The sequence below is a fragment of the Leptodactylus fuscus genome, chromosome 7 (genome assembly GCF_031893055.1).
Source record: "Leptodactylus fuscus isolate aLepFus1 chromosome 7, aLepFus1.hap2, whole genome shotgun sequence".
Taxonomy (NCBI): Eukaryota; Metazoa; Chordata; class Amphibia; order Anura; family Leptodactylidae; genus Leptodactylus; species Leptodactylus fuscus.
Genome location: NC_134271.1, coordinates 150,424,659 through 150,496,000, shown reverse-complemented (window position 1 = coordinate 150,496,000; position 71,342 = coordinate 150,424,659). Strand labels below are relative to the sequence as shown.

Genomic DNA, 71,342 nt, shown 5'->3' with positions numbered 1-71,342 from the left:
ATGGTTAGAGTCTATACTATAGGCAATGTGTAATATATATTTCATGTGGAATGTATTCTCTAACCTGTTGTAAACATCAATGTGTAGTTGGCTGATTAGGGTCTAGTGTGTTAGCACATTGTATGCAAATACCTCTAACTAGTGAGGACCAGTGAGGACAATGGGTGGAGATAATCTGATCAGTGTCTCCAAGAAGATGTTGGATGGTGCATTGTCCATAGTAGACAGGGAGTCTGCTCTCCTTGGTATAGGTGAGGGAGGAAGGATCTGTGACTCAGCCCTTCCCACCCACAGATAGAGGAAGTAACAGTTTAGTATATAGTTGTAGCTTGCAGTTAGTATGTGTTAGCCGGCCTGTGCACAGCTCTGCAGAGAGCCAGGACTTAGTTACAGGACCAAGGAACCAAAGTTATCATTGGATTGTGACTTCTGTGGACTTATTGTTATTACGGTTGATGTGACCGCCGCCGGCTACTAACTTTGTGGATTACAATAAATTGCTGTTGTCTCCCGACCTCTTGCGTCCCTGTTGATTCAAAAGACCATCCGGAGGAAGACGTATACCTTTGCTCCGTGACAACTGGTGGCAGCAGTGGGATCAACAGCGGACAGCGAGATGGACTACAGCAGCCCAGCGATTAATGGAGCCACAACCTCAGAATACAGGAACTGGACTATGGCACGTCTACAAGTAAGGGCCCGGGAACTAAACCTGAGTTACCAGGGAAGAACGAAAGATCAACTGATCGAGGCACTGGAGGAGATGACCCTGCAAAGCGACCATGAGGAGGGCTGCCCCCAGGAGACAGGAGAGATACGGGAGTGGCAGGTACAGACCCAAAAGAGCAGATGGGTTGTTTTGTATGAGGAGGAGTTGGCAGTGCTGGGGCTAGGAGCAACTGCAGAGCAAAGGAGTAGAGCATTACAGAGGGCTCAGGAAACGGAGAAGGAGGAACAGAGAATGGCGCATGAAAAGGAAAGAATGGCGCATGAAATGCGAATGGCTGAGATAACTACGCGGAATTATAATCAAACGTCGGCCCCCAGCCCAACAGTGAGAGAACCACCATATGTCTCCCATAAACACTTCAAGACCTTTGATGAAGCGGCTGGGGATGTTGATGGATATTTTCAGGACTTTGAACACCAGTGCCACCTGATGGAAGTCCCAGAGAAGGATTGGGTCCGGTATCTGGTGGGGCACCTACGAGATGGGGCTGCGGAAGCTCTCAGAGCCATGGACCCTAGTGATCAGCGGGACTATGAGGCCATTAAAAGAGCGGTGCAGAAGTATTATGCCGTCACTCCAGAGACCTACCGAGTTCAATTCCGCTCTTTGTCTTACAATGGGGGAAGCTCCTTCCACATGTTCGCCCACAAGTTGAAGCAAGCATGCAAGCGCTGGCTAGAAGGAGAGGAGGCTGTCACAGTCGATAAGATCCTCCAAGTCATACTTAAGGAACAGTTCTTTTCCCAGTGCCCCGCTGAGATCCGTGAGTGGGTGCTGGAACGGAACCCAGCCACAGTGGAGCAAGCTGCTTCCCTTGCAGATGAGGGCCTGACCATCAAGCCGCAGTGGAAGAGGTTGTTTGCAGAGGAGCGGAAAACTACCACAGTCCGCCAGACACCCTTCATCCAGCCACCCACCTTTCGTGCCCGGCCTCAGGATTACAATTCCCCCTCTACCCCTGCCCCAGCCCATCGGCCTCCAGCTATGAACAACCCTGTCCCTAGACAACGACCTACTGGAAGAATGCTAGAGCGCAGATGTTTTGGGTGCGGGCGGCCTGGACATTTGCAAGCTAGTTGCCCTGTTAACATGGGGGCACGGGCCACCGTGGCATCCCGGCCTATTCACTACCTGGGAACCACCCCTAGGACTGAAAGTTTGGCCCCATTTCCAGATGACTCCATGAATGACCCATCTGTTCCACCTCCAGGGGTCTATGGGATTCAGCCTTCCGCCACACATCCCGCAAACCTTCAGCGGAAGCACTTGCAGGAGGTCCTACTGGATGGCCGAACAGTTGTTGGATTCCGGGACTCGGGAGCTTTCCTAACGGTAGCGGACCCCCGAGTGGTTCGACCCGAGGCCCTAGAGGAGGGCCCTGGCCTTTCTATCGAGTTGGCAGGAGGTACTCGGAAACGTATTCCTAAAGCTACCGTGGAACTCGACTATGGTTATGGACCAAAACGATGCACAATTGGTGTGATGAGCGGGCTGCCGGCCGATGTTCTGTTAGGCAACGATGTTGGAAATCTACAGTGCCACTTTGTGGGAGCAGTGACCCGAAGCCAAGCTCAGAGAGACGCCAACATGGATCCACTGGATTTTCTGCCAGATGCCAGCCCTTCAACCCTACAACTTTACCATTCAGTACCGCCGAGGGAATCAACACCAGAACGCAGATGGGTTATCCCGGCAGGAGGACATATGAGCTATAGAGACTGATGTGCATTCCCCAATTTACCTGTGTAGGCCAATTGTGTCATGCACATGTTTTGAGAGGGGGAGGGGTTGTCACGGGATGGTTAGAGTCTATACTATAGGCAATGTGTAATATATATTTCATGTGGAATGTATTCTCTAACCTGTTGTAAACATCAATGTGTAGTTGGCTGATTAGGGTCTAGTGTGTTAGCACATTGTATGCAAATACCTCTAACTAGTGAGGACCAGTGAGGACAATGGGTGGAGATAATCTGATCAGTGTCTCCAAGAAGATGTTGGATGGTGCATTGTCCATAGTAGACAGGGAGTCTGCTCTCCTTGGTATAGGTGAGGGAGGAAGGATCTGTGACTCAGCCCTTCCCACCCACAGATAGAGGAAGTAACAGTTTAGTATATAGTTGTAGCTTGCAGTTAGTATGTGTTAGCCGGCCTGTGCACAGCTCTGCAGAGAGCCAGGACTTAGTTACAGGACCAAGGAACCAAAGTTATCATTGGATTGTGACTTCTGTGGACTTATTGTTATTACGGTTGATGTGACCGCCGCCGGCTACTAACTTTGTGGATTACAATAAATTGCTGTTGTCTCCCGACCTCTTGCGTCCCTGTTGATTCAAAAGACCATCCGGAGGAAGACGTATACCTTTGCTCCGTGACAATAACACTATACTACACTATACAGTATATACAGCCAGTATACAGTATATATAACACTATACTACACTATACAGTATATACAGCCAGTATACAGTATATATAACACTATACTACACTACACAGTATATACAGCCAGTATACAGTATATATAACACTATACTACACTATACAGTATATACAGCCAGTATACAGTATATATAACACTATACTACACTATACAGTATATACAGCCAGTATACAGTATATATAACACTATACTACACTATACAGTATATACAGCCAGTATACAGTATATATAACACTATACTACACTATACAGTATATACAGCCAGTATACAGTATATATAACACTATACTACACTATACAGTATATACAGCCAGTATACAGTATATATAACACTACACTATACAGTATATACAGCCAGTATACAGTATATATAACACTATACTACACTATACAGTATATACAGCCAGTATACAGTATATATAACACTACACTACACTATACAGTATATACAGCCAGTATACAGTATATATAACACTATACTACACTATACAGTATATACAGCCAGTATACAGTATATATAACACTATACTACACTACACAGTATATACAGCCAGTATACAGTATATATAACACTATACTACACTATACAGTATATACAGCCAGTATACAGTATATATAACACTATACTACACTATACAGTATATACAGCCAGTATACAGTATATATAACACTATACTACACTATATAGTATATACAGCCAGTATACAGTATATATAACACTACACTACGCTATACAGTATATACAGCCAGTATACAGTATATATAACACTATACTACACTATACAGTATATACAGCCAGTATACAGTATATATAACACTATACTACACTATACAGTATATACAGCCAGTATACAGTATATATAACACTATACTACACTATACAGTATATACAGCCAGTATACAGTATATATAACACTATACTACACTATACAGTATATACAGCCAGTATACAGTATATATAACACTATACTACACTATACAGTATATACAGCCAGTATACAGTATATATAACACTACACTACGCTATACAGTATATACAGCCAGTATACAGTATATATAACACTACACTACACTATACAGTATATACAGCCAGTATACAGTATATATAACACTACACTACACTATACAGTATATACAGCCAGTATACAGTATATATAACACTACACTATACAGTATATACAGCCAGTATACAGTATATATAACACTATACTACACTATATAGTATATACAGCCAGTATACAGTATATATAACACTATACTACACTATACAGTATATACAGCCAGTATACAGTATATATAACACTATACTACACTATACAGTATATACAGCCAGTATACAGTATATATAACACTATACTACACTATACAGTATATACAGCCAGTATACAGTATATATAACACTATACTACACTATACAGTATATACAGCCAGTATACAGTATATATAACACTATACTACACTACACAGTATATACAGCCAGTATACAGTATATATAACACTATACTACACTATACAGTATATACAGCCAGTATACAGTATATATAACACTATACTACACTATACAGTATATACAGCCAGTATACAGTATATATAACACTATACTACACTATACAGTATATACAGCCAGTATACAGTATATATAACACTATACTACACTATACAGTATATACAGCCAGTATACAGTATATATAACACTATACTACACTATACAGTATATACAGCCAGTATACAGTATATATAACACTACACTATACAGTATATACAGCCAGTATACAGTATATATAACACTATACTACACTATACAGTATATACAGCCAGTATACAGTATATATAACACTACACTACACTATACAGTATATACAGCCAGTATACAGTATATATAACACTATACTACACTATACAGTATATACAGCCAGTATACAGTATATATAACACTATACTACACTACACAGTATATACAGCCAGTATACAGTATATATAACACTATACTACACTATACAGTATATACAGCCAGTATACAGTATATATAACACTATACTACACTATACAGTATATACAGCCAGTATACAGTATATATAACACTACACTACACTATATAGTATATACAGCCAGTATACAGTATATATAACACTACACTACGCTATACAGTATATACAGCCAGTATACAGTATATATAACACTATACTACACTATACAGTATATACAGCCAGTATACAGTATATATAACACTATACTACACTATACAGTATATACAGCCAGTATACAGTATATATAACACTATACTACACTATATAGTATATACAGCCAGTATACAGTATATATAACACTATACTACACTATATAGTATATACAGCCAGTATACAGTATATATAACACTATACTACACTATATAGTATATACAGCCAGTATACAGTATATATAACACTATACTACACTATATAGTATATACAGCCAGTATACAGTATATATAACACTATACTACACTATACAGTATATACAGCCAGTATACAGTATATATAACACTATACTACACTATATAGTATATACAGCCAGTATACAGTATATATAACACTACACTACACTATACAGTATATACAGCCAGTATACAGTATATATAACACTATACTACACTATACAGTATATACAGCCAGTATACAGTATATATAACACTATACTACACTATATAGTATATACAGCCAGTATACAGTATATATAACACTACACTACACTATACAGTATATACAGCCAGTATACAGTATATATAACACTATACTACACTATACAGTATATACAGCCAGTATACAGTATATATAACACTATACTACACTATACAGTATATACAGCCAGTATACAGTATATATAACACTATACTACACTATACAGTATATACAGCCAGTATACAGTATATATAACACTATACTACACTATACAGTATATACAGCCAGTATACAGTATATATAACACTATACTACACTATACAGTATATACAGCCAGTATACAGTATATATAACACTATACTACACTATACAGTATATACAGCCAGTATACAGTATATATAACACTATACTACACTATACAGTATATACAGCCAGTATACAGTATATATAACACTATACTACACTACACAGTATATACAGCCAGTATACAGTATATATAACACTATACTACACTATACAGTATATACAGCCAGTATACAGTATATATAACACTATACTACACTATACAGTATATACAGCCAGTATACAGTATATATAACACTATACTACACTATACAGTATATACAGCCAGTATACAGTATATATAACACTATACTACACTATACAGTATATACAGCCAGTATACAGTATATATAACACTATACTACACTATACAGTATATACAGCCAGTATACAGTATATATAACACTACACTATACAGTATATACAGCCAGTATACAGTATATATAACACTATACTACACTATACAGTATATACAGCCAGTATACAGTATATATAACACTACACTACACTATACAGTATATACAGCCAGTATACAGTATATATAACACTATACTACACTATACAGTATATACAGCCAGTATACAGTATATATAACACTATACTACACTACACAGTATATACAGCCAGTATACAGTATATATAACACTATACTACACTATACAGTATATACAGCCAGTATACAGTATATATAACACTATACTACACTATACAGTATATACAGCCAGTATACAGTATATATAACACTATACTACACTATATAGTATATACAGCCAGTATACAGTATATATAACACTACACTACGCTATACAGTATATACAGCCAGTATACAGTATATATAACACTATACTACGCTATACAGTATATACAGCCAGTATACAGTATATATAACACTATACTACACTATACAGTATATACAGCCAGTATACAGTATATATAACACTATACTACACTATATAGTATATACAGCCAGTATACAGTATATATAACACTATACTACACTATATAGTATATACAGCCAGTATACAGTATATATAACACTATACTACACTATATAGTATATACAGCCAGTATACAGTATATATAACACTATACTACACTATATAGTATATACAGCCAGTATACAGTATATATAACACTATACTACACTATACAGTATATACAGCCAGTATACAGTATATATAACACTATACTACACTATATAGTATATACAGCCAGTATACAGTATATATAACACTACACTACACTATACAGTATATACAGCCAGTATACAGTATATATAACACTATACTACACTATACAGTATATACAGCCAGTATACAGTATATATAACACTATACTACACTATATAGTATATACAGCCAGTATACAGTATATATAACACTACACTACACTATACAGTATATACAGCCAGTATACAGTATATATAACACTATACTACACTATACAGTATATACAGCCAGTATACAGTATATATAACACTATACTACACTATACAGTATATACAGCCAGTATACAGTATATATAACACTATACTACACTATACAGTATATACAGCCAGTATACAGTATATATAACACTATACTACACTATACAGTATATACAGCCAGTATACAGTATATATAACACTATACTACACTATACAGTATATACAGCCAGTATACAGTATATATAACACTATACTACACTATACAGTATATACAGCCAGTATACAGTATATATAACACTATACTACACTATACAGTATATACAGCCAGTATACAGTATATATAACACTATACTACACTATATAGTATATACAGCCAGTATACAGTATATATAACACTATACTACACTATACAGTATATACAGCCAGTATACAGTATATATAACACTACACTACACAGTATATACAGCCAGTATACAGTATATATAACACTATACTACACTATACAGTATATACAGCCAGTATACAGTATATATAACACTATACTACACAGTATATACAGCCAGTATACAGTATATATAACACTATACACTCCTCTCGCTCTCACCATGACTCTGTTCCCGTCTCCCGTCTACAGCGCTTGATGTTGATCCGTTGTCAAGGTAACATCTACTTCCGGTGCTTGGCGCGGTCTCTATGGCAGTAGGAGAAGGCGGGAGATCAGGCGGTGACAGTGTGAGGGGGCGGGTAATGTGTATGTGCTGAGGAGTGGCGCCCCCTACTGCACACGGCCATGTGTTACATCTATGTGAGGTGATTACAGGTGTGAGGGGGCGGGTAATGTGTATGAGCTGAGGAGTGGCGCCCCCTACTGCACACGGCCATGTCTATGTGTTACATCTATGTGAGGTGATTACAGGTGTGAGGGGGCGGGTAATGTGTATGTGCTGAGGAGTGGCGCCCCCTACTGCACACGGCCATGTGTTACATCTATGTGAGGTGATTACAGGTGTGAGGGGGCGGGTAATGTGTATGTGCTGAGGAGTGGCGCCCCCTACTGCACACGGCCATGTCTATGTGTTACATCTATGTGAGGTGATTACAGGTGTGAGGGGCGGATAATGTGTATGTGCTGAGGAGTGGCGCCCCCTACTGCACACGGCCATGTCTATGTGTTACATCTATGTGAGGTGATTACAGGTGTGAGGGGGCGGGTAATGTGTATGAGCTGGAGGAGTGGCGCCCCCTACTGCACACGGCCATGTCTATGTGTTACATCTATGTGAGGTGATTACAGGTGTGAGGGGCGGATAATGTGTATGTGCTGAGGAGTGGCGCCCCCTACTGCACACGGCCATGTCTATGTGTTACATCTATGTGAGGTGATTACAGGTGTGAGGGGGCGGGTAATGTGTATGTGCTGAGGAGTGGCGCCCCCTACTGCACACGGCCATGTCTATGTGTTACATCTATGTGAGGTGATTACAGGTGTGAGGGGCGGATAATGTGTATGTGCTGAGGAGTGGCGCCCCCTACTGCACACGGCCATGTCTATGTGTTACATCTATGTGAGGTGATTACAGGTGTGAGGGGGCGGGTAATGTGTATGAGCTGGAGGAGTGGCGCCCCCTACTGCACACGGCCATGTCTATGTGTTACATCTATGTGAGGTGATTACAGGTGTGAGGGGGCGGGTAATGTGTATGTGCTGAGGAGTGGCGCCCCCTACTGCACACGGCCATGTGTTACATCTATGTGAGGTGATTACAGATGTGAGGGGGCGGGTAATGTGTATGTGCTGAGGAGTGGCGCCCCCTACTGCACACGGCCATGTGTTACATCTATGTGAGGTGATTACAGGTGTGAGGGGGCGGGTAATGTGTATGAGCTGAGGAGTGGCGCCCCCTACTGCACACGGCCATGTCTATGTGTTACATCTATGTGAGGTGATTACAGATGTGAGGGGGCGGGTAATGTGTATGTGCTGAGGAGTGGCGCCCCCTACTGCACACGGCCATGTCTATGTGTTACATCTATGTGAGGTGATTACAGATGTGAGGGGGCGGGTAATGTGTATGTGCTGAGGAGTGGCGCCCCCTACTGCACACGGCCATGTCTGTGTGTTACATCTATGTGAGGTGATTACAGGTGTGAGGGGGCGGGTAATGTGTATGTGCTGAGGAGTGGCGCCCCCTACTGCACACGGCCATGTGTTACATCTATGTGAGGTGATTACAGGTGTGAGGGGGCGGGTAATGTGTATGAGCTGAGGAGTGGCGCCCCCTACTGCACACGGCCATGTCTATGTGTTACATCTATGTGAGGTGATTACAGATGTGAGGGGGCGGGTAATGTGTATGAGCTGGAGGAGTGGCGCCCCCTACTGCACACGGCCATGTCTGTGTGTTACATCTATGTGAGGTGATTACAGATGTGAGGGGGCGGGTAATGTGTATGTGCTGAGGAGTGGCGCCCCCTACTGCACACGGCCATGTGTTACATCTATGTGAGGTGATTACAGGTGTGAGGGGGCGGGTAATGTGTATGTGCTGAGGAGTGGCGCCCCCTACTGCACACGGCCATGTGTTACATCTATGTGAGGTGATTACAGATGTGAGGGGGCGGGTAATGTGTATGAGCTGGAGGAGTGGCGCCCCCTACTGCACACGGCCATGTGTTACATCTATGTGAGGTGATTACAGGTGTGAGGGGGCGGGTAATGTGTATGTGCTGAGGAGTGGCGCCCCCTACTGCACACGGCCATGTCTATGTGTTACATCTATGTGAGGTGATTACAGGTGTGAGGGGGCGGGTAATGTGTATGTGCTGAGGAGTGGCGCCCCCTACTGCACACGGCCATGTCTGTGTGTTACATCTATGTGAGGTGATTACAGGTGTGAGGGGGCGGGTAATGTGTATGTGCTGAGGAGTGGCGCCCCCTACTGCACACGGCCATGTGTTACATCTATGTGAGGTGATTACAGATGTGAGGGGGCGGGTAATGTGTATGTGCTGAGGAGTGGCGCCCCCTACTGCACACGGCCATGTGTTACATCCATGTGAGGTGATTACAGGTGTGAGGGGGCGGGTAATGTGTATGTGCTGAGGAGTGGCGCCCCCTACTGCACACGGCCATGTCTATGTGTTACATCTATGTGAGGTGATTACAGGTGTGAGGGGGCGGGTAATGTGTATGTGCTGAGGAGTGGCGCCCCCTACTGCACACGGCCATGTCTGTGTGTTACATCTATGTGAGGTGATTACAGGTGTGAGGGGCGGATAATGTGTATGTGCTGAGGAGTGGCGCCCCCTACTGCACACGGCCATGTGTTACATCTATGTGAGGTGATTACAGGTGTGAGGGGCGGGTAATGTGTATGTGCTGAGGAGTGGCGCCCCCTACTGCACACGGCCATGTCTATGTGTTACATCTATGTGAGGTGATTACAGGTGTGAGGGGGCGGGTAATGTGTATGAGCTGAGGAGTGGCGCCCCCTACTGCACACGGCCATGTCTATGTGTTACATCTATGTGAGGTGATTACAGGTGTGAGGGGGCGGGTAATGTGTATGTGCTGAGGAGTGGCGCCCCCTACTGCACACGGCCATGTGTTACATCTATGTGAGGTGATTACAGATGTGAGGGGGCGGGTAATGTGTATGTGCTGAGGAGTGGCGCCCCCTACTGCACACGGCCATGTGTTACATCTATGTGAGGTGATTACAGGTGTGAGGGGGCGGGTAATGTGTATGTGCTGAGGAGTGGCGCCCCCTACTGCACACGGCCATGTCTATGTGTTACATCTATGTGAGGTGATTACAGATGTGAGGGGGCGGGTAATGTGTATGAGCTGGAGGAGTGGCGCCCCCTACTGCACACGGCCATGTCTGTGTGTTACATCTATGTGAGGTGATTACAGGTGTGAGGGGGCGGGTAATGTGTATGTGCTGAGGAGTGGCGCCCCCTACTGCACACGGCCATGTCTGTGTGTTACATCTATGTGAGGTGATTACAGATGTGAGGGGGCGGGTAATGTGTATGTGCTGAGGAGTGGCGCCCCCTACTGCACACGGCCATGTGTTACATCTATGTGAGGTGATTACAGGTGTGAGGGGGCGGGTAATGTGTATGTGCTGAGGAGTGGCGCCCCCTACTGCACACGGCCATGTCTATGTGTTACATCTATGTGAGGTGATTACAGGTGTGAGGGGCGGATAATGTGTATGTGCTGAGGAGTGGCGCCCCCTACTGCACACGGCCATGTCTGTGTGTTACATCTATGTGAGGTGATTACAGATGTGAGGGGGCGGGTAATGTGTATGTGCTGAGGAGTGGCGCCCCCTACTGCACACGGCCATGTCTGTGTGTTACATCTATGTGAGGTGATTACAGATGTGAGGGGGCGGGTAATGTGTATGTGCTGAGGAGTGGCGCCCCCTACTGCACACGGCCATGTGTTACATCTATGTGAGGTGATTACAGGTGTGAGGGGCGGATAATGTGTATGTGCTGAGGAGTGGCGCCCCCTACTGCACACGGCCATGTGTTACATCTATGTGAGGTGATTACAGGTGTGAGGGGGCGGGTAATGTGTATGTGCTGAGGAGTGGCGCCCCCTACTGCACACGGCCATGTGTTACATCTATGTGAGGTGATTACAGATGTGAGGGGGCGGGTAATGTGTATGAGCTGGAGGAGTGGCGCCCCCTACTGCACACGGCCATGTGTTACATCTATGTGAGGTGATTACAGGTGTGAGGGGGCGGGTAATGTGTATGTGCTGAGGAGTGGCGCCCCCTACTGCACACGGCCATGTCTATGTGTTACATCTATGTGAGGTGATTACAGGTGTGAGGGGGCGGGTAATGTGTATGAGCTGAGGAGTGGCGCCCCCTACTGCACACGGCCATGTCTATGTGTTACATCTATGTGAGGTGATTACAGGTGTGAGGGGGCGGGTAATGTGTATGTGCTGAGGAGTGGCGCCCCCTACTGCACACGGCCATGTGTTACATCTATGTGAGGTGATTACAGATGTGAGGGGGCGGGTAATGTGTATGTGCTGAGGAGTGGCGCCCCCTACTGCACACGGCCATGTGTTACATCTATGTGAGGTGATTACAGGTGTGAGGGGGCGGGTAATGTGTATGTGCTGAGGAGTGGCGCCCCCTACTGCACACGGCCATGTCTATGTGTTACATCTATGTGAGGTGATTACAGATGTGAGGGGGCGGGTAATGTGTATGAGCTGGAGGAGTGGCGCCCCCTACTGCACACGGCCATGTCTGTGTGTTACATCTATGTGAGGTGATTACAGGTGTAAGGGGGCGGGTAATGTGTATGTGCTGAGGAGTGGCGCCCCCTACTGCACACGGCCATGTCTGTGTGTTACATCTATGTGAGGTGATTACAGGTGTGAGGGGCGGGTAATGTGTATGTGCTGAGGAGTGGCGCCCCCTACTGCACACGGCCATGTCTGTGTGTTACATCTATGTGAGGTGATTACAGGTGTAAGGGGGCGGGTAATGTGTATGTGCTGAGGAGTGGCGCCCCCTACTGCACACGGCCATGTCTGTGTGTTACATCTATGTGAGGTGATTACAGGTGTGAGGGGGCGGGTAATGTGTATGTGCTGAGGAGTGGCGCCCCCTACTGCACACGGCCATGTGTTACATCTATGTGAGGTGATTACAGGTGTGAGGGGGCGGGTAATGTGTATGTGCTGAGGAGTGGCGCCCCCTACTGCACACGGCCATGTCTATGTGTTACATCTATGTGAGGTGATTACAGGTGTGAGGGGGCGGGTAATGTGTATGTGCTGAGGAGTGGCGCCCCCTACTGCACACGGCCATGTGTTACATCTATGTGAGGTGATTACAGATGTGAGGGGGCGGGTAATGTGTATGTGCTGAGGAGTGGCGCCCCCTACTGCACACGGCCATGTGTTACATCTATGTGAGGTGATTACAGGTGTGAGGGGGCGGGTAATGTGTATGTGCTGAGGAGTGGCGCCCCCTACTGCACACGGCCATGTGTTACATCTATGTGAGGTGATTACAGGTGTGAGGGGCGGGTAATGTGTATGTGCTGAGGAGTGGCGCCCCCTACTGCACACGGCCATGTCTATGTGTTACATCTATGTGAGGTGATTACAGGTGTGAGGGGGCGGGTAATGTGTATGTGCTGAGGAGTGGCGCCCCCTACTGCACACGGCCATGTCTGTGTGTTACATCTATGTGAGGTGATTACAGGTGTGAGGGGCGGATAATGTGTATGTGCTGAGGAGTGGCGCCCCCTACTGCACACGGCCATGTGTTACATCTATGTGAGGTGATTACAGGTGTGAGGGGCGGGTAATGTGTATGTGCTGAGGAGTGGCGCCCCCTACTGCACACGGCCATGTCTATGTGTTACATCTATGTGAGGTGATTACAGGTGTGAGGGGGCGGGTAATGTGTATGAGCTGAGGAGTGGCGCCCCCTACTGCACACGGCCATGTCTATGTGTTACATCTATGTGAGGTGATTACAGGTGTGAGGGGGCGGGTAATGTGTATGTGCTGAGGAGTGGCGCCCCCTACTGCACACGGCCATGTGTTACATCTATGTGAGGTGATTACAGATGTGAGGGGGCGGGTAATGTGTATGTGCTGAGGAGTGGCGCCCCCTACTGCACACAGCCATGTGTTACATCTATGTGAGGTGATTACAGGTGTGAGGGGGCGGGTAATGTGTATGTGCTGAGGAGTGGCGCCCCCTACTGCACACGGCCATGTGTTACATCTATGTGAGGTGATTACAGGTGTGAGGGGCGGGTAATGTGTATGTGCTGAGGAGTGGCGCCCCCTACTGCACACGGCCATGTCTATGTGTTACATCTATGTGAGGTGATTACAGGTGTGAGGGGGCGGGTAATGTGTATGTGCTGAGGAGTGGCGCCCCCTACTGCACACGGCCATGTGTTACATCTATGTGAGGTGATTACAGATGTGAGGGGGCGGGTAATGTGTATGAGCTGAGGAGTGGCGCCCCCTACTGCACACAGCCATGTGTTACATCTATGTGAGGTGATTACAGGTGTGAGGGGGCGGGTAATGTGTATGTGCTGAGGAGTGGCGCCCCCTACTGCACACGGCCATGTGTTACATCTATGTGAGGTGATTACAGGTGTGAGGGGCGGATAATGTGTATGTGCTGAGGAGTGGCGCCCCCTACTGCACACGGCCATGTCTGTGTGTTACATCTATGTGAGGTGATTACAGGTGTGAGGGGCGGATAATGTGTATGTGCTGAGGAGTGGCGCCCCCTACTGCACACGGCCATGTGTTACATCTATGTGAGGTGATTACAGGTGTGAGGGGCGGGTAATGTGTATGTGCTGAGGAGTGGCGCCCCCTACTGCACACGGCCATGTCTGTGTGTTACATCTATGTGAGGTGATTACAGGTGTGAGGGGGCGGGTAATGTGTATGTGCTGAGGAGTGGCGCCCCCTACTGCACACGGCCATGTCTGTGTGTTACATCTATGTGAGGTGATTACAGGTGTGAGGGGGCGGGTAATGTGTATGTGCTGAGGAGTGGCGCCCCCTACTGCACACGGCCATGTCTATGTGTTACATCTATGTGAGGTGATTACAGATGTGAGGGGGCGGGTAATGTGTATGTGCTGAGGAGTGGCGCCCCCTACTGCACACGGCCATGTCTGTGTGTTACATCTATGTGAGGTGATTACAGATGTGAGGGGCGGGTAATGTGTATGTGCTGAGGAGTGGCGCCCCCTACTGCACACGGCCATGTCTGTGTGTTACATCAATGTGAGGTGATTACAGGTGTGAGGGGCGGGTAATGTGTATGTGCTGAGGAGTGGCGCCCCCTACTGCACACGGCCATGTGTTACATCTATGTGAGGTGATTACAGGTGTGAGGGGCGGGTAATGTGTATGTGCTGAGGAGTGGCGCCCCCTACTGCACACGGCCATGTCTGTGTGTTACATCAATGTGAGGTGATTACAGGTGTGAGGGGCGGGTAATGTGTATGTGCTGAGGAGTGGCGCCCCCTACTGCACACGGCCATGTGTTACATCAATGTGAGGTGATTACAGATGTGAGGGGGCGGGTAATGTGTATGTGCTGAGGAGTGGCGCCCCCTACTGCACACGGCCATGTGTTACATCAATGTGAGGTGATTACAGATGTGAGGGGGCGGGTAATGTGTATGTGCTGAGGAGTGGCGCCCCCTACTGCACACGGCCATGTCTATGTGTTACATCTATGTGAGGTGATTACAGGTGTGAGGGGCGGATAATGTGTATGTGCTGAGGAGTGGCGCCCCCTACTGCACACGGCCATGTCTGTGTGTTACATCTATGTGAGGTGATTACAGATGTGAGGGGGCGGGTAATGTGTATGTGCTGAGGAGTGGCGCCCCCTACTGCACACGGCCATGTCTGTGTGTTACATCTATGTGAGGTGATTACAGATGTGAGGGGGCGGGTAATGTGTATGTGCTGAGGAGTGGCGCCCCCTACTGCACACGGCCATGTCTGTGTGTTACATCAATGTGAGGTGATTACAGGTGTGAGGGGGCGGGTAATGTGTATGTGCTGAGGAGTGGCGCCCCCTACTGCACACGGCCATGTCTATGTGTTACATCTATGTGAGGTGATTACAGGTGTGAGGGGCGGATAATGTGTATGTGCTGAGGAGTGGCGCCCCCTACTGCACACGGCCATGTCTATGTGTTACATCTGTGTGAGGTGATTATAGGACTGTGTGACTATCTGGCCGCCTCGCCCCATTACATTACACACTGCAGCCATGGCTGACCGGGATATCTGCCGGAGTATTTGGGCCCCTTCACACGGAGTAAACGCGCGTGTATTTTGGCAAAATACACGTGTAAAAATAAGACTCCCATTGACTTCAATGACATTTTACACGTGTATTTTGACGTGTTTTTTTTACACATGTAAAAAGAAATGCCATTGAAGTCAATGGGAGACTGATTTTTACACGTGTATTTTGCCAAAATACACGCGCGTTTACTCCGTGTGAAGGGGCCCTTTCTGGTGACCCCTCTCTGTTCTCTGTGGCAGACCCTGTATAAGCTGGGGGTTATTACAACCACAAATCGCAGGATCCTCGGGGTCACAACTCAGCCGCAGGTGGGGCGGCCATCTTGGCTGTCGTGGTCTAAGTCGCCATATAAGCCTAGTCTTAAAGAGATGCCTCTGAGGAGACCGTCCCTTTAAGTGTGTGTCATGTAACCCTTTCCATTCCCATGAACTGACACATTGGCATTACGTGGGAATGGTTCGGGCAAAGTGATGGCAGCGTCGGCTCTTTCTAGTCAGTGGGGTCACTTGGACCCCCTCAGTGATTGGAGACGGCTCTCTGGGCTCCCGGGTTGGTGTTCTCCATAGGACGTCTTAATATGAGACCTGGTGACCCATTCGGGGGCCGGGATAGTCACATGAGGGCCAGGGTCAGTGAGCTGTTGGCTCCCAATGACACATCACTAATCCCATTACTTGTATATACGGGAGCTATTGCCGCCATATCCTGCTGTATCTGGGGGCAGAGTTAAAGGGATCCTATCGTTAGAATCCCTTTTTGAACTACGACCATGTTGGACTAGCCTTAAGAATGGCTCTCCTTCTCCTACCTATTATTCTGATCTGCGCTCCCGTTCTGGTCTTATTTTGTTTTTTCGCGGTATGCTAATGAGTCTTTAGAAAGCACAAGGGGTGTCCCCTATACTGTCCAAAGACTCTCTAGTGATGCCTCTGTCTTCTTCTCCTGATCGCCTCTTTGCTTCATCATCGGGTGCGTCTTCAGCCAGCAGAGGCGTCTGCGCATGGTCATTCGGCCATTTTCCTGCGGTCTCTTACACAAGTGTCCATTTGGCCACAGGAAAATGGCCGAACTCACATGCACAGTAGGCTGAAGAAGGGATCAGGAGAAGAAGGCGGAGGAAAAGTCTTCTGACAGCAAAAGGGACGCGTCCTGTGCTTTCTGAAGACTCATTTGCATACGGCGAAAAAACAAACAAACACTGGAACAGCGGTGCGGATCAGAATAAGGGTGGGTCCACATGTGCCCCCCGGTCTCCGTTCTGGGGTTTCTGTCTATTGCCGACAGGAGACAGAAACCGGACAGACCGTGTGCGCCTGTGAGCGTTTTGTTGTCTCCACACCAAAACCGTTTTTTTTTTTTTTTTTACCGGACACAAAACGCTGACAGGCGGACACTTTGCAAACCCTTTCAAATGAATGGGTTTGAAAAATGACTGCCGCTTTCCGTCTCCTGTCCAGTTCTCTTGCACAGAAAATGGAAACTGAAAGCGGAGACCTGGAGCGCAAAAGTGAACCCGCCACAAGAAAGGTGAGAGAAGAGAATAGAGATGAGTGAACACTGTTTGGATCAGCCGTTACGAACAGCACGCTCCCATAGAAATGAATGGAAGCAGCTGGCACGTACACTTTGCTGGTGGCCGGTCGCTTAACCCTCCGCATGCCGGCTACGTCCATTCATTTCTATGGGAGCGTGCTGTTCGGAACGGCTATTCCGAACAGTGTTTGCTCATCTCTAGAAGAGAAGTCTTTATAAAGGCTACTCCGATGTGTTCTTAGTTCATAAAGGGATTCTAGTGATATCCTCAGCACACAAGTATAAGCTGACTATCCGTTCATACACGGCACACACTGTCCTCATTCTTGGTCAGGCACCTTTCAGTTGTTTTCCCTTGAAAATGTGCTATGGGGCAAAATACAGGTCCAGGTATTACCAGGTATTGCCATCAAAACTGGTGCTACAAAATGAACCCATTCCTGATCCTACTTGCTGACAGGTGTCAGAGCCATAGAAAGACAGATTGATTTCAGATGGCGAGCCTTATTATGGTAATGTCTGTAAAGCGCTGCAGAATATATATATATATATATATATATATATATATATATATATATATATATATATATACTGTATATACTCGAGTATAAGCCGACCCGAATATAAGCCGACCACCCGAATTTTACCACAAAAAACTGGGAAAACGTATTGACTCGAGTATAAGCCGAGGGGGGGAAATGCAGCGGCTACTGGAAAATTTCAAGAATTAAAATGGTCAGAGTTTTTGGGTGCAGTAGATGCTGGGGAAGGGGAGGGGGTGTTTGGTTGTCTGTCTGCCCCTTCCTTGAGGACTGGGTTTTTCTCCCCCACTTGGAATTCAGTCTGGCTGAATATAGGGGATCTGCAGTGCTCCTATTAACCCCTTCCCGACAGAACAGGAGCACTGCAGATCCCCTATATTCAGTAGACCGGGCACTGTCAGACACAGGGATACCTAATGTGTATGTGTGTCACAGTCATTTTCTACTTTTATATGTATTCTAGGGAAAGGAGGGATTTAGAACTTTTATTTACTTTATTTTTTTATATTTTTTTTAAAGCTTTTTTTTCACTATTTTATGGGAGATTCTATACATTATTATTGCGACTGGTCATAGAAGTATTTTTTTTTTTTTTTTTGCTGACTCGAGTATAAGCCGAGGGGGGCTTTTTCAACACAACAACTGTACTGAAAAATTCGGCTTATACTCAAGTATATACGGTATACTGATCACAGGTATTAACCTTCTTGATGTCTTGGTCTAAACTTACTAAGGCACCATTTTGCTGTAGGCACATAGGCGCTGCTATTATGGTGTGGATGGCAGGTGGCGGTCCATTATTATGACAGCCAGGTCCCTATCGACTTCTATTACAGGCTGTAATAAAAGTATAATAAAAATAATAATCTAAAAAAATGTCTGTTTTATACCAACTAGAAAAATAGTTCAGGTATCACTATAAAGGTGAGATGCTCAGGTTTCAAGTACTATCGGTACTATTCCGTTATCGGGCCAGCAGCAGCGCATTTCAGCACCAGCTTTCGGGACAGCAGTTCAGTTCAGCAGCGGGAATTACAATGACATCCGAGGACTGCTGGCCCGATGCTTGTGCCCAGTAGCCAGTACATCAATGACCCCCCCTCCATCTCCTCCTCCTTCCAGTGCTGCCCCCCAGCTCTCCTTACATCTACCCCGTACCCTCTCCCCGCCACATGACTAAGCCGATGCTGGCCCGATGATAGAGGCCGTGCTTGTGTGTAGTAGGCAGTACATCGATCGATGCCCTCATCCTCCTCTTCCTTCCAGTGCTGCCCCCCAGCTCTTCTTACATCTGCCCCGTACCCTCTCCCTGTAATAGGCCTCACCGTAAATCTTGAGCAATGAATGCTACTAGATAGCCGCCGGACGCTGCAGAAAGTTTGTCCCTCCGGCTCGCTGTAGCTCACCGTTCCTATAGTCGGCGTGTTTCTTGTCAGGGCCTGGATTGAGCCCCGGTGTCTTTCCTTTCGGTCTCGGTACTAGCGCTGAGGTGAGGCCTAGTCGTGTGGCGGGGAGAGGGTACGGGGAAGATGTAAGGAGAGCTGGGGGGCAGCACTGGCAGGAGGAGAAGGATGGGGGAGGGGGGTCATCGATGTACTGGTTACTGGGCACAAGCATCGGGCCAGCAGTCCTCGGATGTCATTGTAATTCCCGCTGCTGAACTGCTGTCCCGAAAGCTGCTGCTGAACTGCGCTGCTGCTGGCCCGATAACGGAATAGTACCGTACTATCTATAGAAGAATTAGATATCACTAGTTAATACACAGTCGGGAGTTTGAGCGTAGAGGGATTGTCCTCCTGCAAAAACACCAAGTGGGAACAGACCCTAAGGGGTTAAAATGTGCGTTTGGTTTTGTATCAAGTGTCAGCACTGAGATGCGCAGAGTTCTCTTCAGGATTGCATTTTCCAAAATGGCCACATGATGGCAGTATAAGCCACATTTAGTCTAGCAGTTTCGGGGTGTTTAGGCTTGGGGTGACATGGTTGTGTTGGTCACAGTACTCGTCATGTAACCATAAAACCCCACCATCTTGTTACAGGACGACTGATGTCGGTGTATGGGGACATTGTAAGTGTGACATGACAACTAGTGGCAGTGACTATATGACTTTACCGCTACGATGACCCCAAACACCGACATCAGTCGTCCTGTTACAAGATGATGGTGTTTTATGGTTACATGACGGGTGTTATGATCAACCCGAGCCTAAACACCCCGAAACTGCTAGACTAAATGTGGGTTATACTGCCATCACGTGGCCATTTTGGAAAATGCAATCCTGAAGAGAACTCTGCGCTTCTCAATATTAATGCTGACTACAAAACCAAACATTACATTGGTGTAAAGCCATAAAGTGGTGTTTAACGCCTTAAAGTGTAACGTCCATTTTATTTCCTTGCTCTTGTGTTGGGGGTGAATATAATATACTTTAGTAACCTATCAAGCTTCCGTTTAATAGAAATCAGAGTTTCCATTAGCAATTACCTAAGTATAGTCAGGGAGACTCTGTCCGTACACCTGCATATAGTACATAGAGCTGAAGTATATACCAAAGGGGGGGGGGTCACTTCAGATGGCTCCATATAGATGAGGGGTGACGGCCCCCTATCAACCAGAAACAAATTAAGCCTAGACAACCCCTTTACCGCCCCAATATATGCAGTTTCCTATACAACATGCACCAGTTTACACGCTGATTTATTAAAGTAATTGATTGTATTTCTCCACCAGGGGGAGCCACAACTTGGAGGAGAGATGTAACCTGCTCTACATCTAGTAATGAAGTGTATGAGACTGGACGAGCGACCAAACCCTGATATGTCATATAACATTGTGGTAAGATAGATGGTGAAATCTAATATTACTATATTCTTCATGGCCTCACCATTCTTCTGTGTGTTATAAGGGATATTATGATGTTGAAGGTTGAAAAAGTAGTTGTATGGGGAGGTAGGGGCCCCAAATCCATTTCTGTATTCAGTATGAGTGTGTTAGGCTCTTTTTCACAGACCCCTTTACTGTATAAGTCAGAGGGGTTTATCAGGTGCCGCTGTTGTGTCGGGTCTGACCACGTACCTTCGGTGTCGTCGGAGGACCATAAGAGCGGGGCCGGAGTAGATTTTTGGTATAACTGACTCCAGCTTTCTAGCATGAGCTATAGTAAATCTGGTGGACAGAAACGTCTCTGCCCACTGTCTAGAAAAATGGCGAGCGGGGCGCAGAAAAGAAATGTGACACAATTCGCCATCGTATTTCCTTCACAGTTCTACATACGGCTGTACGTGGCTAAACATACGACATATGATCAATCACCTTAAGAAATAAACTTGTCATTATAGCCCTACAGATGTTCCTTCTTCTCATGGACAAAATAGAGTTTTCCCCATAGTTAGATACAGGGCTGTGGTGTCGGTAGGCCAAACCTCCGACTCCATCAGAAATGGCGGACAGGCCTGGTCAGATAGAAGCAGTAAAGATCCTGTAAGTCACTAAAAAGTCAGTGATTGATTCCTATGAAAGGAAAAATGTCACAAACTGTACATTTCATTACGTCTATAATATCAATAATTGTAAAATTTAGCTGTAACTTATTTCTAATCCTCCAAAAACAGGCCCCGATTCAGTGACTCGACGCCGCAGCCCTGGTTGGATAGATTGGCCCTCACTCCGATACACTTTATTTTCCTTACTGTAATAATATTATCCGCTACTCAAAAAATGAAGGAAACACTTAAAGGGATCCTATTATCGGATACCCTTTTTTTAATCCCTAACACATAGGAATAGCCTTAAGAAAGTCTATTCTTCTCCTACCTTTAGATGTGTTCTGCATGCCGCCGTTCTGTAGAAATCCGGGTTTTCTTCGGTATGCAAATGAGTTCTCTCGCAGCACTGGGGGCATTCCCAATGCTGCAAGAGAACTCTCCAGCGCCGCCTCCATCTTCTTCTGGAACGGCCTCTCCCTGCATCATCTTCTGACCTGTGTTTCAATCTTCTAGGCCTCAGGCAGAGCCGACTGCGCATGCCCGGGCCACAAGAAAATGGCCGCTTACACAGTTAGCTGGTGTAAGCGGCCATTTTCTTGTGGCCCGGGCTTGCGCAGTCGGCTCTGCCCAAGGCCCAAAGCCTTGAAGATTGAAACCCAGGACAGAAGAAGACGCAGGGAGAGGCTGTTCCAGAAGAAGATGGAGGCGGTGCTGGAGAGTTCTCTCACATTATTGGGGACGCCCCCCAGTGCTGCGAGAGAACTCATTTGCATACCGAAGAAAACCCGGATTTTTACTGAATGGCGGTGCGGAGAAGACATCTAAAGGTAGGAGAAGAATAACCTTTCTTAAGGCTATTCCTACGTGGTAGGCAAAAAAAAAGGGTATCCAGTGATAGGATTCCTTTAAGAAACACCGTGTGAATGAATGAATAAAACCTTAGCGATCTCAATCTGTCCAGTCAGGGTGCTGCAATCTCATGTCTGTTTAGCTGCACTCGTGTCAGGGCCTCTGATGATTTTACTTCAGTAAGTATAGCAGTGATTATTGGACATGTAGTGACCCGCACGGCCAGTAACAAGAAGTAGCCAAAAACCATCAGTTTGCTTGTCGAATTGAAACCAAAGACGGCTTCAATGCGGGCCACAGCAAAACAGACAGCTTATTAATCCCTCTACACCAACCTTGTCCGGCAGATCCATTATAACTCCCACCAGTTAGTCAATGGTTTTGCAGGAGGGGGCCACAGACACTTCCACTCTCATCATCCTTCCTTACTGATTCTTCTATAGTGTTCATGACAGTAATGGCAGCAGCAGCCCATTCAGGTTGTAAAGGTAGCCCAGGATAGAACGTTAATACACAGTCCAGTCATATTAATGTGACCACCGCCTACTTTTGACGTCAATGTTACATAACCAATCGCAGAAGGCACGTGTCATCAGCCATCTGGGTGCAATCATCATTGTGGAAGGCATGATGGATCAACACAAGTATGCATCTATCCTTGTGGACCATGTTCACCCCTACATGAGAATTGTTTTTCCTCAGGATGATGGCATCTACCAGCAGGACAATGCGACGTGTCATAAAGCTTGCAGTGTACATGCTTGGTTTGAGAAGCATCAGGATGAGTTTACCGTACTCCCTTGGCCAGAAAATTCCCCGGACTTGAACCCAATTGAGAATCTGTGGGACCACCTCGATTAGGTTGTTCACGCCATGGATGGTCAACCGTGTAACCTAGCGCAGCTGGCCACGGCACTGGAGTCGGCATGGCTCAACATCCCAGTGACCATCATCACAACATCCCCTCTCTTCCTGCATGTCTCGCAGCAGTCCGCTCTACCAAAGGGGGTTATTCTGGATTTTGACAGGGGGTCACATTAATGTGACTGGACTGTGTAGACGTGACATTGCAAGGTAATTTAAAGTGACGAGCAACCATGTTGAGAGTGTGGAGCAGAGACCAGGACACAAGCTATTACATGGAGAGCCGGACCGGACTGTAGAAGGGCCCAGCAGCAGGACCAGGATCTGCACCTTTGAACAAGGAGGAAGAGGAAGAACTTTACCAATGATCTTTGGTGGGCTACTGACCCAACTGTAAGAAACAGAGTCTAGGGTGGTATAAAGGCCTGATAGCCTGAACATCTCCCGACCTATGGCTCACAACCCAACAGAAGCTTCATGGTCATTCACAGGAGAACACCAAAATTGGCAGGTCAGACATTGGTGCCCCATTCTGTCCACAGATGAGAGCAGGTTCACACTGAGCACAAAGTGAGAGTCTGGGGGTGGTCAGACAGAATCTGCAAAGCGCCTCAAATTTAGGTAAAAGCCAGCACTGGAAAGTAAATACACTACGTAAGAAGCCGCGGCTCTAAATAATTATACACTATCAGTAATGAGGTAATAGAAACACCACTTTATTTTGATGCCAGGATTCGTAACTTTTTTCCAAAACAGACTCTGACTCCTCAGCCTTGCTTGGAAGTATACAGTTGTTCAAAATGTCTCAGTATACTGAAGCATTAAGATTTCCTCTCCTCAGAACTAAGGGACCTAGGCCAAACCCTTAGATACAACCTCACAGCATTACCTCCTCCGCCACCATACTGTACAGTGGGTATAACGTTGTCAAGAAGTAACGTTCTCCCGGCATTAACCAAACCAGACTCGTTCGTCAAATCACCAGATAGAGGAATGTGATTGGTCACTGCACAGGACAAGTTTCCACTTCTTCATCCGACACTTGGCAACGTATGGCTTGCATGGAACTACTCAGCCTTGGAAACCTGTGCCATGTAATACCAGAAGAGGTCTGGATGCCGCAGGTATGGCGTCAGCAGAGTATTGGTGACTTTTCAGCACTGGGTGACTACCCCTCTATGTAACTTTATGTGGTCTGCCTACACTTTATGGCTGAGTTGCTGCTGTTCGTTCTCCTTTTCAATAATAGGACTCACCGGTGATGGTGGAATATCCAGGAGGGAAGACATTTCCGGCAGCGACTTATTACAGGATTCGGTGAGCTCCAGAGAACCCTCGATTGTGTCACTGATGTTTGTGAAGGTGATGCGCTTAACCCCTTGGTGTTCGGCCGCTTGCACGCATTCCTATGGGAGCGAGGTATTCCATCGAATACTACCTGCTCATCACTAGTGACCACCAAAAGAGTCCGAGGGCCCCCATGGGGTCTGTCAAATGTCTGTTCTTTATTACTGAAATCACCCAATAAGTCAGGCTTGTAGGACTCTCATTTGATGGTTTTCGATAGATCTGCGCCTGGGCGGACTCTCAGAACAGATGTGAACCCAGCCTTAGTCATTAATAGGTTAAGGAGCAGTCTTGTATAAATGACTCCCTTCCAGCTGGCAGAACAGTAGTTAATGTCTGTATGTCCTGCCTAGGTCTCCAGCTGTGCTATGTTATTCCCCAGCTGCTCACATCTGTTCAAACAGCAAACTCCGGGGCCCCGGCCCTCTGCAGCCTGCTTCGTTTATCTCCGAGCCCCAGCAATCCCTTTAATTGTTTTTGTTTCTATGGCGAAATTCAGTAAATATTCTGAATTCCAGAATATGTTTCTTGGCGTGGAGATTGCCCTCTTAGTGGCGCCATATGTTTTACCACGTACGATAAATGCGACTCTGCTATTCCTTTCTTATTCAGAACATTTTTACTATAATGGTCAGCAGTATCTGAGGTCAAGCTTATTATAAACTGGCCACACACAGAGGATTCTAGTGTTGACCAATCCCCCAATGTATATGGGAATCTCCCAACTTCTGATGGCAGATGTTAGGGAAGAGAAGGATTCTCCATAGAGCGGAAAGCTGCCTGAGGGGGATATCTTCTATATATTAAGAACATATGGATGATCGACTTAGTTGTGTGTACTTGTTCACTGGGGCTGGTAGAGATAGCTGTCAGAAAAATTAGCATCACATAAAAAACCTAATGGCTTTGCTAATATAAAGAAAAAGCTGAGTCACTGTCTACATACATTACATTACTTATCCTGTACTGATCCTGAGTTACATCCTGTATTATACTCCAGAGCTGCACTCACTATTCTGCTGGTACAGTCACTGTGTACATACATTACATTACTTATCCTGTATTATACTCCAGAGCTGCACTCACTATTCTGCTGGAACAGTCAGTGTACATACATTACTTATCCTGTATTATACTCCAGAGCTGAGCTCACTATTCTGCTGGTACAGTCACTGTGTACATGCATTACATTACTTATCCTCTCTTATACTCCAGAGCTGCACTCACTATTCTGCTGGTACAGTCACTGTGTACATACATTACATTACTTATCCTCTCATACTCCAGAGCTGCACTCACTATTCTGCTGGTACAGTCACTGTGTACATACATTACATTACTTATCCTGTACTGATCCTGAGTTACATCCTGTATTATACTCCAGAGCTGCACTCACTATTCTGCTGGTGCAGTCACTGTGTACATACATTACTTATCCTGTATTGTACTCCAGAGCTGCACTCACTATTCTGCTGGTACAGTCACTGTGTACATGCATTACATTACTTATCCTGTATTATACTCCAGAGCTGCGCTCACTATTCTGCTGGTGCAGTCACTGTGTACATACATTACATTACTTATCCTGTATTATACCCCAGAGCTGCGCTCACTATTCTGCTGGTGCAGTCACTGTGTACATATATTACTGATCCTGTATTATAGTGCAGAGCTGGAAGTAGCATCTAAAGCTGTGCAACAACAGAACGGTGGTTGACGCTCTGGAGTATAATACAGGATGTCATTGAATACATTACCTTTCTTGATACTTATTGTATTGTATTTTGTACCCACTACTATGGATTTATGAGGACATTTTTCAGGTTCTCCAACTTGAATAGTCTGTTCTTTTAAAGCAATACATAGTTAGACACCTACAGATCATGACCAAGACGACTCAAATTTATAAACATAGATTGGTCTTTATTTGGATCAGAAATATATATATAACAGTATCGGATGCAGAGAGCAGAGCCAGAGGATTCTCAGGTCCCACCCCAGTCACTCGGCGTAGACTATAAAGAGCCGCTTCGGAGTTGCGTTCCCTTTTGCACTATTAGTTTGATCAACATGAAGCCTAGTGGAGGCGGCTATACTCTACAGAAGATCTCACTAACCACAGGATCAGGAGAACCAAGATTAGAAAAGAAAACAATCCACTTGACTTTGGTCACGAATATACAATCAACAACATAGCAGACATTGGTGGAATGTTAAGGCGTTGCACCTTCGAAAAAAAAGACACTAAATCATTTAATTCCTAGACATTGACAAATTAAATACTTCCCGAGTTTCCCTAAAAACGTTGCAAAATGGGAGGGGGGGGGGGAATATATGGGACCACATACAGAGGCTACAGGTTGTTGGATACCAAAGACTAGGGAAGGGTAATGTCCCAAGAGGAAAGAGAGATCAGAGATAAAGAGAAGACCTAGGAGATGAGTGGATGATCTGCTTGATAATCTGGTCAGGTGTTTCTGGAGATTTGGTCGGTCAGAGGATTTGTCTTGGCATGCCGTAGCCGGTCATTCCGGACTGGGAGGCTCCTTTGTTGGTTCCCATCTGTAGACCGATGACGCTTTGTCCTTCTTTTAATTTATCTTGGGAAAATTCACGTCTGTTTTCTAAAGATTTCCTAAAGGAACGTGGAGAGAGTTAAGTCAATGGAGAGTTGGTATCAATCTTCAAGAAAAGAACTGGATTAACGTCCTCCGATATTAAGATACAGTGTGCTCACCTGGAAAACATTGACCCATCTAACTAATGTGTAGGAGCAAGTTTGCACTCTTGAAGGCAAGAAGGTTTGGGCATGTTGGATTTCAATATTGCTGATGCTTGCATATTTTAAGTAAGACCAGATACGGGCAGAGCTTCTAAGGCCTGGTTCACATCTACGTATGGGTTTCAATTCAGGGTCCACTTGGGGACCCCCCCCCTGAACAGATATCTAATCCGCATAAAAAAGCGGTTACCTTAGGAAATCCTTGGACCTCAGACTATAATGGGGTCCATGTAGTTTTCGCATAGGGTTGAGCCGATCTTGAGATTTCAGGATCGACTTTAAAATCCATTTTCTGATAATTTTCCAGTCGATCGCAATCGTGAATTTTTCTTGATTGCCGATCGGAATCCGATCTTTTCTGATCCCTCATCCCTAGTCAATGCTTCTCTATGGGGAAAGTCACTTTTAGGGTTGAGCTGGTCTTGAGAGAACCTCCGACCTCGATCCCACTGGAAAAGATCGGGATCGGAATTCTGATCACGATCGTGAAATTTACTCGAGCCGCGATCAGAATCCAATCTTTTCCGATCCCAATCACTCAACCTTATTTCCGCATGAAAAACGTGGAGAGAAAATTTTCATGCGGAGGGGGGGGAACGGAATCCCCAAATGTAGATGTGAACCGGGCCTAACAATGGTTTTCTGCCCTCTTACTATTGGGAACACATACATGCCTGGACATGCAAGGGGACTTTGGGAGAAATCTTAAATGAGTTTTCCCACAATGTAAGTTATTCCCCATAGGATAGGGCATAATTTTTTAGATAGGTGGGGGTTCAACCACACAGACCCCAACTGATCAAGAAAATGGTGAATTTCCATCTCCTATCCTGAATGGAGCAACGTTTGGGCAGCTGCATTCTGACCCATTCATTTTTATAGGAGGTCTGGAGATAGGTGAGCACGGTACTTCGGATAGCTCTAGTGCTACCATTAAAAATGTGCAGAACGCTGGGCAAGATGCATAATGAGGAGGTTCTGATGAATTTTTTCGTCTCTCACAATGCATTGCAGCATAACATTTTAGTATTGAAATAATGTGGTCTGATGTTCCCATTTGTTGCCCCCTGTATACAGAGAAAAAAAGGCCCCTATAGAACCCTGTTCCCCTAGTAAACACCACGTTGTCTTCACCTCTTGCCTCACCTATAGAAACATACAAAGTAAAGGATGTCTGGGATTACACCTTACACTAATGGATACCCAGACAAGGCTCTGTGTGTGGTCAGTAGCTACAAATCTGACTATACGACACTTCATTACTCTTAAAGCACTCACTTAGGGAACCAGTTGGGATCTCCACAGAAATGACCGTCATTCTTTGTAACCGCCAAGCCACCCAAGTTCATCAGGGTCCGCTGAACACTGGCCATGTCCTTTCCTGTGGTGAAGAAGAAGAAGAAAATTTTTTATAAATTTGAGTCAGGAAGCAATTTTTTTTCCCCTGAAAGTATGGTTTTTTTTGCCTTCCTCTGGAACAAGACTGTAGAGTACTGTAGGGTTATAGGTTGAACTTGATGGACTGTTGTCTTCATCCAACCTCATCTACTATGTAACTATATATCTTTAAGTACCTGATGAAGGGTGAAACACCCAAAAAGTTGCACTAATGGAGCATAACTTACCGGAGTGCAGTTTTATTCTCCTTTGTGTATCTACAACCATCGGGTAGGGAGGTGGTCCGCCCTACACAGAACTAGCACTCGATAATCCTTCCATCACCCGTGCGCTGCCTTTGCACATTTTGCGCATATACTATATTGATGGTGGCCATCATCTACGGTCATTTCTACAAATCAGTCTTTTCAGCACAGAAACCAGATTCAAAAAGTTCAACGTCACGTGAAAACCAAAGTGAAAACCAGTACAATACACCAATTTCGTATAGTGTTTTCGGTCCATGATTATGGACAGTATTGTAATCCTGTGTTATGTAAATTAGAGGATTGCGGCAAAGAAACTCCCTACAGAATTGGCAAGTTTCTATCTATTATTAAGCTTAGTGGCCCAGCGAAAGTTGCAGGACATCGTTTTGTTAAAACACAGATATTAACATGGAAAATGTAAGGAAATTAAAAAAAAAATTCTCCAAGTAGGTTTAACCTAAAAACAAGGTTTAAAATAGGTAAATTTCCGGTGACACGATCCCCTTTAGGTACAACTCTGTATTAACCCAGCACACAAATAACAGAGTTAACCATGTGACATTAACAAAATGTCTTCCATACCTTCCCACAAGTCAACTGTCTGGAACAAGTCGGTAGCTGCGATGCCGTATCTTTCACAGGCCTTCAGGAACTGAGACACCTGCTCCATTTGTTTGAAAGCCATTGTGGAGGACTGGATTTTGGCAACAGAGTTGGGAGCGAGGGAGTTGATCAGGTGGCAAAGTATCTAAAGAAATGAGAAGAAATAAATATGTTTAAGAGTCTGACAAAAATTTTGTGATCTGCACTCCAATTTATTTATTTTTTGGGGGGTATGGTAAGGTATGCAAGGTAGTCTTTGGGCCCATTCACACGTCATAATCCACATCATAATCCACCCCCTCACAGGGGAGGGGGAAACCACGACAGTCGGGTGTTGACCGAGAGTGACGCGGGTCCCCGCATCACTCTTGGTGCCACAACCTGCTATACCGCCCCTCCATGTGAACTCAGCCTTTAAGTAGATTCAAAATATGCTATTTCTGATGGCTCCACCCATGTCTAATACCCGTACCCTTTTTTAGTTACTGCTTCTGCAAAAGAGTGCAGATCCAATCCTAAAATGGACCTTCCAGGATCATAGACTGAGGATGATAGCACTAGGGGGTAATGGAGCCATGGTGATGTGACTGTTTGAGAATGAGAAACTATAGGCTGTATCTGGGGAGAATATCACTCCCTAAGGAGAGATCACCTTCTTAGGCGTATGGAGTCTTACAAAAAACCTTTTAGCTCCACTGGGGGGGATTATGGGAAAAATATGCAAATTGTTTCCCTAGATGTAAATAGGAAAACAGTGCTCCTGTTTGCTGCCCTCTATGAGTAGCTCCCTTGAACATCATGCCTGACCTTTTCAACAAGCCTTTGTTGCATGATGCAGGATTTAGCCAAATCAATATCCCAGCTGTGGACAGCTGCGTTTCGATCTGGTTGGATCTCTTCAGCACAGCATAGGGAAAATTGATTTGCCAGAGATGAGAGACTTCTAGACCAGGTTCTGGGGATAATATCGCTCCCTAAGGAGAGATCACCTCCTCAGGTGTATGGAGTCTCACAAAAAGCCTTTTTAACTCCACTGGGGGATTATGGGAAAAATTTGCAAATCTGTTCCCTAAGATGTAAATAGGAAAACAGTGCCATATAGGCTGTATCTGAGAGAAGGGGGGGGGGGCTATAGGGAGCAGATTATGTGAGTAACACGGAGGCATTTTGACAGATGAGGTAGGGCAGAAGGACAGAGGTCAATACTGATGAATCAGAGATAACATGGCGTCTCAATAGTATCTGTAGACAGCAGATAGAACTTCTGTTTGCACAGCAACCCATTCTAGAAAAAACAGGTCATCCTTTCAAGTGACTTAATGAAGCAGATAAGGAGCAGGATAAGGAAAGATTCCATGAGTAGACAACTATCACTTTTGAGGGGATGGTATTTCAGACAATATATGGAGAAACTAAAAAACACTGAAGTTTCCCTTTAAATTAAAGCAGCAACTCTTCATTCAAAACTTTTTAGATTTACGTGATATTTCATTCTTTGGAATCTGTGTATACGAGGATTGTAAACTCCAGACCTTGTCACAGCAAATTATGGAACAGAATCTTTGGCTCTACAACTTTCTTTAACGCCATTGTGAATGCTAAGAGCTTGGCAGTAGTTCTGGAGAGCGGGTCTCTAGATGACGTATTCCAAGATTTTAGATCAAACCTTTATGACTTAAAGCAGCAACCAAAGCCCTTGTACTCACAGTGCCATCTTTTAGCCACTTCTGGAAACCAGCCTTCCCTGCTTCTTCGGGACGTCCCGCATCAATAGAGACCTGGTTGACTATCCACTGCACAAGGGTGTTCTCCAACGTTTGATCATACTTCTGATCAATCTTCATCTGGACTTCCCTGCTCAGTCCGTATGAAGGTCCTTTGTTTGCCATTTTAGTGGTTGGTGGTTTGGGTCTCTGAGAATAAAACAAGGAGAAGAACGTGAAACCCAAGTCTAAACTTAAACTGCAAAGTTTTAAGAACATGAAAAAAATGGGTGAAGTCAGATTCAAGAAGGGGAAAAAAATGAAGACTTATAAGCAGGGCAGTTTCATAGAAATACGATGGATTTGTTAATTGCTCATATACCTAATATATGGTACGTAGCCCTTATACTAGTGAAATGTAATTGGTGCAAGCATGAACAGATAATACAGAAGATTGGTGAGAAGCATCAGACCATCTATAGCTTTCCAGAGGCTCAAAGACAAAAGGATTGCCATCTCTACCAATTTCACTCAATGACAAGCTATTCCTCCAGACTTAACCTGTATTCACATGCATGAAAAACTTAGACGCGTTTTCAGTAGGGAGAGAACGATGAGCTACTAGTAGAGTTGAACGATCAGGAAAGATCGGATCTCGATCGGCGATCGAGCAAACCTCATGATCGGTAGTAAAATGATCGGAAATCGTATTTCGAAATCTCAAGATCAGCTCAACCCCAAAAGTGACTTTTCCCTTAGAGAAGCATGGACTAGGGTTGAGCAATCGAGATTGGGAAGGATCGGATCCCAATCGAGCAAATTTCACGATCGGGATCGGCTGGAAAAGGATCGGAAATCGGATTTTGAAATCGATCCTGAAATCTCTAGATCGGCTCAAGCCTAGCTACTAGCTGAACGTTATCTTCCCCAAGCAAACAATTCGGATTATTAAAATACAACATTTACTTCCTTCTTCAACCCCCTTTTAGCTCCTGACACCCCCATATAAGACGATCGCACAACTTTATACAAACAATAATATTTGTCTCTCAATATTGATCTGAAAGTGAACAACCCCTATAAGGACTAACGTGATTATAAAGTCCGTCTGCCGGGACCACATCATACTTATCAAATCAAACATTACACGAAAAAATGGCCAGTGGAATCTCTACTTTTTGCAGCAGTGAAGATCCGTTTTTCATTCTACAATTTCATATCAACAACATTCATAAAAGTTCCTGGAATACAAGCTACGTGCCCCACACCTAGAACTACTTCTCATGGATCTTGTGCATATTTCTGCAGCATGCAATTTCTCATTTCAAGATTTTACGTAACCCATAGTTAACTGAACTCTTCACCCTCTGTAAAGTCCGGAAATTCACAACCCACAGGAAACTCCCTCATCATGTCCTGTTTGTGTTACACGGAAGCCGCAACGGTGAGCTACAACATACAGCGACTTGTGGACTGAAATCTTTATGTGAAAATAGAAAAAAAAAAAAAAATCATAAAAATCTAAAATAAAGTAAATATGTTTAAGGTTAAGGCCCCATGTAGCGATACGCAGCAAAGAACGCTATGGTAATGCATCAGGTTTTTTTCTGCAGGTCTCATGCTTGAAAAACATATGTAATGGACGTTCTTTTAACATGCGTGTTTAGAACAATGGAAGTGAATGGATAAATACGTGGGGTTTTTTTTTGTTTTGTTTTTTAACTGATAGAACGTCCTATTTGTCCATTTTTCTGGCCTGTTGGGCCTAATACAAGTCTACGCGACAGCTTCTAACTTCTATTCTTCGGCTAATGTATCGGTTACACTGACGTTACGAAGTAGTGGGTTAGGAAAAAAAAAAAAAAAAAAAACTAAAGACAACCAATCAATTTAAAAACAAAAACAGATGACAGACTGGACATTAAAAAACACTGATGGAAAACTGGTGTTATAAACAGTTTCAGCCTTATGGGTATATTCACTTGGTGGAATTTCACTCGGATTTTGTGACAGACTCCACCCTCCGTCTGCCTCCCAGGATGCAAAGACTGAAGCAGGATGTTAAAGATAAATAAGTGCCCTGCTAGATCTTGCCATGAATTCTGCAGCCGGTTTACCCGCGCATTTGTGGCTAGTCAGAGAGGGAAAGCTGGAGGGGCAAAATGGAAGAGGATGTTGGTGGGGACGTCGCCACCTGTTTACTATAACGCACAAGATCTGCATTAGTCCCTAAGGTCTCGTTCACATCTGCGTTGGTAATCCGTTCGGGATCATGCAGACATGAAAATACTTTGTGATCTACTTTCATGTCCACATCATTCGTGCGGGTAACTCGAGGAAAGCACACGGACTCCATTATAGTCTATGGGGTCCGTGTGCTTTCACTGCACACCGCTTACCAGTGCCTTCGGTATTCTGTTCGAGGGATCCCCATGTGGATTACCAAACGCAGATGTGAACCAAGGGTTACTGGCATAGATTTCAAATCTGGCACACAGGAAACCGGAGCCTCTGGCTCCTCCACAATTGCAGTAGCTTTCGACGTCAGTCATAGTAAATTCTCCAATGAGTCCATTGCAGTTACCCGTATGGCACATCGCTACTGTGAATATCAGTAAGCAGCCTTGCACTGCTATAATTTACAGCATCCCATGTGGTGAATGAACAGCGTATAATCATAAGCCCCATAATGGGATTGCAGTCTGGCCCTTTAGAATTATTATGGCCGAGGGGTCAGGTTCTATTGGCAGAAACTTTGTAACCTAATAAAAAGTTCCCTCGATAACCCCCGACTCAGCATTCCTCTATTACTGTAATTACTGATAACAAGCCAGAGCACTGTATAAATACGCCGTCTGCGGTGATCACATCATGCCGGGGACATGTTCCAAGTTTACTGCACAGAGATTAAAAGGCACCGATTGCCTTCAAGATGCGGGGTGAATACTGTTTTTTTTTCTAGATAAGAATACAATCTGTCCTATTCATTAGACGACTAAAAAACAGCAAGGTACGCAGTGCCTCATGCCTGTATGCCTTGCTACTGTCAAAATGAGCTCCAACAGACTCTTGTAAGAAGGGTGTCAACAAGATAATCCTATGCCAATTCTATTATCTCATTACAGGGCAGTAAGTAAGGACTCTCATAAGGCTAGGTCACTAATGCAAGTGACCCTTAGTCGCAAAGAAATCCAGTAGTCCTTGACTGTTTTGTGACTCAGTCACAATTGCAACTCCCTCAGGATCACAGTGCAACTCTATTTACTTAGATTAGTGAAGAAGTTGCAGAATGACACGGCAATCGTTGGTTGCGCAACCATAGTTGCATGAAGCTGTAGCCTAAAACTCCCCCATCTATAACTTGTTGAAGAGCTCTTGGGCTAACACCGAAGAACTAAGAGTCTACGGAGGTGGAAAATAGACATGGTTTCCAACTGCATATGGTAAATAGTTTCTTGTTGATTCTGGCTAAGACTCCTGTCGCACAACCAAATATCTAAGAGACGAATTGTAGCTCAAAGGATACTGCGATTTAGGGCTAGTTCACATGGGGACAAGGAGGTCTATGGAGACCGCCAGGCTTCTTTTTGCCACTAGCGGAAAAAAGAAGCGAGCTGCCCTTTCTTCAGGCGGATTCCACGGCGCTTCCGGCTAGCAGCAGCAACCTCCGGAGTCGGCCCATTCATTTGAGCCGGCTCCGGAGGGGGAATCCGCGACCGCGATGGTCGTGGCAGGGGGGTTTTGACCCGAGAGTGACACGCGCGCTTCCCGCGCTACTCTTGGTGCCAAAATCCGCCCCCCCATATGAACAAGCCCTAATTATAGTTACATTAAAAAGCCCACATACATTGGGACAGATTTATGAAGACTAGTGTTTGTAACGCCAACCTTCATAATCCCTGAGCCAACTCCTACCTCCTCATAAGCGAAGTGTCCCTGCAAGAGAAATCTACACCAGTTCATAGCTGTAGTAGATTTCCAGTAATATTTATGCCAGATCTCGCCATGTCCCCTTTATGGGAAAGTGGTGAAGGCAGCACAAAAATGTCACAATTTTTTTGTGCAGAACCCCAGATTTGCGTAAAAAATGCCTCAAACTACAAAGTTGGCATACAAGCAATAATAAATCTGGCCCATTGACTCTATTCACTTACATTAGCGAAGGCGTCAAGGCGAAATGGCGATCTTCGAACACACGACGGGAATCATACGGAAGTAGAAAAACATGGCTGCTTTCTTCCAAAAATAGTGCCATTGCCATCGACAAGTTGTGTGCGGAGTTGCATCTTTGCCCCAAGTAACATCAGTGGAGCCGAGATGCAATACTAGACCCAACCGATGGACAGAAGTGGTGCTGTTCCTGGTAGAAAACAGCCATGTTTTTTTGCTCCTGGACAATCCCTTTAAGATAGAGCATAGCAGGGTGCAGAAGCTGGCACGTGCAGTTCTCTTTCCTCTGCAGACGGCTCTGCTCTCACACATTCCAGCTCCAGCTTCTTAACAGCAAAGCAAACAATGTCATGTACGAACCAAGGTCCCTCCACAACTTGGGACATCATAGTACTTTTCCACCACTTGTTCGGAAACCAGCCAAGATTCTGTCATGGGGAAGGAGATAGCCAGGCAGTTGCTAAGGAACAAGACCGCAGCCTGTCCACGCTTGCCCAGATCCTGCAGCGATGATGCAACGGCAACAAGTTTTATTAAAGATAAACAAGCGCTTTAGAGAAGATTACACCATAAAGTCCTACGTGAAACATCAGCCAAGTTACAGAAGGATTACAAGGGTGACAGCGACTAATTGTTGGAAGGTAATCACTGTCCGCTGCCAGGTCTGATCCAGAAACTTTAATGTAACTGATTGCTCATGTGAGCATACATTACTTATCCTGTATTGATCCTGAGTTACATCCTGTATTATACTCCAGAGTTGCGCTCACTATTCTGCTGGTGCAGTCACTGTGTACATACATTATATTACTTATCCTGTATTATACTCCAGAGCCACACTCACTATTCTGCTGGTGCAGTCACTGTGTACATACATTACATTACTTATACTGTACTGATCCTGAGTTACATCCTGTATTATACTCCAGAGCTGCGCTCACTATTCTGCTGGTACAGTCACTGTGTATATACATTACTTATCCTGTATTATACTCCAGAGCTGCGCTCACTATTCTGCTGGTACAGTCACTGTGTACATACATTACATTACTTATCCTGTATTATACTCCAGAGCTGCACTCACTATTCTGCTGGTACAGTCACTGTGTACATATATTACATTACTTATCCTGTATTATACTCCAGAGCTGCGCTCACTATTCTGCTGGTGCAGTCACTGTGTACATACATTACATTACTTATCCTGTATTATACTCCAGAGCTGCGCTCACTATTCTGCTGGTGCAGTCACTAAGTACATACATTACATTACTTATCCTGTATTATACTCCAGAGCTGCGCTCACTATTCTGCTGGTACAGTCACTGTGTACATACATTACATTACTTATCCTGTATTATACCCCAGAGCTGCGCTCACTATTCTGCTGGTACAGTCACTGTGTACATACATTACATTACTTATCCTATATTATACCCCAGAGCTGCGCTCACTATTCTGCTGGTGCAGTCACTGTGTACATACATTACATTACTTATCCTGTATTATACCCCAGAGCTGCGCTCACTATTCTGCTGGTACAGTCACTGTGTACATACAGTACATTACTTATCCTGTATTATACTCCAGAGCTGCGCTCACTATTCTGCTGGTGCAGTCACTGTGTACATACATTACATTACTTATCCTGTATTATACTCCAGAGCTGCGCTCACTATTCTGCTGGTGCAGTCACTGTGTACATACATTACATTACTTATCCTATATTATACTCCAGAGCTGCGCTCACTATTCTGCTGGTACAGTCACTGTGTATATACATTACTTATCCTGTATTATACTCCAGAGCTGCGCTCACTATTCTGCTGGTACAGTCACTGTGTACATACATTACATTACTTATCCTGTATTATACTCCAGAGCTGCACTCACTATTCTGCTGGTACAGTCACTGTGTACATATATTACATTACTTATCCTGTATTATACTCCAGAGCTGCGCTCACTATTCTGCTGGTGCAGTCACTGTGTACATACATTACATTACTTATCCTGTATTATACTCCAGAGCTGCGCTCACTATTCTGCTGGTGCAGTCACTAAGTACATACATTACATTACTTATCCTGTATTATACTCCAGAGCTGCGCTCACTATTCTGCTGGTACAGTCACTGTGTACATACATTACATTACTTATCCTGTATTATACCCCAGAGCTGCGCTCACTATTCTGCTGGTACAGTCACTGTGTACATACATTACATTACTTATCCTATATTATACCCCAGAGCTGCGCTCACTATTCTGCTGGTGCAGTCACTGTGTACATACATTACATTACTTATCCTGTATTATACCCCAGAGCTGCGCTCACTATTCTGCTGGTACAGTCACTGTGTACATACAGTACATTACTTATCCTGTATTATACTCCAGAGCTGCGCTCACTATTCTGCTGGTGCAGTCACTGTGTACATACATTACATTACTTATCCTGTATTATACTCCAGAGCTGCACTCACTATTCTGCTGGTACAGTCACTGTGTACATACTGATCCCGAGTTACATTCTGATGTATAATAATGCCATATATAAAAAGATATCATAGTATATATGTAAATATGTTAAAAGTATTGTTGACCCCTTATAGATGCCTTGTAGAATGGCCTCAAGCCTATCTCCATATAAGCAGTAGATGACGTGGACTCCATAGATTCCTGTAGAAGTGCGGAGTACGGATACTTTGAGCAGCGGAGCACTGGATCCACACCTCAGCAAACAATCACTCTGCCCAAAGATTAGAACATCAACTCCCGAATCTAAACCTCCACCCTGGTGTCCCATCACCTACAACCCTGCTGGGTGTGAATACGGCCATCGAGTCTGCGAATGTCAAATACGGCCAGGCCCTAAAAACACACAGTGATCCTGCAGAGGGTGCCAGTGCCAACCACACCCATGCCATAGAACTGCAGTGACCGGTCACCCGATTGATAGAACATTCTGGTAATGAATATAATTACAGCAGAGAATTTGGGCCCGCACAGAAACAAGAGTGTGACCACTACCTCTGCACCCCTTGGTCCCTGAACAGTGCACTCCATAAGGGTCTAAGACTCACCTGTCTTCTATGTCCAGAATTGCTTGTAGCAAATGTGTTTTAGGTGAAGAGTTAATGTGCAGAGGAAGTGGCCAGGCCTGTAGTAACAGGATGTGAAACGCGTATGGCGGGCCAATGTGTTATTATATAAAGCAGATCCCAGGTCTTGTTATAATCTCCATTCTGACTATGATATATAAGCAAGGCAGCGCTTCACACGAGCCAGTACCCCCCTCCCCCACTAGCATTGTCATTGGGAAAAACCACTTGATTATCTTAAAAAGGGAAGTGAAGAAAAATGTGAGAACTATTTGGTAGCTTGCTTCTTTGCCAGTGTATCAGCACTTCTAGTGCCTTGTCCTTATCAAAGGGACATTGTGTAGATCCGTACAGATATTTACACATATTCACCCACCACATATTCTTCAACTCAGGCTTGGATCACTCGGTGCCGCTACAACAAAGGTAAAAAATTGGATAAAATTGAGAGCGCCAATAGGTATAGTGATGGGGACACGGCCGATAACCTGGCAAAGTAGTAAGCTACCACCCTCTGAGTGTACATAATACATACCGTGTCAGAGCACGTGCTGGATCTGGACATAATCATCTTGTTTATCGGGGGGAAAAAAAAACTGGGTTTTTGGACAAACTTCAAAATCCACATTTGTTACAGATTTCGTAAAAGCTTAAACTATTTAGCCACAAGTTACTAAGCAGGCAGCGAGTTTCTACTGTCTAGTCGTGGTCACTTGTGAGCCTTGTATGATAACCAGTCTACTGTTCTGAGATTTTTGTAAAGAACTTTTCTGTCTCAAATGAAATGCTCCTATGTATAGGACTGCTGGGTGACCACTAATAAGGCCACCATGGCAGGAATGGTCACTTAGCTTTAATAGCGATACAACAACGCATTCCTTGCTCCATATCGGGAAGGTAGGGAGAAAGTTAAGGGACCATGGTCTTACTAATCACCAGTTTTTCTAGAAGTAGATTCCCAAAAATTTCTAAATAGCATTGACGACTCTAGGAACTCCGCCATAACATCAAAACTAGTGCGAGGCGAAGTGAAAAATATTATCTGGGGACAATGGCGCCTTTCAATGTCTAGTAGGCAGTATGGTCAAGGTTCTGTGTGTTTGAGTGACATCGAAGGGGCTGTCTGGGACCTTTTTTAATGGTCTATCTTTAGGATAGATTAGTGGGGGTGAACCAGTAGGAGTTTAGCTGTAGTAAAGTTGTCCAGCTATTATACAGTATATAGAGCCGTCTGCTTCCAGCTCTGTGCACTGTATAGTACGGGGATGAGACGCAGCCATAAACTGCTGATCCTTGAGGGTGGTAGTTCTCGGTCCCCACGGATGAGCTATTTATGGCCATAGAATAATTCCAGGCAAACCCTTTAACAACGCCCAAATTGTGATGACTAAATGACTGGGTCAGGGCATCTCCAAAATGGTGGATCTTCTAGAGTCTTCCTGATTTGCAGTGGTTAGTACCTACCAAAAGGTAGGAGAACCGTGAACCTGATGAAAGGGTCTTAGACGTCCATGGCTATTAAATGCATGTGAAGAATGAAGGCTGACCTGTGAAAGAGCTACTGTAGCATACATTTGTGAAAATTTTGGATACCTTTAGGGCTATGTGGAGTCCATGCCAGTTTTGGTGGCACAAGGGTGACTGACACAATGGTTTTACTGTTATGACTGATCAGTGTAGGTTTCTGATTTGGGGGGAAATGGATGAATTCTGTAAAATCTGTGCCTCGTTTTTGACCCCATAGACATACATTTCGTACCTTAATGAAGTCGGAGGAAAACGTGTGGAGAGATCGGCATTTTCAACAAGTCTCTCGCCGTCTCGGGTATAGAACAGATACTTAAGCTCTCAGGATTTTGGCAGAGCCAAGTCGGAAGAAGTCTTGGAATTCTCAAAATGGGAGGGATAAAGTTACTGCTTTATGAATTGTACAAGAGCCAGGACAGCAAAAGGGATGAAGGACACCCTAGTACATTAATGTACATGGCAGAGAAGATAACAAGACTACATCTACAACATCACACTATGAATAGGTCATTAAAGGGATTGTACCAAATTTTGATTGATCCCTTTTCAATAGACTAGCGTAATAATCAGTGGGGTTCCAACAACTGGGACCATCACCAATCCCAAGAATTGGAATTCAGTCCTCCCGCCCCTTTGGACTTCATGCCCAGCATGTGCCTTGCTGCTACGTTCATACTCAATAGGAGCAAGAAAGCGAGACTCTTACATCCACAACATCACACTATGCTTAGATCATTAAGGAGATCAGAAAGTTTTGAAGTGATTCTTTATCAAAAGAATAAGAATTGTCATGATTGTTGATGTTCCAACCATTGGAACAGTCACCAAAAGGAGTTCTGTTCTCCCACCGCAATGGAGCTGCAGGCCGAGCATGTGCCCTACTGTTCCATTCACAGGCTATGGGAGCACCATAGAGAACCATGAGAAAGTATAATACTTACGTCCAGACTATGCATATAGCATTAAAGGGATTGTACCAAGCTTCTAAATGATCCACTATCAATTGGAACCAACATCATGATCAATAGGTTTCCAACCACTGGAAGAGTCCCGAGAACAGGTGCCCCGTTCTCCCACCCCGATGGAATTGCATGTGCCCTTCCACTCCATTCATACTCTATGGAAGCACCAGAGATCAAGAATATATGGACCAGTAGGCCCAGCATCGAAGAACCAAACCCTTCCTGATAATACTTCAGGCTGAGCAGGTGCCTCGCTACTCTAAAAGGAGCACCATTGAGAATGACTAGAAAGTGAGACTCCTATACCCACAACATCAGGCTGTATCATTAAAGAGATTGTACCAAGTTTCAAAGTGGTCTCCCCCTAGAGATAACAATGATCAGTAGGGTCTTCACCAATTCTGAGAACATGGTGGAGGCCAAGCATGTGCCCTACGACTGCATTCATACTCTATGGGAGTAGTAGAGATCAAGAATCTGCCAGACTCTTTCAATAGACCATTAATGGATTGGGCAGGCCTAGGTTTGGAGAACCAAACACCATTCTCGGGATCGGTTGGAGCCCAACAATCACCAAGTCATGCCAGATTCTATAGATAGAGGAGAACTTCTTGAAATACCCAGTCGCTCCCTACAGCGTGGGTGTTGTACTCCTACTGTACATTTCACTGAGCTCCAAACTCCAATTTCTTTATAACTTCTGATGATGTCTGAAGTTCTAGTTCCAGCCTCTATGTGTTACACTACAATTGTGTTTATTCTGATATTTATAATGATGGACTTTGTTGAAGGGACCAATACGAGTATTTACACAGACTGCAGAGATCACTGCGGACATTGTGTGAGCAGTGCCAGAGGATGGAGAATACCCATTCAACGGAACAAGTGCCTCATGCCCCAAATCAGTCAGTGGTGGAAGAGGACACAACGAAAATCATTGTAAATTTTCCCGCCTCGCTGTTACTACAACAACGCAACCCAAACACATCCATGAACGAGAACAGTGAGTCTCACAACTGGTCTGGTCGTCCCCATAGCAACAAACACAAACACCACACAAAGCAAAATACCACAACACCCACAAGTGAGAAGAGGAACATTAGAGACAAAAAGGCGCAAAAGCAACAGTGGCCGATTCTGCTCTGGAAGGCGTCAAACCACAAGAGAAGACAAAAAAACATACAAACAGTCGTGACCGCACTGCGTGCCGACACCAGCTGCCGCACACGCGTTTTAAAGTGGATTTCCTCAAATGTTTAAATCGTCCTCTTCTGTTGTGTTTATAATGTTTTTGTTATATCTGATGTGGGGAACGCAGAGTGTCAACCAACATGGATCATCATAGCTTTCCTGGGAGAAAATGTCTGTCTTTCAGAACGCTTGGTAAGCTAGCTGAAAATTTTTGCCTGCCCGTCTGGCCCGACGTGACCTGTCTATTTGCACTTGTAAAAGGGCCCTGTTGGCCCAAAACGCGTTGTGATGACTTGTTCTTCTACTTCGATTAAAAAAAGTTTGCTTCATAATTTTGGCTCGTGCCTTATCCTCATCATCACCAGTGAGCGTGGATCTCCTGCTACAGACCCCCGGGTCCTTGTTGTTCGTCCATTAGTGTAGTCATAGCATATGAAAATGTGTTTACTAATAGATGCATAAGATAGGAAGATTTGCCATTACGGAGTCCAGGATGGATGACATATAGGGGACTGGCAGCCATTTTGCATGGTACCCAGTTTTTTGAAAGACCCAGGAAATAAGTCTGTATAGCAATGTTGCTATATGGGAGAAGAAGAGGTCTCAAAACCAGGGGTGGCGTTATCCACCAAGTAATCAAATGGGACCCCAGGGATTAGGGGATCCCCACACTAATCCCATTCCATATGTGTGGGGGCACCTAGTAGACAGTATTGAGGAGATCACCAGACATCACTTAGGGCCTCAAAAATGTCAAGTCCATTCCTCCTCAAAACTTTTGGCATCATTGGTGACTGGCAATGTCTCTCATTTCAGGGCTATAATGGAGGGCATATGGACTTGGCTGATCACCTGGGTGCACTGCACAGAAAGGGTCACAGCAGACTACCTGCTCAGGAGGCTGAGGGCCTTCGGAGTCCAGGGGCCACTTCTTAAGGCTTTTTTTCAACTCTGCGGTTGCTTCAGCCATTTTTATCGGTGTGGCCTGCTGGGGGAGCAGTATATCAACCAGGGACAGAAACAGACTTGACAGGCTGATCAGAAGGGCCAGCTCTGTCCTGGGGAGCCCCCTGGACCCAGTACAGGTGGTGGGTGACAGAAGGATACTGTCTGTGGTGACCTCCATGTGGGAGAACAAATCCCACCCCATGTATGAGACCTTGATGGCACTGGACAGTACTGTAAGTGACCGTCTGCTTCACCGCAAGTGTGAGAAGGAGCGATCGCAAGTCCTTCCTCCCAACCGCGACCAGGCTGCATAATCTACATCAGACCAAGCGAAGATCACTCCGCACAGAGAACTAAATGATCCTGAAGTCTTCCTTCTTTCTTCTTCTGTCCCTTAGCTGCTATGGACTCCTAGTATATCTTCTCTTCTCAGCATATGTGTGTCTTACGTCTGTAATATATTACTGTATATTATCCTGTATCTGTATTACTAGGCTGCTGTAATATGCTGAAATTTCCCCACTGTGGAACTATTAAAGGATTATCTTATCTCTTATCTTATATACTGGTAGTCACTAAGCTTTCCCAGATACAGATAAAAAAAAAAATGGCCGAAACACCTTTTTTTTAAAAAAATTCTCTAATCATTTTGGCAGTAAGTTATTAGCCCTGACAGACAGCGAGACATCAGATAACTGCACTGAACACATGACTGATGACAGCGCCAGTCTGGTCAGCCGCGGTTAGGGTTTGGTAACAGCCGGTGCGTGAGGCCCCATTTCCCGAACAAATCCATTGTGATGGAACGGTTACTGCTCCAGATGTGACGTCTCTGGGAATGAATGTGCTTTACACTGAATTTCCCCAAGGAGACGTCCATTTACTATTAATAGAGACGGATCCACCAAACTAGACTGAATTTCCAGGCTTGGATCATATGTAATAAAGGCAGACATCGAGCGTACAGATCAGGTTTACCCAGGAGACTTTGGCCATACAATGGGATCCATGTACCATCGCTGACACTACAATGTCCAGCACACTCACACTACCATTGCCTGGATCCCACTTAGAAGTTGCAAGCACTTTGCTCTAGCTCCAAATAACGTCTTATACTCAAAGCCACTGTGGAGTGAAGACAAACTTCTGCTCAATTTTTTTTTTACCCGAAAGCTGCTTTGGATGTAACCAGAGAAAAATCAGGAAATGACTTAATTTCACTACAGGGTTACGGGAGTGATGTTAATCTTGACTCATTACATCCTGTAAACTGTGTATGACATGGCAGCTTAACGCAGGAATGAGCCGCAAATCCTACAGATGAAGGCCTGGCACTGGACGGGCACCGCACAATGATTCCTTTTTTGGGAGAAGCTCGATTTCTGAACATAAATGGTGTTTTTGTAACCCCCTCCCGACACACACACACGATGGGTGATCCACCGCAGGCAGCGGTGACAGCAAGATTATCACAGCGCCTAATCTAGTGGAATACATAGCGGTGATTGTTCGTAGCCCCAGCCCTAGTTATAGGTTCTCCCCACTTTTTTGTGGGTTTCTTACAAACCCTTCATATGGGTCGTGTGTGCCTAAGATGAGGAGTTACAGCTCTGCTATCAAGAGCTGACAATCTAATTCTGCTTAGATCAGAGAAGATCCCATAAAATGTAGATGTCTTGCAATCTCCCTCACTGCCCTGGGAACCCCATGGATGTGCGGCCCCTCACCGGTCCTAATCCTCCCACTTATCCAGTGTCTCACTGGCGTGGGGCCCATCACCTCCTCTTGCCGACTCCATTAGCAAGATGATACCGCGATTGAGAAATTCTTGTGTCCAAATTTGGGAGTATTTCCATAGCATTTGGACAAATTCCAGCCCCCGCTTCCTAGGCAGTCTTGTCATATTTTGGGAATGAATGAGGAGGGGGTGATGGTCATTTCAGAAAGGAATTGAGTTTTACACGACAACCTCAAATATGAAGGTTCTATATTTAGGAAGTCTATAAATATTCCCGAGATAAGAGATTTCTATCCATCTGTCACTGGCTTCTATGAAAGCTGGCCGACAACCAATATGGAGACTACGACAGGGGTTGTCAAACTGATTTCTTCAGGGTCCTCAGCATCGGGACAACCTAGTTATATCACAGTTCACATTGGGAGACATCACTGCAGATATCTTCAGACCCCAGAGTATAATAATCGGAGGTCCAGAGAAGGTGCGGAAGCATACTTGCCCCCCCTGGGCTGCCTTGCAGGTCCACGTCCTCTTTATGAGGTCACAGGCCCCAAGGGAGCGTGGAGAACTGTGATTGGGCATCAGTAGTCATGCCGGCGTGCCAACTTCATTGCATTTAGACTCGAGCGTCATGACATTGGCGAGCCCACGTGACCACTAAGACCCTTCGATCCTCCAGGAGGCCTGAAGAGGATGGGGACCTGCACTGAACGTACTGGCCTGTGCTTCCACCTAGTATACCCTGAGATCTGAAGAAACCCCACAGTATAATAGTGGTTTGTGGGTGTGATCCTCAAAATTTTGGGAACCCGAAATTCTGAGAAATTTTTAACAAACCTACAATTGACCATTTAATGTTGACTGGGGACTCCAGAGAAGGATCAGGCAGGTGGGTTTTGGCTGTCCAATCCCTTTGTTCTCCCTTTGTTTATAGTACTGGTCTCATCATATTGGGAAGAGCATTATGGGCCCCCAAGGCATCTAAACCCAGGTGCAACTGCACCCTCAAGTACTCAGGGAGATAAGTCACAGGTGTCAGCCATAGACTTCCTACTCATTCAGCGTTCTAGGGCACACGGCCAACATTGGGAATACTGTGCCAACGGGTACCCAGTCTAGAGACGTTATATGTATTCGGAAAAGCTTTTGGTACAGTTAATTCACCTGTAATTCCTACCCCCGAGGTAACAGGACACCCAGCCAGATATCCTTGGCTTGTTCATTAGTGCAAATTACCACTAATTCCCCCTGTCAGCTTACATCATGTGACGCCATTGTCTGCCATGTCCTCCCTCCCCCCAGGTTGTCCTACAGCCTTGACAAGATCCAGCAAGGAATTTTCATAGGCTGCGGGCCATCTCCATTGTACACACTGGACACACCCTTATGTGATTATACATCAGGAAAGCTCTTAAGGGGCTTTTCCGAATCGTTAAAAATGGATGAGCGATCCTAAGGTTAGGTCATCAATATATCAATATATGACGGGGGGGGGGGGGGTGCTTGGCAAGTGAAGTCTCCACTTCACAGGCCAGTGGCATCTCATCACATTGATTCGTCACGTGGCCTGTGTACCTCAGTCCCATTCAAGTGAATGGGGCTCAGCTGCAATATCAAGCCCATCCACTATATAACGTATGGCACCTTGCGTTGCAATGTCTTTGAACAGCTTATGAGTAGAGGTCCTGGGTGTTGAAGACACATGGTTTGGATACCGATGACCCATTCTAATGAAGGGTTAGGAGTATTAAGCTACAATAAATACCACCTTTACTGTCTGCGTGAATTTGACCATGCCCAATAGGCAAAATACTGGGGGGGGGGGGGGGGGTCGGTCGAGGTCTTCGGCGTCGGTTGGGGGGGGGCATGCCAAAAGTTCGACACGGGGCCCCACCATTCCTACTTACGCCACTGTGTGGTCACAATGAGATAGTCAGGTATGGCAGACAGTCACCCAATGTATAGGGCTAACCTTACCGTATACTTCTCCATACAGGGCAAGGATCCACCCTAATCACTCTTTACCCTCCACCATCTCGGATTGCCTTTCACGAGGAGGAATTCACATTCCTGTATACCATAAAGGATCCTTCTCTTTAGGTTTGTATGGCAGACAATACCCAATGTTCTCCGCCCGGTATCCATTGTGTGAATATAATAGAAAAGCATTGTGACAAGCTCAGCAAACAGTCCGCCCTCGCCCCACAGCAGCAGGCCCCGGGTGTGAGAGACATATGAGGTCACCCCACCGATCAGAACATGTCCCGTCTTATCTGCGAGTCGCACAGCCGGCGTGAAAGTGGTGACAGCCATGATCCTCGCTAATCTCCCAACACTTCACCTTGCTAATGATTTTTTAATGTGATCCCTACAGCCCAGCCGTGAGGGAAGACGGTTGTTATCCCCGGGGATTTCCATGATGTCAGGGAGTTTTCCATCTGTCTGTGGTAGACAATATCGCAGCGTTGGGTTTTGTTCTGGGTTTGGCTTGGTACTTTGGGTGGGGGGTTGTTATCATGGCCATCACACGGCAGGAGGGAGAGGATGCTCTTTATTATTGTATCTGCGAATTTCAGCCGCTTTATAAGAGACGTTTCCCTGAGTCAAGCGCTAATAACGGCGTTGTATATTTATTACCTTGTATAAAATAAGTGACAGCCTTTACGACTCCAATAAACTTATCAACTCGGATAAGTCGAAGCTGATAGAAAATCGTGACAGCGGCAAAAATAGCAGCAGGCATAGAGGTCCTCCGGAGTCATGACTATTAGTATACCCCAGTAGGCCGTTCCCATTGCGAAATCCACACCCATTGACATCAGTCGTCTGCCGTTGACGCCTCATGGAATTAATAATGGTTCTTGCCTACAGGTATCTTGGCGACTATGAAAGGGTTTTGGTGATCAAGGTGCGCTGGGGCTGTCAGAGGAGTTATCCTCCCATCATTGTCATGAAGGGACAATAATCCTCATTAGGAAGATCTGTAATGACTTCTACAGACGCCGTACGCAACATGGCAGGTCTAGACATAGAGAGGAAGCCGGGCCTAACGCTATTCACCCGTCACACGCACTGTATCATACACGTAACAGCTTTGGATACACACAAAGCCGACAGTATCGGGCATGATAGGATTAGATACCTGCTCAATGGATAATCTCCCACTAGCGCCGTGGAGTCAGTAGGCCAAACCTCCATGCTCAGAGAGAAGCCATAAAACTCCTGTAATTCATGAAAAAAAGCCAGTGACTGAAATATATACACAGTCCAGACATATTAATGTGACCACGATTACTTTTGATGTCAACGTTAAATAACCAATGGCAGGTGGCACGTGTCATCAGTCGTCTGGGTGCACTCATCATTGTGGAAGGCACGATGGTTCAACACAAGTATGCATCTATCCTTGCGGACCATGTTCACCCCTACATGTGAATTTTTTTCCTCAGGATGATGGAGTCTACCAGCAGGACAATGTGACGTGTCATAAAGCTCGCAGTGTACGTGCGTCGTTGGAGGAGCACCAGGATGAGTTTACCGTACTCCCTTGGCCAGCAATTTCCCCAGGCTTGAACCCAATTGAGAATCTGTGGGACCACCTCGATTGGGTTGTTAGTGCCATGGATGCTCAACCGCGTAACCTAGCGGCACTGGAGTCGGCATGGCTCAACATCCCAGTGAACATCACCACAACATCCCCTCTCTTCCTGCACGTCTCGCCGCGGTCCGCTCTGCCAAAGGTGGTTATTCTGGATTTTGACACGTGGTCACATTAATGTGACTGGACTGTGTAATTAGATGTGTCGTTTGTTATATTACACGAATAATTCATTTTATTTTGAGGCCTAAGTTAGTAATATTTTTCCAGCTCCACCCAAAACTGGCCCTGGACTCTCTGACTACACACCACGAAGACGCGAAGGCAGCACAGACGTGAAGGCCGTCTCTAGATGCAGTGGCTATACCTCAGTCAGTACTACACTTCGAGGCTTAGATACATCATCTTAGTAGACAGTCTCACACATCACAGACTTGGATAATACGCAGTAACATTTCCTCGGCACAGTTCCTCTCTTTTTCCCAGCTGGAGGCTCCTTGTCTCCGTACTGTACAGACAATCCTAGCACAGAGCTGGCAGCTGGGACGCCAAGTCAACGTTTTTCCATCTGTATCTCAGCGCTTGGACTGAGCCCTTGCCCGGGGAATTAAGGGCATCCAGCTTTCTTCAGACAGGGATAGGGAGCGGCCGCTCAGGAAGGTCGCTGCTTTTTATTATGATGGTTTTGTGGTTACATTTTCTATTCCAGCAGCGACATAAAGAAGCTGAAAGGGTCTTTATTCCAGCAGCGACGGTAAACAGGCTGCGCTCCAGAGGCCTCGGCCCTGAATGCCGCTATTGTTTGTGCCTCCGTTTATTTATGTACATTTGTTTTATGCAGAACAATAGGACTCGTGATGGATAGTGATAGTCACCGGTCTGCGTGCAGGTGTATGACATGGCCATATCAGTCATGAGAAGATATGCCTTGGTACAATCCATAGGGCGACAAGCCACTACGTTCATGGACGTCAAAACCCATCAACCTCAAAAACACACCGTATTACCGTATAGACCTAAAAATATGATGTAAAGCAATAAGGCTGTATTCTCATAGTCTATAGTATGTGTATAAAAGAAAAGGAGATAATACGGGATCATTGTCCCTTTAAGCGGAGGCACATTCGACTTCCAGACCGCAGCCCGGTCACAATAAGCATCATTATCTCTCTATAAACATATGTGAGGCAGTTTCTTGGATCGCGCTCCCATGGATCGTCCCTGCGGGATTTTCAAATTATATTTCAATAAGCAGATTTCTCTTTCAGTTTATTTTCATAGCAGCTGGAGGGCGACTTATGAGCTCGTCCTTTAAGGTTTGCCCTATGTATTACGTAGGGGCGGCGCACGGTACATGCTGCCAGACAGCTATCCGTGTAACACGATGCAGTATTATCACAATATGGGGCTACAGATCTCAGACAATAAGGCACCTGACTGCTGACTTGTATCATGCTTGGCCTTGTATATTAGAGTTCAAGCCGCCTATGGATGATGGGATTTGTTTTTTTATTATACTAACAATCCTATCATTAACAGCACCAACTAAATTGCCACATCAGGGGGTAGTTTAATTGCTTTCAAAAAAGAAGAGGTGCAATAAGGCCATTTCTCACATCTGCGCCATGTTTCCAGAAACCAGGTGTGGATCCATCAGAAGTCACCAGAAGGAAGCCCAAATTTTTCAGTTTAAATGAATGGATACCCAACAGACCCTGATGTACAGACCCCGATATACTGTAGTCAGTGGAGTTCATCGGGCTCTATTTGTGTCTATGGTACATCCTCCAACTAACCAGAAGAAACTTGTAGGTGCCTATGTGACTGTAGCACGAGTCTACAAGCCGGCCAATGATCGGTCCAAAGCAGTCGATCGAGCCAAACATTGATATTTTTGGCTTACATGGGACTATAGGAAAACATTGAAACCTTACAAGAGTTAGGTTCCGTTCCCACGGAGTAACGCGCTGCTCATTCTGACACGTAAACACGTGTCAGAGTGAGCGCTTCAAAACAGAACCCCATTGACTTCAATGGGTTCTGTTTAACAATCAATGGGTTAAAAAGCCTCCCATCGATTTCAATGTGTAGCACGCGTAAGATGGAACCCATTGAAGTCAATGGGATTCTGTTTTGAAGCGCTCACTCTGACACGTGTTTACGTGTCAGAATGAGTGGCACGTTACTCCGTGGGAACGGGGCCTTAGAGTGATACTTAAATTTTCCAATAATATTTGGACATCTCCATCATGACAGATTTCAAGCTGACAACCACTACTTAAAGTATCTCTTGCTTTGAATGACCCGGCCTGTCCATACATTACATGGACAGAATATTGACTTAATTCTATCTGTATAATGCTTCATTTCTTCTGTAGTTGCGACGTATTGAATTGCCGATGAGCGCAGGGGCATCACCGTGTGATCAGGTTATTGTTAGTGATCCTTCCAAGCAGTTTGATCAAGATTAGAAAAACATGGCTACATTGTTCCCAAAACAGCGTCACCCCTCTGGCTGGTATATCAATTCTGCTCCATTGGTGGGAACAGAACCATGCATGTGAACAGATGTGGGACTGTTTTATAATCTTGGGCAAATCTTTTACCTCTAGACCATTATCCTGAAGAAGGGAGCAATAAGCAGAAAAGGATGCCTGCACTTATGGGGCAAATCAGCTGTGGGCTGAATGACAGGCGACCACTGTGGTCAAACACTGGTGAACATTGATCCATCCCTTGTATCCATTGTGGACTGTAGGGAATAGAGGATGAACCCCCCAAACCAAGGACCAGGGTAAGCGAGTATCAATTATTTTACTACGCCTCCAGCCAGTTCTTAATTCATCTAGACACGAAATTTAAAGGGACCACCCACGTTCTCACTGTAACAACAAATACTACAGAAAAAACTCAGACAATGGTAGGATCTCAAGGTAACAACCTACTGTGAGACCGTTTGTTATTTTATCACACACCTGTATACACACATACACGCCCATTATATAGCAGGCCACACGTCACCCCAGGCCATGGCTTTTTACCTCCTTTTCTGGTGCAGAAGACTGTAGTTGTCCTATTCGATTATTTCAGCTCGAAGGAATATTGTGTAAATCCTGTATACTGGGTGGAATACATGAGAGACTGGTTCCTGATCAGAGAGGATAGGTCTCTGGATTCCTTTACGCAGTAGATATTCTGGATAATCCTAATAAATTATATTAACACTAGGAATGCTCTACATATAACCAGATGAGGCCAGGACGGGACAATACAGTCCCGTATACCGTCTGTTCAATACCGTCACTGCCCAGTTTGGAGACATCTCCAAACAAACAGCATTTAAGGCACAAATGGTACATATGACCCTCCTTATTGTCCCCGATATGAATACAGGCTTCATGCCATACACCTATATGGCCCAATAAAAATATAAATGCCATATAAGGGTAAGTTCAGACAGAGTATTTTGGTTAGGATTTTGAGGCCGTGTCCGCCTCAAAATCTTGACCAAAAAGACGGCTCCCATTGAAATCTATGGGAGCCATTCAGGGTTTTTTTCCAGAAAAAGAAGCGACATGCTCATTCTTCAGGCCGTTTCGCCTCGCAATTCGGCCTGAAGACACTCCCTCCTCCGGACTAGGCCCAGTCATTGGGCCTAATCTGGAGCGGAGTGCGCAGCTGGATGCCGGAGCAATGCATCAGCTCTCAGTCACGGCTACCCAGTTTTTGGTCCAGAACTTGAGGCAGACTCCGCCTCAGGTTCCATACCAAAAAAAACCCTGTCTGAACTTACCCTAAGGATCCTTAAAGAAAAATACTTAGACCAAATTGTCTAAAAAAAATATAGACCTTCTAAATTACTAGACACTCTAAATATATAGATCCTAGACCCCCCCCCCCCCAACCAAACTTCCTAGAATACATACCCCAGACAAAACTACTTAAGGGTGCATTCACACTGAGTAAACGCTAGCTTATTCTGAACGTAAAACACGTTCAGAATAAGCGGCGTCTAAAGCAGCTCCATTCATTTCTATGGGAGCGGGGATACGAGCGCTCCCCATAGAAATGAATGGGCTGCTTCTTTCACTCCGTGCAGTCCCATTGAAGTGAATGGGGAGTGCCGGCGTATACGGCAAGCTCTGCTCATGCCGGAGCGTACACGCCGGCACTCCCCATTCACTTCAATGGGACTGCACGGAGTGAAAGAAGCAGCCCATTCATTTCTATGGGGAGCGCTCGTATCCCCGCTCCCATAGAAATGAATGGAGCTGCTTTAGACGCCGCTTATTCTGAACGTGTTTTACGTTCAGAATAAGCTAGCGTTTACTCAGTGTGAATTCACCCTAAGGGTGCGTTCACACGATGTAATGTGGAGTGCAATCTGGCACGTGTACACATGCCAGCAGAGGACACGCTCAAAATGCTCCCATTCATTTCAATGGGAGTTAGGAGCGTATACACCGAGTTATTTTGCACACGTGTATACGTGCCAGATTGCGCTCCACGTTACATCATGTGCACGCACCCTAAAAAATACAAACCCAAGACCAAACCCTTTAAATTGACCAGTCACCAGACAAACTAACAATACAGATTCTAGGCCTTCTAAAAGATATAGATCCCAGACCAGAACTTCAACATTACTACAGACACTAAATATATCGATCCTAGACCTCCTAAAAATACAGATCAGACCAAACCTCTAAAAAAAAAAAAAAAAAAAGTAAGATCAGCCATGGAAAATACAGGTCCTTTACCATTAAGAAATACAGACCCAAGAACAAACCACCAGGCTTAGATCCCATCCAGTCTGCAGACCCCAGACCAGCCCTTTATAGGCCAAAGCCCAGATGTTCAGTTACTCCTCTCTACCCATAATTGTGCCTTTGTCCTCTCTTGGTGCCACTAAAATTGATGCCAGCAGAGGGAAGTATATGGGGCACCCCGGGGATTTCTTTCAAGAATCTGGGAGATCTTTCCTTATTCCAAGAGTCCACAAATATGATACAGTGCTCCTTTAAAAGGAGTCTACAGGTATCGGAACCACTTATATGTTGTTGTAGGGACTGTCACTTACATACTCGTGTGACAAAGGCCAGCCCTATATACAAATAAGCAATTTGTTGCCCCCAAGTCATGGCCACACCTGCCAGAGCACCAAAAAGATGGACATTGGCCACAAAAGAAAACAGATGCCACAGCACACGCGCCCCGGGTACACCAAACAAAACTCCTTTTAAGACTGCCATTTGTGCAATGTTATTTAGATTATTTTGTATTATATTTTATAATATTGAAAAAAAAAAATCTTAATTATCTATGAACATTTTTTAGATCATCAGTTTTATTATGTATTTGTTAGTAGAAATTCAGGAAAGGATTCCAAAGGAAGAAGGATAAAAGGCAAAACAAAACAGCCCACAACCCCGGCCGGCCACACCCTTGGTACACTGGATTGTACTATTGTAGTTTCCTGCCCTGGGTAAATGTCACCGTTATTGAAACACAGGAAATAATGGCCATCGGGCGGCAGATCTGGAAATTGTGCAGAGTGGCTTTTTCTGCCTGAACCCACATCAAGTTATTTCATCAGGAAATCATATATAACACCAAGTGCCTGGAAACTAGTGTAGCAAATCCGGAATGTAAGGAACAGGTCCTGCAACAAGCTTAAGTTTCCTTAGAGTTAATAGATGAACGGAGAACATGGGGTTAACGGTGACATACAGCCTCAGGCCGATAGACGTGAGCAAAAAGAAGAAAAAAAAAATAGGAGAATTCCTGCGGTGATTGCGTAAGAGCTCTCGGCCCTCCTGTCCATTCCCATCCGTCTCATAACCACATTCACTACAACCAGTGGCCGGTGAGACAGCAGACAGAGATTCTGGGTCTGGCTGGTTTCTAGGGTGCTCAGACATTCTCTACCACCCCCTTTCCCCTCCCCCAGGCCAATACCACCAGGGAGTTCAATTCACCCATTGTCTAACAGAAGCAGCACAGGGTCACGTCATCACAAAGAAAAATACTATCAGCTCGATGTTTCCCATGTAGGTGACCCAGTTCTGCACCCGATTGTCCACACTACACCGCCATATAGAAGCCTACAATTAGCAATGGTTGACTAGATTATTGAAAAATTAACTTTTTTTGCCCATGAATCCAAGGCTTGGGCTACATGGAATATTGGCTGCTACTCTCGTCACACAATGATAAATCACGAAAACGCAATGCGGTCCGCGGTGCACCAAGACCACGACTTCTAGTCGCAAAGAGATCAGCTCAAACTTTTCGCGACTAGAAGTCGTGGTACGTGCGTGAAAGAGTCGCAAAACGATATGGCGATCTAGGTCACAACCAAAATTGACATGTAGCCCAAGCCTTATAGTTTGGTATGGGCTAACCCACTAGGCACCCTGTCGGTCCTAAAGTGTTAGGTATTCCTATAACTCATGACGAGGACGACTCTTCCAACAAACATAGATATAAAGGGATTTTTCGGTGATGGACCCGACATCTCCGTCAAGCAATTCGTAGGGTTGACACGATCCAAAAGGATTAGTTAGGTCATATTTCTAGGATTGTCGGAGTGTACAATTAAAGGGCTTGTAAAAACAAAATGAGCATATTAGCAATACCTTATCATTTAGTAGGTTTATAGGGATTTTTATTTTACGTATGGGAGTCTCACCTGTAAGAGATGTTGGCTCAGATTTACTATACTTTTTTATACTTGTTAGACATGTGGGCGTGGCTTCTCAGAGAAGGGGTATGACCTAAATAAAATATTGGCTCCAAATAAGCCAACTAAAGGTCCCCCGGATTTATCATTGGTCACTACCTAAAAATGATTACTGAACTATTAGTAAATTGGGGCCATGGACAATCCATGGCGGGGTCAAATTCGAGGTGTGGCCAAAGGCGTGCCAAGCCCCCGGACAACAATGGAAATATGGCTACATGTGAGTAGATACATTGTGCCTCAGTGGGGTCTCTAAAGATCTATAGCACTGCATTGTTATACAAGTCAATATAAAAATATACTAATTTAATATCACCCCCCCTTACTCATTCATTGACTGGAATGTATGAAGTGGGCCATCCTGTCCAATATCAGAGGAGGGAGAGACGGTTCACCGCAATACACTCACATTCCAAAAATACCTCCTCCAACCCAAAACTATGTCCACATAGATAGTCTAGAGCCTGAGCCTACTCCGAAATCTTATTAAACAGAGAAGTTATTGGGAAGATTATACTGAATACATTGTATGACATCTCTATCAAGCAGTGGTGACATTGAGGCATGGAGCGCCTCGTACCTCAATACCATCGCTGGGATCTATTGACTTCTCTACCCTTACTAAATATCATATGGAACGAAGCAGTAATATTGGTTTTACTTATAGGTCACAGACCCTATAGCAGGACTCTGGTGGAACTTATACGGCTTCCTCACACTCAATATGAATATAGATGTGTTATTTATGCAGGTTGATCAAATCCATACCACCCCCACGCCCATATATTCCTATACAAGACAGGTCAATTGCAAGCTCTTGGGCAAAGCACTACTCTATAAACCACCAGCCTCGTAACTACATTTACAGCAGTGCAAAGACTATAGTGATAAAACACAGGACTTTGATCTGTGCACGTGCTATAGGTAAAATCATGGCTCATGTAACACCAAGGATACATGTTACATGGTGTCCATACTACCGACATGCTGCCACTAGTAGTTCTACAACATTGCGATAAATAGTAGCTATACAGAGAGGATAGAAAGGCGGCAGCGGCTTACCTTATGGTAGTGCAGACAGCAGGAAACAAGACTGGATTCAGCCTCTGTCTCTGAGTCTCTACTTTCTCAGCCCTGCCCCAAAAGGAGAGAAAAAAACAGCAAGTATGATGTCAGCCCTAATCAAGAAAAAAGGGTGTGTAGAGGGCGTAATCTCATCAGGGCAAGAATTCCTACTTGTGATTTCAGGGCAGTGACATCTCAGCCTCAGCTACACAGACGGCAAGGTTTAGGAATTATTCTTCATATTCAGAATTAGTATTTGGGGAAAATGGAGCTAGAGAACAGCAGGTAACAGAGCGGAAGTAAAATAATACTGACTGGTAATAATAATACAAGATGAGTGATAGTAAAAGAGAAGGTAATGATGAGAGGACAAGTCCAGTGGCCAGAATATTAATATAAATACCCTGCATAATGATTCCTCACATGGTTAATATATGTTTAAATAAAAGAATATAACTACTATAATACTAACTCCTATGTACAAGAATATAACTACTATAATACTACCCCCTATGTACAAGAATATAACTACTATAATACTACTCCTATGTACAAGAATATAACTACTATAATACTAACTCCTATGTACAAGAATATAACTACTATAATACTACCCCCTATGTACAAGAATATAACTACTATAATACTACCCCCTATGTACAAGAATATAACTACTATAATACTACTCCTATCTACAAGAATATAACTACAATAATACTACTCCTATGTACAAGAATATAACTACTATAATACTGCCCCTATGTACAAGAATATAACTACTATAATACTACTCCTATGTACAAGAATATAACTACTATAATACTACCTCCTATGTACAAGAATATAACTACTATAATACTACCTCCTATGTACAAGAATATAACTACTATAATACTACCTCCTATGTACAAGAATATATCTACTATAATACTACTCCTATGTACAAGAATATAACTACTATAATACTACTCCTATGTACAAGAATATAACTACTATAATACTAACTCCTATGTACAAGAATATAACTACTATAATACTACCCCCTATGTACAAGAATATAACTACTATAATACTACTCCTATCTACAAGAATATAACTACAATAATACTACTCCTATGTACAAGAATATAACTACTATAATACTGCCCCTATGTACAAGAATATAACTACTATAATACTACTCCTATGTACAAGAATATAACTACTATAATACTACTACTCCTATGTACAAGAATATAACTACTATAATACTGCTCCTATGTACAAGAATATAACTACTATAATACTACTCCTATGTACAAGAATACAACTACTATAATACTGCTCCTATGTACAAGAATATAACTACTATAATACTACCTCCTATGTACAAGAATATAACTACTATAATACTACTCCTATATACAAGAATATAACTACTATAATACTACTCCTATGTACAAGAATATAACTACTATAATACTACCTCCTATGTACAAGAATATAACTACTATAATACTGCTCCTATGTACAAGAATATAACTACTATAATACTACCTCCTATGTACAAGAATATAACTACTATAATACTACTCCTATCTACAAGAATATAACTACTATAATACTACTCCTATGTACAAGAATATAACTACTATAATACTACTCCTATGTACAAGAATATAACTACTATAATACTACTCCTATGTACAAGAATATAACTACTATAATACTGCCCCTATGTACAAGAATATAACTACTATAATACTGCTCCTATGTACAAGAATATAACTACTATAATACTACCTCCTATGTACAAGAATATAACTACTATAATACTACTCCTATCTACAAGAATATAACTACTATAATACTACTCCTATGTACAAGAATATAACTACTATAATACTACTCCTATGTACAAGAATATAACTACTATAATACTACTCCTATGTACAAGAATATAACTACTATAATACTGCCCCTATGTACAAGAATATAACTACTATAATACTGCTCCTATGTACAAGAATATAACTACTATAATACTACTCCTATGTACAAGAATATAACTACTATAATACTACTCCTATGGGTATGCTGGGGGTGGTGTTGCATTCGGTATCCTCAGCATTGCGTTTGGCTGTGTAGTCAGAACACCATATGGCCGCCCCTTGCCATACAGTCCACAGTCACTGCTATCACTAGACATGCTCTTTGTTCTCCACTTGTTTCCATTACCTTCTTTCTCAGCTGGATTTCCTACTGTTACCATATAAATATTGCCAAATTTCCACCCGTCATGTATCAGTGGAGTCCAAATCCTCTCCAGTACAAAAATAGGGAAGCGTCAGGTCAGCATTAGGAATCTATACGGGGTATGATATATGTATAAACCTCCCAGCTGAGAATGATGTGTCAGTAGATACTATTATGTGAGTGCTCGTGCAGTGGATGGGAGCCATCAGGCGTTATTACATAACACACTTCTATCTATCAGTCACTCTGAAGGTTTTTGTTTACCGCCGGTTATATATAGACACGAGCGACCGCCTCACAGGAAACAATTCAGCCTTGTTTCCTAATGATACATTATGCGCCGTGTAATTCAATGTAAACCTTATTATATAATGTCTGCCTTGTAATGCAGAACATGTGAGATGCTGAGACTTGGAGCATTGTCCTCCGTCCAGGCTTCTGCCCGCCGTACACTCACTAAAGTGTTTTATTCTCCTTCTAACAAACTATATAGAACCAAATAACGTATCTCCCACAACACTGCCCCCGCAGCCAGGGAGTGGTACAAGCACAAAGCAGTCTCTTGGCCTTGTAGATGATGTACCTTATGTCTAGCACAGAAATGTGCAGAGGTTGCAGCTGTGAAACCAACATTTGTTTGCAAATTACATAGCACAGTCTCTTTTTGCATTGGAAGCTGCTGTGCTATGAAAGCTTTGGACGACTGCTTCATCTACAAATTGAACGACCACTGCAAAATGTGTCACGGGTGCCCCACTTATGCCCGGTTCACACATGCTGATGTGTTCCGTCCATAAGAGTCTGCATGAGGACCCCTACGGACGGAACACAAGCACAACTGCAAGCGCTGTGCAGTTCAAGTGCACGGATCCATAGACTATAATGGGGTCCTTCTGCTTGCCGTGCACTGCCCGCACGAACGATTCATGCAGGCAGTGCACGGCAAGCAGGCGGATCCCATTATAGTCTATGGGGTCCATGTGCTTGAACTGCACAGCGCTTGCAGTTGTTCTTGTGGTCCATCCGGGAGGGTCCTCATGCGACTCCTTCCAGACGGAACACTTTAGCATGTGTGCAACAAGGCGCAGTGTGACTACTACCTCTGCACATCTTATGGCTTTTTCCAGTTGTAGGGTGATTACATTATTATATACATAGATGAAGTCATTGCACCCAGTTCTTATCAACTTGTCATCTTATATGTTGCCAAGGTGTCATGGCCCATTTACTAGCCCTTATAGCTAAACCAGCGTAGTCAGAGATAAGGTCTATTTGTACGAGGCGCAGACATAATACTCTTGACATTATTATCTCTTTACACGGTGTCTGTCGGCCAGCTCTCGTAGTAAAGGTCTTGATGTAGAGCCATCACCCGGCACACGAGGATACATCTGAGCCATGGCTAAAGAGACAATATCGCCCCTTCCTCCGGATCTAGAAGACACCAACAGGAAGAGAGAGGATGCCTGGAACTGGTAGATAAGAGCAGGCGTGGGATATATTGGGAATCCAGCTGTTTATCCGATCTCTGTATCCTTATAGGCTTCGAGTTCATTGCCATAGTCAGATACACAGCTATGTATTCATCTGCACCAAACAATACACCATCTTCAGCACAGAGTATTTCAGGAGAAGAGTGTCTCACTTCTCTTACAGTAAAGAACCCTAATCTACGATCCTAGTGAAATGTTCTTTCCTCTTAGCAACAGTCCATGAAAAACGGGCAAGCCTAAATTTCCTCCTTGCCATTTCCTTGACTTCCGCAAACCTATTGACTTGCCTTGAGTCAAAAATATGTTGAAAGTGGACAAAAGTTCCAAAGTCTGGCTTCAGCCACATAGGAAAATAGTTGTTGGGCCATTCACCTTCGACTACGGAATTCACGATTGGTAGGGATTATAAGGATACAGAGCGCCACTATGGTCACGTGATCGGTATAGCGCTCCTCCAATGGCCACAGTGCTATCATTCTGTATTAACATTCTATAATAGAACAGAAGAATGGAAAAAAACAGCAGATAAGTGAATCCCGCCTAAGGATCGCCCAATATGGAGCACCACCCTTGGGAGGACCCTGCACAAGTCCATCCAGGTATGTTAATACAGTTATTGTGCTAGTGCTCATATTAGGCAGTTTTCCAAGGCACCATAACCAGGCGCAGGACTCGTTCTATGGCCGACGGTTACATCTTCTGCTTGGAAGAAAACCCTATTGTTCGTCCAGCTCCAGGGGTGGAAGTTATCTCGTAGTTTCAAGGAGTGCCAATGACTTTCTTCAGAGCCGAGCCAAGAATTAATGTTCTATTATATCCCAAAGGCTTTGGCTTGGAAGATCCGGGGAAATAATTTGTTTTTCATTATAATCTGTACATTGTAAAAGTCCTCGGCCCGAACATTCCAACATCCATCAAACGTGTGAGAAAATGTCAGGGATATGGGTGAAATTCCAAGGCGGCATTGAGGCGCCAATCTTCAGTCACGGCATATCTGCCTTGTAATACAACCATATGTTGCCAAGCTTCTATATCAAGGCATAAGAAGGCACAAACCACTATGGAAGCCATAGTGGATATCATCCATTAAGTAGGTGCTTACTAGTGGAACCACAGCATTCCAGGACTCCTAGTTCTTGAGTCCTGCATTATCACATGGGGGTAAGGGGATATGGTGCTGCAGAACTAAGCAGGAGTCGAGGAACGCTGGACAACAACATGAGAGGTACTATCGTCGTATCGCTTGTCACCCATGCTTGTGTTGGATGCCTCCGATGTGAAGTGAAGAGATTTTTGGGGTAATCAAATGTCCTAATCTTGTAACACAACTCATAATGGAAGATGATAGTTTTGATGGTCATGACTTGGAGCTTCTAGACCCCAGGGCAAAATCTGCAACGGGGCCACCACCGGCCATGTGACTGTGTGGAGTTGGCTGCGGTTTCTACCACTGTGCTCTATAACGTAACCATCAGTAGCGGTTCATGTTGGGGGCAAGATACTACATAGCAATAGTGCTTGACTTCTGCAATATGTCACACTTCTATCCCAAAGCTCTACAAGTTTCGTTCTTGTACATGAGCCACGATTTGCAGACGTCTTACATTACTCAGCGGGGGATCCTGTAAAAACAAAGGCGTCCAAAATACACAGTCTAGTAAATCATTGCCCTGGCACAGACCTTTAGCTCCAATATCTGTCTCCTCTGGTCAGCGACGTCTGATCTATTGAGAATCTAGGGATGGGATTCTTAAAGGAATTGAATGAAAAGGAAGAATGGATATTCCACCTGAGGATTTCCAAACAAGAGATTTACTGGTCAAGGTTTCTTTACCTCTTTTGTTATGAATTAGATTAGATTTACTGTTTGGACAATTGAAGATAACAGGCCCCATAGCAAGATTCAATAATAGTAGGCCTCACCTACTTAAAGGGTTAGTCCTATCTTGGCTCATCATGACTGAGATGGGAATTACTGGTGGCAATTTTAAGCTAGACATAGGTGAACCAACTCTTACCTTGGTGGGTTCCACCCGAATATTCCAAATTGTTTTTTGTTTTATGAAACCGAACAAATGGAGACTTGTCTCCTGCAAAACGAAATGGCCACCAAAAAGAGGTAACGGAAGGTGAGTATTAATGTATTTTTATGTTTATACATAAAATATAAATATACCTATTATACTCTCAGGTCTGAAGAAACCTTAAAGTATAATAATTTCACTTTCACATAACTTCATTGCATCTAAGAGTGTTCTACACTATGTTTTATAGATAGGTTCCTAGGAGTCCTAAGAGTATTCTACACTATGTTTTATAGATAGGTTCCTAGGAGCCCTGACAGTGTTCTACACTATGTATTATACATAGGTTCCTAGGAGCCCTGACAGTGTCATACACTATGTATTATACATAGGTTCCTAGGAGCCCTGACAGTGTTATACACTATATTTTATAGATAGGTTCCTAGGAGCCCTGACAGTGTCATACACTATGTTTTATAGATAGGTTCCTAGGAGCCCTGACAGTATTCTACACTATGTGTTATAGATAGGTTCTTAGGAGCCCTGACAGTATTCTACACTATGTTTTATAGATAGGTTCCTAGGAGCCCTGACAGTATTCTACACTATGTTTTATAGATAGGTTCCTAGGAGACCTGACAGTGTTCTACACTACGTTTTATAGATAGGTTCCTAGGAGATCTGACAGTATTCTACACTATGTTTTATAGATAGGTTCCTAGGAGCCCTAAGAGTATTCTACACTATGTTTTATAGATAGGTTCCTAGGAGCCCTGACAGTATTCTACACTATGTTTTATAGATAGGTTCCTAGGAGCCCTGACAGTGTTATACACTATGTTTTATAGATAGGTTCCTCGGAGCCCTGACAGTATTCTACACTATGTTTTATAGATAGGTTCCTAGGAGACCTGACAGTGTTCTACACTACGTTTTATAGATAGGTTCCTAGGAGATCTGACAGTATTCTACACTATGTTTTATAGATAGGTTCCTAGGAGCCCTAAGAGTATTCTACACTATGTTTTATAGATAGGTTCCTAGGAGCCCTAAGAGTATTCTACACTATGTTTCATAGATAGGTTCCTAGGAGCCCTAAGAGTATTCTACACTATGTTTTATAGATAGGTTCCTAGGAGCCCTGACAGTGTTCTACACTATGTATTATACATAGGTTCCTAGGAGCCCTGACAGTGTCATACACTATGTATTATAGATAGGTTCCTAGGAGCCCTGACAGTGTTATACACTATGTTTTATAGATAGGTTCCTAGGAGCCCTGACAGTGTCATACACTATGTTTTATAGATAGGTTCCTAGGAGCCCTGAGAGTATTCTACACTATGTTTTATAGATAGGTTCCTAGGAGCCCTGAGAGTATTCTACACTATGTTTTATAGATAGGTTCCTAGGAGCCCTGACAGTATTCTACACTATGATTTATAGATAGGTTCCTAGGAGCCCTAAGAGTATTCTACACTATGTTTTATAGATAGGTTCCTAGGAGCCCTGAGAGTATTCTACACTATGTTTTATAGATAGGTTCCTAGGAGCCCTGACAGTATTCTACACTATATGTTATAGATAGGTTCCTAGGAGCCCTGACAGTGTTATACACTATGTTTTATAGATAGGTTCCTAGGAGCCCTGACAGTATTCTACACTATGTTTTATAGATAGGTTCCTAGGAGACCTGACAGTGTTCTACACTATGTTTTATAGATAGGTTCCTAGGAGCCCTAAGAGTGTTCTACACTACGTTTTATAGATAGGTTCCTAGGAGCTCTGACAGTGTCTACACTATGTTTTATAGATAGGCTCCTAGGAGCCCTGACAGTATTCTACACTATGTTTTATAGATAGGTTCCTAGGAGACCTGACAGTGTTCTAGACCATGTTTTATAGATAGGTTCCTAGGATCCCTGACAGTGTTATACACTATGTTTTATAGATAGGTTCCTAGGAGCCCTAAGAGTACTCTATACTATGTTTTATAGATAGGTTCCAAGGAGCCCTGAGAGTATTCTACACTATGTTTTATAGATAGGTTCCTAGGAGCCCTGACAGTATTCTACACTATGTGTTATAGATAGGTTCCTAGGAGCCCTGACAGTATTCTACACTATGTGTTATAGATAGGTTCCTAGGAGCCCTGACAGTATTCTACACCATGTTTTATAGATAGGTTCCTAGGAGCCCTGACAGTGTTCTACACTATGTTTTATAGATAGGTTCCTAGGAGTCCTAAGAGTATTTTACACTATGTTTTATAGATAGGTTCCTAGGAGCCCTAAGAGTATTCTACACACTGTTTTATAGATAGGTTCCTAGGAGCCCTGACAGTGTTCTACACTATGTTTTATAAATAGGTTCCTAGGAGCTCTGACAGTATTCTACATTATGTTTTATAGATAGGTTCCTAGGAGCCCTGACAGTATTCTACACTATGTGTTATAGATAGGTTCCTAGGAGCCCTGACAGTATTCTACACTACGTTTTATAAATAGGTTCCTAGGAGCTCTGACAGTATTCTACATTATATTTTATAGATAGGTTCCTAGGAGCCCTGACAGTATTCTACACTATGTTTTATAGATAGGTTCCTAGGAGCCCTGATAGTATTCTACACTATGTGTTATAGATAGGTTCCTAGGAGCCCTGACAGTGTTATACACTATGTTTTATAGATAGGTTCCTAGGAGCCCTGACAGTATTCTACACTATGTTTTATAGATAGGTTCCTAGGAGACCTGACAGTGTTCTACACTATGTTTTATAGATAGGTTCCTAGGAGCCCTAAGAGTGTTCTACACTACGTTTTATAGATAGGTTCCTAGGAGCTCTGACAGTGTCTACACTATGTTTTATAGATAGGTTCCTAGGAGCCCTAAGAGTATTCTACACTTTTTTTTATAGATAGGTTCCTATATGCCCTAAGCGTATTCTACACTATGTTTTATAGATAGGTTCCTAGGAGCCCTAAGAGTATTCTACACTATGTTTTATAGATAGGTTCCTAGAAGCCCTAAGAGTATTCTACACTCTGTTTTATAGATAGGTTCCTAGGAGCCCTGACAGTGTTCTACACTATGTTTTATAGATAGGTTCCTAGGAGCCCTGACAGTATTCTACACTATGTTTTATAGATAGGTTCCTAGGAGACCTGACAGTGTTCTACACTATGTTTTATAGATAGGTTCCTAGGAGCCCTAAGAGTGTTCTACACTACGTTTTATAGATAGGTTCCTAGGAGCTCTGACAGTGTCTACACTATGTTTTATAGATAGGTTCCTAGGAGCCCTAAGAGTATTCTACACTATGTTTTATAGATAGGTTCCTAGGAGCCCTAAGAGTATTCTACACTATGTTTTATAGATAGGTTCCTAGAAGCCCTAAGAGTATTCTACACTATGTTTTATAGATAGGTTCCTAGGAGTCCTAAGAATATTATACACTATGTTTCATAGACAGGTTCCTAGGAGCCCTGACAGTATTCTACACTATGTTTTATAGATAGGTTCCTAGGAGCCCTGACAGTGTCATACACTATGTTTTATAGATAGGTTCCTAGGAGCCCTGACAGTGTTCTACATTATGTTTTATAGATAGGTTCCTAGGAGTCCTAAGAGTATTCTACACTATGTTTTATAGATAGGTTCCTAGGAGCCCTAAGAGTATTCTACACACTGTTTTATAGATAGGTTCCTAGGAGCCCTGACAGTGTTCTACACTATGTTTTATAGATAGGTTCCTAGGAGCCCTGACAGTATTCTACACTATGTTTTATAGATAGGTTCCTAGGAGACCTGACAGTGTTCTACACTATGTTTTATAGATAGGTTCCTAGGAGCCCTAAGAGTGTTCTACACTACGTTTTATAGATAGGTTCCTAGGAGCTCTGACAGTGTCTACACTATGTTTTATAGATAGGTTCCTAGGAGCCCTAAGAGTATTCTACACTATGTTTTATAGATAGGTTCCTAGGAGCCCTAAGAGTATTCTACACTATGTTTTATAGATAGGTTCCTAGAAGCCCTAAGAGTATTCTACACTATGTTTTATAGATAGGTTCCTAGGAGTCCTAAGAGTATTATACACTATGTTTCATAGACAGGTTCCTAGGAGCCCTGACAGTATTCTACACTATGTTTTATAGATAGGTTCCTAGGAGCCCTGACAGTGTCATACACTATGTTTTATAGATAGGTTCCTAGGAGCCCTGACAGTGTTCTACACTATGTTTTATAGATAGGTTCCTAGGAGTCCTAAGAGTATTCTACACTATGTTTTATAGATAGGTTCCTAGGAGCCCTAAGAGTATTCTACACACTGTTTTATAGATAGGTTCCAAGGAGCCCTGACAGTGTTCTACACTATGTTTTATAAATAGGTTCCTAGGAGCTCTGACAGTATTCTACACTATGTTTTATAGATAGGTTCCTAGGAGCCCTGACAGTATTCTACACTATGTGTTATAGATAGGTTCCTAGGAGCCCTGACAGTATTCTACACTATGTTTTATAAATAGGTTCCTAGGAGCTCTGACAGTATTCTACACTATGTTTTATAGATAGGTTCCTAGGAGCCCTGACAGTATTCTACACTATGTGTTATAGATAGGTTCCTAGGAGCCCTGACAGTGTTCTACACTATGTTTTATAGATAGGTTCCTAGGAGCCCTAAGAGTGTTCTACACTACGTTTTATAGATAGGTTCCTAGGAGCTCTGACAGTGTCTACACTATGTTTTATAGATAGGTTCCTAGGAGCCCTAAGAGTATTCTACACTTTTTTTTATAGATAGGTTCCTATAAGCCCTAAGCGTATTCTACACTATGTTTTATAGATAGGTTCCTAGAAGCCCTAAGAGTATTCTACACTATGTTTTATAGATAGGTTCCTAGGAGCCCTGACAGTATTCTACACTATGTGTTATAGATAGGTTCCTAGGAGCCCTGACAGTATTCTACACTATGTTTTATAGATAGGTTCCTAGGAGCTCTGACAGTATTCTACACTATGTTTTATAGATAGGTTCCTAGGAGCCCTGACAGTATTCTACACTATGTGTTATAGATAGGTTCCTAGGAGCCCTGACAGTGTTATACACTATGTTTTATAGATAGGTTCCTAGGAGCCCTGACAGTATTCTACACTATGTTTTATAGATAGGTTCCTAGGAGCCCTGACAGTATTCTACACTATGTTTTATAGATAGGTTCCTAGGAGCCCTGACAGTATTCTACACTATGTTTTATAGATAGGTTCCTAGGAGCCCTGACAGTATTCTACACTATGATTTATAGATAGGTTCCTAGGAGCCCTAAGAGTATTCTACACTATGTTTTATAGATAGGTTCATAGGAGCCCTGACAGTATTCTACACTATGTTTTATAGATAGGTTCCTAGGAGACCTGACAGTGTTCTAGACCATGTTTTATAAATAAGTTCCTAGGATCCCTGACAGTATTCTACACTATGTTTTATAGATAGGTTCCTAGGAGACCTGACAGTGTTCTAGACCATGTTTTATAGATAGGTTCCTAGGATCCCTGACAGTGTTATACACTATGTTTTATAGATAGGTTCCTAGGAGCCCTAAGAGTACTCTATACTATGTTTTATAGATAGGTTCCTAGGAGCCCTGACAGTATTCTACACTATGTTTTATAGATAGGTTCCTAGGAGCCCTGACAGTATTCTACACTATGTGTTATAGATAGGTTCCTAGGAGCCCTGACAGTATTCTACACTATGTGTTATAGATAGGTTCCTAGGAGCCCTGACAGTATTCTACACTATGTTTTATAGATAGGTTCCTAGGAGCCCTGACAGTGTTCTACACTATGTTTTATAGATAGGTTCCTAGGAGTCCTAAGAGTATTCTACACTATGTTTTATAGATAGGTTCCTAGGAGCCCTAAGAGTATTCTACACACTGTTTTATAGATAGGTTCCTAGGAGCCCTGACAGTGTTCTACACTATGTTTTATAAATAGGTTCCTAGGAGCTCTGACAGTATTCTACACTATGTTTTATAGACAGGTTCCTAGGAGCCCTGACAGTATTCTACACTATGTGTTATAGATAGGTTCCTAGGAGCCCTGACAGTATTCTACACTACGTTTTATAAATAGGTTCCTAGGAGCTCTGACAGTATTCTACACTATGTTTTATAGATAGGTTCCTAGGAGCCCTGACAGTGTTATACACTATGTTTTATAGATAGGTTCCTAGGAGCCCTGACAGTGTTCTACACTATGTTTTATAGATAGGTTCCTAGGAGCCCTAAGAGTGTTCTACACTACGTTTTATAGATAGGTTCCTAGGAGCTCTGACAGTGTCTACACTATGTTTTATAGATAGGTTCCTAGGAGCCCTAAGAGTATTTTACACTTTTTTTTATAGATAGGTTCCTATAAGCCCTAAGCGTATTCTACACTATGTTTTATAGATAGGTTCCTAGGAGCCCTAAGAGTATTCTACACTATGTTTTATAGATAGGTTCCTAGGAGCCCTGACAGTATTCTACACTATGTTTTATAGATAGGTTCCTAGGAGACCTGACAGTGTTCTACACTATGTTTTATAGATAGGTTCCTAGGAGCCCTAAGAGTGTTTTACACTACGTTTTATAGATAGGTTCCTAGGAGCTCTGACAGTGTCTACACTATGTTTTATAGATAGGTTCCTAGGAGCCCTAAGAGTATTCTACACTATGTTTTATAGATAGGTTCCTAGGAGCCCTAAGAGTATTCTACACTATGTTTTATAGATAGGTTCCTAGAAGCCCTAAGAGTATTCTACACTATGTTTTATAGATAGGTTCCTAGGAGCCCTAAGAGTATTTTACACTTTTTTTTATAGATAGGTTCCTATAAGCCCTAAGCGTATTCTACACTATGTTTTATAGATAGGTTCCTAGGAGCCCTAAGAGTATTCTACACTATGTTTTATAGATAGGTTCCTAGAAGCCCTAAGAGTATTCTACACTATGTTTTATAGATAGGTTCCTAGGAGCCCTGACAGTGTTCTACACTATGTTTTATAGATAGGTTCCTAGGAGCCCTGACAGTATTCTACACTATGTTTTATAGATAGGTTCCTAGGAGACCTGACAGTGTTCTACACTATGTTTTATAGATAGGTTCCTAGGAGCCCTAAGAGTGTTCTACACTACGTTTTATAGATAGGTTCCTAGGAGCTCTGACAGTGTCTACACTATGTTTTATAGATAGGTTCCTAGGAGCCCTAAGAGTATTCTACACTATGTTTTATAGATAGGTTCCTAGGAGCCCTAAGAGTATTCTACACTATGTTTTATAGATAGGTTCCTAGAAGCCCTAAGAGTATTCTACACTATGTTTTATAGATAGGTTCCTAGGAGTCCTAAGAATATTATACACTATGTTTCATAGACAGGTTCCTAGGAGCCCTGACAGTATTCTTCACTATGTTTTATAGATAGGTTCCTAGGAGCCCTGACAGTGTCATACACTATGTTTTATAGATAGGTTCCTAGGAGCCCTGACAGTATTCTACACTATGTTTTATAGATAGGTTCCTAGGAGACCTGACAGTGTTCTACACTATGTTTTATAGATAGGTTCCTAGGAGACCTGACAGTGTTCTACACTATGTTTTATAGATAGGTTCCTAGGAGCCCTAAGAGTGTTCTACACTACGTTTTATAGATAGGTTCCTAGGAGCTCTGACAGTGTCTACACTATGTTTCATAGATAGGTTCCTAGGAGCCCTAAGAGTATTCTACACTATGTTTTATAGATAGGTTCCTAGGAGCCCTAAGAGTATTCTACACTATGTTTTATAGATAGGTTCCTAGGAGTCCTAAGAGTATTCTACACTATGTTTTATAGATAGGTTCCTAGGAGCCCTAAGAGTATTCTACACACTGTTTTATAGATAGGTTCCTAGGAGCCCTGACAGTGTTCTACACTATGTTTTATAAATAGGTTCCTAGGAGCTCTGACAGTATTCTACACTATGTTTTATAGATAGGTTCCTAGGAGCCCTGACAGTATTCTACACTATGTGTTATAGATAGGTTCCTAGGAGCCCTGACAGTATTCTACACTATGTTTTATAAATAGGTTCCTAGGAGCTCTGACAGTATTCTACACTATGTTTTATAGATAGGTTCCTAGGAGCCCTGACAGTATTCTACACTATGTGTTATAGATAGGTTCCTAGGAGCCCTGACAGTATTCTACACTATGTTTTATAAATAGGTTCCTAGGAGCCCTGACAGTGTCATACACTATGTTTTATAGATAGGTTCCTAGGAGCCCTGACAGTGTTCTACACTATGTTTTATAGATAGGTTCCTAGGAGCCCTAAGAGTATTCTACACACTGTTTTATAGATAGGTTCCAAGGAGCCCTGACAGTGTTCTACACTATGTTTTATAAATAGGTTCCTAGGAGCTCTGACAGTATTCTACACTATGTTTTATAGATAGGTTCCTAGGAGCCCTGACAGTATTCTACACTATGTGTTATAGATAGGTTCCTAGGAGCCCTGACAGTATTCTACACTATGTTTTATAAATAGGTTCCTAGGAGCTCTGACAGTATTCTACACTATGTTTTATAGATAGGTTCCTAGGAGCCCTGACAGTATTCTACACTATGTGTTATAGATAGGTTCCTAGGAGCCCTGACAGTGTTATACACTATGTTTTATAGATAGGTTCCTAGGAGCCCTGACAGTATTCTACACTA

At 43.7% G+C, this 71,342-nt stretch overlaps 1 protein-coding gene across 1 annotated transcript; it reads right to left on the bottom strand.

The window, feature by feature from the left end:
• Window positions 1-26,973: 26,973 nt before the first annotated feature.
• Window positions 26,974-56,969, bottom strand: TAGLN2 (transgelin 2). The gene is made up of 5 exons (XM_075283286.1): window positions 56,847-56,969; window positions 31,809-32,015; window positions 30,082-30,247; window positions 29,132-29,234; window positions 26,974-27,706 (listed from the first exon to the last, which is right to left on the bottom strand). The coding sequence occupies exons 2-5, from the start codon at window positions 31,989-31,991 to the stop codon at window positions 27,565-27,567; spliced, it is 594 nt and encodes a 197-aa protein (XP_075139387.1). The 5' UTR covers window positions 31,992-32,015; window positions 56,847-56,969; the 3' UTR covers window positions 26,974-27,564.
• Window positions 56,970-71,342: the final 14,373 nt, after the last annotated feature.

Bases quoted from the DNA above. Each gene is read 5' to 3' on its own strand.
- TAGLN2 (XM_075283286.1), bottom strand. From the start codon at position 31,991: ATGGCAAACAAAGGACCTTCATACGGACTGAGCAGGGAAGTCCAGATG. The intron at 29,235-30,081 runs GTATGGAAGACA...TCTTCACCACAG, and splicing joins GACAGTTGACTTGTGGGAAG to GAAAGGACATGGCCAGTGTT. The intron at 27,707-29,131 runs GTGAGTGCTTTA...ACGTTCCTTTAG, and splicing joins GATCCCAACTGGTTCCCTAA to GAAATCTTTAGAAAACAGAC.